We start from the raw sequence: 72,089 nt of genomic DNA, 5'->3' as shown, positions 1-72,089 counted from the left end.
GAGAATGGATGGTGTTCAGCTTATCTCCATATCATGAATCTCGTAAGGTAAGCTGGCCTTTCTTACTTTTCTAGTTGAAGTTATTTATTGATTATAATTAATTATATTGATTCTAGTCCACAATTGTTCGACAACTCATCACAGACTAATTCTAACGTTTAAAATTTCCAGTTATTCGAACTGTCCTTGCATGGTAGCTCTGACAATTGACCGTGTGGTGGCCATCTCACGACCCTTCATGCACAGAACTTTTTTCACGAAGTGGGTTTGTATAGGAATCTGTGTAGCCGTGTGGTTGCCTCAACTGGTCTTTTACTGCTGGTTTGCAGGATCCATGGTTACTGACAGCGAAAGTTACTCTGTAAGAAGTAACGTATTATTCTTTTATGCTTTCAATAGTTGAATATACTGATTTGTTATTTGTGTGTTTCATTATTATATTGGCTTCTTAAATTCTAATAAACCTGATATATTTCAGATGAAGTACTACCCCAACTATCATCGTTGCCAGAACTCCTACAAAAATCCATGGCTTCGAACAGCTAGATTTGCAAGTTTGGTCTGGGCCCCATTCGCAGCCATAATCCTGATGTATGCTGTGATAATCTACAAGTAAGTTCTTGAAAAGTTAGTCGTTTCAAATTTAGACTTAGCTGAGTAGAAACATGGTATTGGCATCGCTAAAGACAATCAAGTGGCCTAAAATTACTATTTACTTTACTTCGGCATTTCTAACCGTGCAGGCTGCCACATGCCAAGTCGACAACAAACAACATTTAGCCAAAGGATATTATATAGTTCGATGCTTAGACGTCATAGAATACAAAGTTGTAATCTTTAAACATATGCATATTGTATATTGTACGATGCGATAAGTTGCACATTTATATTTTATACAACATAGAATTACATTGGAAACAAGAAATGGGCCACTGATGAGTGGACACTAGACTAGCTACCAAACCATGTATACGTAAAATGATCACATCATCTCGATCGGTAACCCTTGTAATGCCACAAAAATATATAAGACATAAAACGGGAAAAAATCGTCATAGTTTTAATGGGTTAACAGTAATAATCGATAAATAACAAATGGCTAATGAGATAATCAATGATTAATATTTGATGAGGCAGAGCCAGAAGTATGTATAATCGAATAGGTAGAATATAACCAGACCCCAGCTTTGAATCATCGGTTGATAGCCGACCAATTAGCTTTCAAACCGGACTGGCACCATATCCCAATATCGAGTAGGAGCAGGAAAAGGAGCAGGAGCAGGAGCAAGAAAAGGAGCAGGAGCAGGAGCAAGAAAAGGAGCAGGAAAAGGAGCAGGAGCAGGAAAAGGAGCAGGAGCGGGAGCAGGAGCAAGAGCAAGAGCAAGAGTAGGAGCAGGAGCAGGAGCAGGAGCAGGAGCAGGAGCAGGAGCAGGAGCAGGAGCAGGAGCAGGAGCAGGAGCAGGAGCAGGAGCAGCTGGTGGGTTCGCTGGTCCAGGAACTTGTTACTGGGCCGCGCTCAGCCTGTCATTCCGCCAAATCTATATTTGGCTATTATGTTAATGAACATAATAGCCTGGGGTCCTCAGGTAAGGAACTTGTGGTTTAGGGATTGAAGGACGGGTTGGCAGAATGGCTGGAGATGATCATAGACATGGGTCGATACTCGATGATCCGACGACAATCCGTCAGGACTCAGGATCATCTCTGTAACCGCTCCTGGTAGTTTTTACTTCATTATGCAGTTGAGTGGTTGCATGTTTAGTTTCTTAAGCGGCCATCGGTAGATTACCGAATTTCCAAATACACCATTAACATTATATACCTTATTGGACCTTATTTGGACGGACATTACTTTGTACTTGAACGCTGGAGGCCCTAGCGTTCATCTTAATGTCTGTTCAAATAAAGTCCGTTCAATTAATGTCCGTCCAAGTTAAAGTCCGTTAAAATTTGTTCACAAATTTTTCCATTTCGAACTTTTTGTCCAGAATATGACAACTTTGAGAACTTTATTGTGCCGTTAGTTAACGACTGAAAAGTTCTCCTTGGTCTGCCGGAGGCACAGAAAACTCTATTAGTATATGATTTTCAAGGGTCACTTGGCGGAAAAAAGTCAACGAAATTATGGCACTCAATAACATAGTTCATGAACTAGTCCCCGCCAACATGACAAACTTGTTCCAGTCTCTAGATATTACGGTAAATCGTGTTGCCAAGGACATTGTCCGACGTTGTTATAGCTCATATTACTCAGGGGCGGTAATGAAACAGTGCTAGGAAAGCTCCACGTGATGTTAAGGTTAACCTTAAGTTGTCTAAGATAAAACCACTTCACGCCGAATGGCTTGTAAAAGTTAACACTGAAATGCAGGACCGGGGCAGTTTGATAAAAAAAGGTTTCCATAAAGCTAGAAATCACTGATGCTTTAAGCATGGACTATTTCATGCACGAAAACCCATTTGATGAAGATGATATGTGATATTATAAACTGATAATGTACACATATTTTAACATTTTTACTGCTTAATGACTGCTTTTCTTACTTACTGTATAAAAAATGGATTTAAAAATCATTTGCTTAAATTAAAAAAACGTCAAAAAAATTGATGGTTTTGAATGCCTTCGAGCGTTCATATTAATGTCCGTTCATAATTATGTCCGTTCATGTAATGTCCGTCCAAATAAGGTCCGATAAGGTATATACATAGTTTAATCTATTTTCAGGGTGATAAGATCTGGAGCGAAGACACGACGTTTGCTGGCTATTTCCACTGTCATCATTATCTCTGGGTTCATTTGCTGGTTCCCTTCCATCATCTCCTCCATCTTTTCCATCCCGATGAATTACAAAGTGGCCCAAGTCTTGACTGTCTCTCTTTTCTACATGAGTAGCTCTACAGACCCACTCGTGTACGTCCTACTCATGCCTGCTGTTAAAAAGTTCCTGATTACAAGATTTTTCAAGTGCGGGGACCCCCCGGCCCCTAATCCTGGAACTCAGATCAGCTCCGTACATTCTAAAAGTAGAAGTAGTAAAACAGTGTTTACTACGGAGTCTCGGAGTTCCCGGTCCCCATCTGAACAACTGAATCAAGGACATACGGATGTATGATTGATTTATTAACAATTATTTTGCCTAATAATTTAAAGCATGAAAAATGAAAATATGCATACTAATTAATTGTTGATGTTCTCATTAATGTTGGAAGTCGAGTCATCTCGACACCGCAAATTCTATGCTGAGGAGTAAAGGAGCCATCTTTCATGAGTTTACGATTCATCAAACTTGATTGACGATCATGCCAACCCTTTCCAAATCGTAGCTTTGCGGCTATCTCGTTAACAGGAGCAGCCGAGCAGGCATGATAATATGCGCGGCGCGTCGAAGCAGCGACGTCCTCCATGTTCAAACTTAACCGTAACGGACTGCAGATAGTAAATTATTATTAGAATTTTGCACCAACTACAAACTAGACAAATCCAATTTCTTTGATTGGAATGATATAGCTATCTCATCCAACGTCGACCCACAAGATATACATTTTTAAATTGAGGACAGTTGTGGTAAATCAATAACTTGAAGTTGATATTATGATGATGATTGATATTATATTGACACTTAAATGAGTTGTGATGCATGTAAAATAACAAAATTGAACTTGATGAACCTGCTACATTTTTCTTTTTTCTCTCAATTTTTAAATATTGTATATTTTTAATTTATCGTCAATAATCATGATTATGATATTTTTAGGGGGTGCACGATAAAAATAAACTTGTTTCGCCTAGTTTCCATATTTGCAATGGTGCGCGGCTTTTGGAGCAAAAGTAGGTGGGGAAGGTTGGATCAAGGGAAGGTTACTCAATACGCATTTGTTTCAAGAATTTTGTGCTGTCCGAAATTAGCGCTAAAAAACCATCGTATCCTATATAAATTAATAATATTATGAATAAACATATGAAACGAGACGATATATAATATATGTATATATAGGAGGTGCACCATAAAAATAAACTTGCTCGGATTTTAAAAATTTTTGTACCATTGTTTTCTAGAGACTGTGAGAATTTTCACAATACCAAATTTGTCATACCTTTTTGGAAAGATCAGTGAGTTTCGCCTAGGTGCCATATTTGATGGTGCGCGGCTTTTGGAGCAAAATTAGCTGTAAAAGTTGCGTAATTTGACCAAATTTGACCAAATTCGTTGATTTTTGTCGTATTATTTGGATATATCTTCAGTTCCTTGAATGAGATCATTCTGAAAATTGGCGACGACCTTCCAATAGGGCTTTTACAACTGTCCGAAAAATTTGGTGGATATCGGAGTTGATATAGTGATCAAAATGGGGCAAAATACGCTGCTTTTAGCTGTAACATAATGTCTGATGGTTGGATAGGCTTTAAACTTTTCGGACACCTTCCTTGTAAGTCTATGAGTAAGCTTACCAATTTTTGTTGCAATCGGAGGTCGGGAAGGATACTTAATATCTATTTGTTTGAAGAAAATTGTGCTGGCCGAAATTAGCGCTAAAAAACCATCCTACAGTCGGCACGCGCGGCTCACTGTCGATGGCGCACTACCTAGTATATATAAAGACTGAGTACCGAGTTATCAAAATTGATATTGGGCCTTAAGGAGAAGATTATAGAATATAGCATAGACTGGAAGATTATTACCAAATCAAACAAATATAAGGCATGTGCGGGGTATTGTGGCCTCTGCCTATAGACGAAAAGCTACAAATCCTTAAGAACCCAGACTCAATAAATAAAAGATCTGAGATTATCTCCAAATGTAGACATTCTAGGAAATTCTTAGTTAGACATATTTAGTTAGAATTTATTAGTTATAAGCATTAAGAATTAATGTTATTTACCTTACTCGGGATTATTACGACGGGTTTATTAACGACCGGTTAAAATATGGTTCGGGAAAAATATGGCGAAATTGCTCAAAACCCACCACATTTTCCCGGTCGCCATTTTACCGGTGTCCAACCTTTCAATTTTAGATTCAAAAATTTTGTCTCAGATGTAAATTTCCTTATTAGAGATAAGCAAGTTTAGAAATTTTCGCATTGCTAAAACTTGTGAAACAAGTCGAATTATCAATAATTGTTGAAAGTAGACAGAAATAATGACTCGTGGTTAATCAAACTAGATGGAAAATAATTTTTAACATTTGAAGCGTAACAACCAGATCGATATTAAGATAAAGGGAGAGCTGTTTAGTCTTCCAATAAGTTGTAATCATCTTCGTTATCTTCATCTGGATCATCCCTTTCATCAGTTTTAATTAATTCAAGTTTTAATTTAACTGTTACTTTTACTTTGAGTCCTATTTCATTATGTAGAGATAGTCAATACCTAAGAAATTAAAAATTGGCCTATTTAATCAAATTTGACAATAAGGATATATGACAAGAATTGGGCAAAAAGGTGAATTTTTTGCAATTTTAGCCAAATGAAGTCGAAAAACCTACAACAAGTGTCCCAATAGTCTTCTTTAGTGAATATAAGACAACGATTAAAATATGAGCACCCATACCCCTTGGGAACCCTAAAAGCTGAGTAGGCGGGTTAATTAACGACCGGTGAAAATGTGGTTCGGGAAAAATATGGCGAAATTACCCTAAACCCACCACTTTATCCCGGTCATAATAATCCCGAGTAAGGTATAGGTTTTAGGAATACCTTACTCGGGATTATTATAACCGGGATAAAGTGGTGGGTTTTGGAAGATTCCGCCATATTTTTCCCGGTCAAAAATTTTACCAGTCATAAAAAAACCCGCCGACTCAGATTATGGGGTTCCAAGGGGGTGGTGATCATCATATTTTACCTGAAGTCTCATATGTGCTAGAGAAGACTTTTGAAGCAGTGGATGGAGGGCTGTAACTTTATTGGCGGTTGCTACCATAATTTCGTTATAAAAATCACAATTTGGTTATAGAAATCAGATTTCAGGGTGGACCGTGATTCTCACTTTTCTTGCCCATGAAGTGAGTAAACTGTGCCACTATTTCATGGTCCACGGTGGATTGATTACTGGAGCAGTTGAAGATGCAAAGCCAAGACGTTCCCCAATACCAAGCGGTGGGCAGGAAATTAAGCTCCGGCTGACCTTCAGAGCAGTAGCCCCATTAGCGGACAAAATGAAAGTCTTGTTAAGACAACAATACAACTTCGAATTTGATGGTCAGCAGGAGGGGGATATCAATAATGATAATGGAGGGGACATTAGCGATAATGAGAATGAGAATACGCTTTAATGAAGATTTGACTTATTATTGCTATAGATTTATTTTCCTTTAAATACTAGACGTGTCTTTTTTTCTATTTCTGAGTAATATCAGTAACTGTAAATTGAAATAACTTCTTTAACATGTATCAAAAACAGAAATTTCGGTTGAAAATTTGTTGACCTCTGAAAAAAAACTTGAAAGGTCGGCCACCGGTAAATACATGACCGGGATAATTTGGCGGGTTTTGGGAAAGTCCGCCATATTTTTCCCGGTTATTAATTTTCCCAGTCATAAATTAACCCGCTATAATATTCCCGAGTAAGGTATTGAGTAATTGTCAATTGTCAATTATTCTTTAAATCAATTTTTGAGAATTAATTTGTCGCCTCTCCTGGAAACTTTTCTCAAAAATAATTTTTGAGAATGAGAATTTGGCCATTTTTGTCAGGACCCTCAAAAATACTCATGATCCCCCCCTCCTAATTAGCATAGCAGTTGATGGATATCATCAAGACGGCAAAAATCACCATCTATGATTTATATTTCGATTCGATTGTTTTAAAATCGATTCTTCATTGTTATTTAGGCCTTAGGTCGAGTAACGGAAAAGTTTTGACTTTTGCACTAGCACGGACTACGTCGAACAAATGAAAATGCGTTCAATATCAAAATAAAATATCAAATGATATGGAAGTTCACATTATAATAATACATATTTACCCTCAATAAAGAAGAAGAGAAGAAAACACTCAGGGGCCCCGAGTTGTCCCTCCTTAATACTATCTATATTCTTTTATTATTGTTACTATTTTTTCCATATTGATATGTTTCATACCCAGTCGGCTCAGAATGTTTTGGTCCGGACCATGCTTGCTGGTCCAGTGGCCCTGCCATGGCTCTCTAGCTTGGGCAGGTTTGACTTATATCTATATTATATTTTAAACTTGACGAAATTTCCCCGGCAACGGGGACATAGAAGAAAAAACACCGAAAATCGACCTCAAAATGACCCTCTGGTGAAATCAAACCCAGCTCGCAAATGGAGTTGAAACCTCGCCATTTTTAGCAGGGTTGTAGAAAAAGGATAGGAATAGGCTATAGCATTCTTAGAATTTTGATTTAGGCTTTAGATTTTTTATAATTAACGTCGGAAGTGAGGTAAAATAACCGTTAGAATAATGTCGTTATTTTAGCAAAGGTTTACTGCGCTGTTGCGTAGCAACGTTAAAATGCACGTGCGCGAGCAAGAACATCTTAACTACGCGCGTTGTTATGCTGTATGCTACTTATATTCATAACGTTGAAATCACGCCTTCCATCAACGAACTGATTAATCGCGTCTTTCCTGATCTTTACTCTACTCCATTGGATAATGTCATCCTTTGTCCACTTAATTCTTCAGTAAACGCAATCAACGACATGATAATTGACGAAATTCCAGGACAGTCAACAACGTATACATCTATCGACTCATCCCTATCAGAGGATGGCCAGGCGACTTATCCAGTGGAATTTTTAAACAATGTGAATATTGGTTCACTTCCACCACATAAACTGAATTTGAAGGTGGAGACGCCTATTATTGTTCTCCGCAATATTAACCATCCAATTATGGTTAATGGAACACGGGCCATTGTGTCACGTCTCCATAGAAACACAATTGAAGCCTTCAACAAAAATGGAACTATAATATTGATTCCACGAATAACCCTGGTACCAACAGACTTTTCTAACGGCATTATATTTCGTAGAAAACAATTTCCGGTTCGGCCATGTTACAGCATGACCATAAATCGTGCTCAGGGACAAGACATCACTAAGCTATAGTTGGACTGGACCTTAGGTCCGAATGTTTTAATCATGGACAGCTTTGCGTCGCTCTGTCAAGAACACACGATCCTAAGGATATCTTGGTGCTGTCAAGTCGGGGCAATATTGCAAAGAATCCCGTGTTCAAGGATTGTCTTCATAACTAGCTATTACTTATTTTCATAGCAATCAATTTTCATATAATAATTTCATATAATGATAATAATTTTGAATTAACGTTTTGTCAACCTACGTAAATATCCATTTATTAACCTATTTGATTTAGGATCTAAAGTCATTTGATAGATTATGTCATTTTACCAATTTCATTCAGCACAAATTTCCTTTTTTATTTATCACAATTCTTTCATACGTAAAAACTTCAATTTGAACAGATCTATCAAATGAGACGATGAGGGACCTGACATTTACCGAAATGATTCAAATGTGTAATTCATATATTTTCAGTGAAGCAGGGTTCGGGAACTAAAGCATATTTGTTGGATTGTTTGACCATTGACTAGCGATGACCGATAAATTCGCTCCCTTATAGTGTCCTTTAATAAAATTTTCGACTACAGCGGATTTCAACGCGCGGTGTTATGCTGTATGCTACGTCAGAATTTCACAACTAGCTCACATTTACCCTCATGACGCTATATACCTATATATATTTATAACTTTGGTTGTGATTGAAATTTTTTGATGCGGTAAAAAGTATTGTTTTGGGGCTATATGATGAAGAGAAATTAAAACATAACTGATGCTTAAAATTTCCTCGAACAAAGCTTTCGACTAGCGGCGGGTTTCTAGTATATATATATAACTATAAGAGAAATATATATATATATATAATAATTATATAATTAATTGACTAGGTAATCTGCCATACACGGTTAAAACAATTTAGATTAAAAATGGAATATAAAGCATTCGAGTAAAAGTAGATACTAGATCTACTAGATTTAAGGCTTTGTGTTCTCCTGAAGTAAAGGGACTTTGGATTCTTCTTCTTTTACTTCGTCCGTCGGTGAGTACCTGCGAGTGTTGTAGTAATGCAAATAGTTTAAATACTTAAATAGAGAATCATGGTTAGAAATAGTTAACCAATACATGTTTTAGTAAAAAAATGGTTTTAAAACTCTATTGTCACTAATTTTGGCCAATTTTAGTATTTTGGGGGTTCCAAAAGGAGGTTTCTGGGAAACAGCATTCGGTTATGATGGTTTCTGTTAGTTTTCAGGGATAGTTCTCGTCCCAAGATCGAAGATAGAAATTTGGGCAGAATGATCCAAAATTTCAAAAATGGTCTTTAAAAGCACTTATGTCAGAAAACGGCTTAGTTATGCATGTGGTATAATTAATAAAGAATAAACTTGGAAGTATTACCTGTCTTTAAAAGTGGAAGAGAACTGTCTACCAAAACAAGAATTTTATAAAGAATTTCCCACGACCCAAACATTGCAATTGCATGTCCCTTTTCGGCCGCTTTTGCATTGATGCGCGATTAAAAGGGCATAGAACGTGTGCCAAGCAAAAAAATATGCAGTAGAAAACATAAGAGCATATTACCGTTTAGAATTAGATGAGCAAGTCGGACTCTGAGAAATTGGTATCTCCTCCGCAATGTCCTCTTTAGAGTCAATGTCAAGCCACTCTTGTGCAATCTCTTCTTCTAGCACCACTAAAGGTAAACGTAATGTTTAACACACTTAATTAACGGATCTTATTCATTTATCCATTTATAGCGATAATTAGAGCCTAGTCCAGATATTTATACGTCAGTTTTCTAAAATGTCATATAAGATATAATGGACAACATTTCTCCATCAGTATAGGGTAAGGAAATTACTTACTTCTTTCCTTCACAAATTTAGGAGTACTACCACAAAGTAGTTCAATAATCTTCACTGCGCCCCACACAATGATTTGGAACAGGAATATGAAGAGCATTCTCGCTAACACTAGCTCCAACCAAAACCTGGACTGATCTGCCCTGGCCGGTTGGATGTAGGACCAATATCTGGGAATAAAGAGATTAGTATTAGAACAAGGGGAACTGAGAGCGGGCAAAAATACTGTAAAATAAACAGCTGACAGCGAGAATGAATAGTAAAAAGAATGAAGGTGCATTCTCTCAACTCTGGGTTGTAAAGATGGAAAAAACAAGTTAAGCACTGACTATCACGTGACTTTGTATATAAGTATAGTGCTTGTTGAAAATGGGAACAGCTTCATCCGAGGTCACTAAAATAATCAATCAGCTTCTAGCAACTGCTCGACTAAATCGAAAATTTGTTTACCTGCACGTTTGATTTGTTTGAGATCCATCAGATTCTTCACGGACGAAGTCATGGCTAGCCAACATGAAATCCACGTAGCTGCTCCCTTCGGTCTCGTAGTTACGCTTATATATCATTAATGGTAACCAATCAAAAGTAAATGCTATCAAAATAGCGTTCACAAGGATGGCTATTCGGGACAGAACTTCTAGAATGTTCATCCACGCTCCTGATAAAAAAGATGCATTAGCTTTTTGTCACCACCTATATCCTCAGTTCTAATCCTCAGTATTCTACAGTAACTCACCTATATCCTCAGGTCTACTAGTCTTTTCAAAGCTGAGGTCACTAAGCATCTATGGAAATGTTTATTGGATAGTGAAACAACAGCCTAGCCTAGTCTCTTTGCTCCCCATATTATTATTATTTTTGTTTTATTCATTTTTTTATCTACCTTCCTATACTTTCAACATCATATCACACTTCACACACATTAATGACCATATCAGACCTGTATCTAATGTATCTGGAATTTGACGTATTGAAATACCAATTTTGACTATATATCCACAGTTATTCACCATGGATTTGTTTGTTATTAAATAGTTTTTTCATAAATTTTTGGATTTAGATTGATTCGATGTAATGGGTCCAAGTTACTGCGGACATAGTTCACTATGTGTTTACCGTGTTTGGGTGCCCATCATATTTTACAGATGGGGGCGATATTTTGAACGATTCTATTTTATATTCATCTATTGCTGTACTCTGTAAAATTTGAAAAGTATTTAATAAAAAAATTCTACAGTAACTCACCTATATCCTCAGTTCTAATCCTCAGTATTCTACAGTAACTCACCTATATCCTCAGTTCTAATCCTCGGTATTCTACAGTAACTCACCTATATCCTCAGTTCTAATCATCAGTATTCTACAGTAACTCACCTATATCCTCAGTTCTAATCATCAGTATTCTAGCTACAGTAACTCACCTATATCCTCAGTTCTAATCCTCAGTATTCTACAGTAACTCACCTATATCCTCAGTTCTAATCATCAGTTCTAATCCTCAGTATTCTACAGTAACTTACCTATACCCTCAGTTTTAAATCCGATGGGTCTACGAACTCTCTTGACATATCTCGTAGCGTCCTTGTGTCGCTGACAGGGGGGGGGGGGGATCATGTTACAGGTTCATAGTGAAGATTTTAGAGCAAATCGAATGCTATAATTTCAAGCAATCATGGTGGACATAAAGTCCCTATCATTAATATGATCACAATGTGCCATTTCAGTAAACTGTGACGAAAGAGGTACCATATCCTTACCTTCGATAATTGTGAAAAAGAGGGTATCAATGGGAAATGGCTATTTCTAAATGACAGCAAGAGATTATTGAATGCGAAAAACATTAAAATTCAAATGTTTGTAGTTTATTTGGTTATATTACCTGCCATATGTTAATAAAGAGACAAATGAGGGGAGCTAGCGGGAAAGCAGTAACGAACATAGTTAGGAAACCTGTGTGAAATTGGAGTAAAATGGACACAATAATATACAAGCATTGATGTGTGAGGGGGCTGACAGAGACGCACAGACCCGGCACTTGCACTGGTGAGGTTACCTTGGATGATGGGTCCCTCTTTATTAACTCAGGAAGAAGTGATGGGTACAGACGACAAGGGGTAGGTTTAGTCCTCTCGAAGAAGACTAAAAATTCATTGATTTCATACAGTCCGATATCAGAACGTATTCTTGCAGCGAGGCTGCACAGTCGACATATCAACATTTCGATTGTGATAGCTTATGCTCCAACTGAGGATGCAGCAGTCGGGGTAAAGGATGAATTTTATCAGCAGCTATCTGGGGCATTTGATGAACTACCAGCTCATGACGTGAAGTTTTTACTTGGAGATCTAAATGCTCGCATTGGCCAAGATAACTCAGCTTGGTCCGGTGTGATTGGTAAGCATTCCCTTCACGTTTCATCAAATGACAACGGCCTTCGACTATTAGATTTCTGTGCATTGCATCAACTGACAATCGGTGGGACGCTTTTCCAGCATCGTGATATTCATAAAGGAAGTTGGAAGTCTCCAGATGGCCGCACAGTAAATCAGATTGACCATGTCTGTATTTCTACCAAGTGGAGTCACTCTCTACTTGACGTAAGATCATGCAGGGGTGCAGACATTGGCTCCGATCATTATTTGGTTCGGGGCCAATTTAGAGTCAAACTTATGGCAGTTCAAAAAATGAACGCCTCTCGTAGGAAATCTCCAGCAATTGAGAATCTTAGAGATCAGTCCAAGGTTGAAGAGTACTGCATTGCTCTTCAAAATCGTTTTAGCTGCCTACCAATGGAGGAGAATCTTGATGGAGAATGGACATTAGTTAAGGATACTATTAAAGAAGTGTCTATGGAGGTACTGGGTGAGCGCCCCCGGCGCAGAAAGCAGCAGCATTTGTCTCAGGAGACAAAAAGCCTTATTGCAGAACGCAGTAAGATTAAACAGATGGCGCCTAGTGACAAAAACAATAGGAGCGAGTATTCTCGGGCCAACAAACTTGTCAAAAAGAGCTGCAGGAAAGACGACGAGAATTGGGCTCTTAGAGTTGCAGCAGATCTGGAAACAGCTGCTGTCCATGGCCGGCAAAGGGAAGTCTGGCAACGGATAAAAACACTGTCCGGTAAGAAGAATCGAAAATCAACTGCTGTAAGAGACAAATCCGGGAAGTTGATTGCTGATCCCTCTGCTCAGAGAGAGAGATGGGGAGAACATTTTTCGGAGCTATTAAACCCTCCTCCCACGAATGCGGATCTGTCTGACCTGGACCATCTTGAAGTGGTTCCATGCTTTCCGTATCTTGGTGATGGTGATGGTCCCCCCACTAGACTTGAGATTTTAAACTGTCTCAAAAAATTGAAGAACCACAAAAGTGCTGGGATTGACGAAATCTCTAATGAGCAGTTAAAGTATGGGGCAAGTGGTCTTGTGGATAGGATGGAGAAATTGTTCTCTAAAGTTTGGAATTCAGAAGCAGTGCCTGACGACTGGTTGAAAGGCATCGTGATAATTGTACCAAAGAAGGGTGATACCTCTCATTGCTCCAATAATAGGGGGATCACTTTAAGATCTACAGCATCGAAACTGTATCAAATCATCATTTTACAACGCATGAGTGACGGTTTAGAAAGTTTGCTACGAGACAATCAGTGTGGGTTCAGAAAGAACAGATCATGCATTGATCAGATTTATTCACTCCGCACTATTATACATAACTGCATTGAATATAATCTCCCCCTGTATGTAAATTTTGTGGACTTCAAGGCAGCTTTTGATTCTATCGACAGGAATTATATTTGGAAAGCTTTCAGTCATTATGGCCTGCCATGTAAATACATTCGAATAATACAGGCATTCTTTAATGGAACTGTCAGTGCTGTTAGACACAATGGTGAACTATCAGAATGGTTTGAAGTAAGTTCAGGCAGTGGCCAAGGAGACATTCAGGGTCCCCCACTTTTTAATGTCTGCCTCAATGTGGCTGCTGAGAGAACAGAAAGCAACAAAGTGGTGTCCCACGGAGCGGTTCTTCAAAGATCTATCAGTCCGCTTGTTGATGATATCACTGTGTTAGATACAGACTATGCAGATGACATGGCTGTACTGGATAACAGCGAGGAAGGTCTTCAAGAAACAACTGACCTTTTGTGTATGTATGGTGCCCAGGGAGGTCTCAGAATCAATGGTAAAAAGACTGAGGCTATGGTCATTGGTAAAGCAACCTCTCAACGGCCATACACGAAAGAAGCCACAGTGAACATCACTGTTGAAGACACGCCAGTGCAGCAAGTTAGTGACTTTACGTACTTAGGTACAATTATTTCCAGCGACGGTACTATCGACCGTGAGCTGTCAGCTATGATTCAGAAAGCTTCCGGAGCCTTCAATCAACTGAGTAATATATGGAAAAACCGCAACATCCAGTCTTATACAAAGATCAGGATTTATAAGGCAGCGGTTTTGACAATATTGTTATATGGTAGTGAGGTTTGGAACACAACCAAAAAGCAGCTACATCGCTTTGAGGTGTTCCATCAGCGTTGCTTGAGGAGAATACTTAGGATAAGATGGCTCGATCGGGTTAGAAACTCTGAAGTGCTGGAGCGTGCAAAGATAAATCCAGTAGAGACGTTCATAGGAGCAAACCGCCTGCGTTGGTTTGGCCATGTCACCAGAATGCCAGACACTAGGCTTCCTAAGTACCTGCTTAACTGGACCCCTGCGCATGGGAGAAGATCTAGGGGCCGTCCATGAAAGAACTGGATGAAATGTTTGCTGGAAGATGCTGCAGCGTTTACAGGAAACACTGACATAGACCTAGAAGGAGCAAGCGAGATGGCTAGTGACCGAAAACTTTGGAGGGAGATGATACGTCACAAACGGGAGTTCATTGGTGCAGGCCACTCGAATGATTGAGGAGACCTAATCAAGTACAAGTAAGTAAGTGATGTGTGAGAATAATCACTGTTGCAATTAAAATTGTATTCTTAATCTTTGTAAAAAAAATCATTCGGCATTTATAAACAATTACAAGACCAACTTACCAAGCTGAATGATGTTATTGATATACTCCTGGTACATCTCTGTAGGTTCAGCAAGTTCGAAATCTTGAACATATTGAGATCTGTTTTCTGGAGATATTAAATTGAGTTAAAAATTGTAACGTAAAATTAACAACCCAATACTAACTGGACAATGTTGATAAAAAGTATAATGATTCAAGAACCATATTAAGGTTTTGTTTAATAATATAACAAATTGCTTATACTCACTGTTCAAGTCTTTAAGAATTTGTTCGGCCATGTCTTTCCACCTTTGAGTGAATTTACAGCAGTCAACAAAAGGAGAAAGTAACTTAAACTTCATTTCCTCCTTAATCCTGTTTATATTCAGGGTTCTGATTATATCCTTCAGTATCGGAACAATTCGTTGCACTGACATGATCATTATCATCTGTATTGATACCTGCGAGGGGTTTATCATTCGTTATCTAAACAAGCAAGGAGTTACCATAGTTACACTACTAGTTACCATAGTTACACTACTAGTTACCATAGTTACATAGAGTAACTCATTATCTAAACAAGCAGACAGTTTATAATCAGATGAACGCATGTCATTCGTTATCTAAACAAGCAGGGAGTTTATAATCAGATGACGCATGATTCAGAGAGAAGACTTTAAAAGGAGTTACCTCGCTCATACAGCCCCCAGGAGCGCAGCCCTCTATCTTCATTGAATTGCCATATAAATACCTCGGGTCTGCTGGCGACGTTACACTGAAATAGTATCTCATCATTGTCTGATCCAAACGAGACTTAAAAGCAATTCAGCAATATAAAAGATTTATCATCACTAAGTGGCTCCTCATACTCACTTTCCCTTGATGAAGGCAATATAGAACAGAGTGCTGTAGTAGTTGACAAACTCAAACAGGTAAATTTTAAAAGAAAGATGATTGTCGTGATCACGCTGTGTTCTGTGGTTCTCCCTGTCCGTTAACTTGTTCGCTATTATCCTGTACACCTGGTAACATTATCTGGTAGTGTAACTATGGTAACTAGTAGCGTATCCGATTCATTATAATATATTTATCTAGAACTTTTAAACAATGCATCAAGTAATCTGTAATACGAGAGTTAAATCTCGGTCCTCATTTCGCTGTTATGACAGAATTCCTTACTGAAACTGAAAAATAACGGGATCTGGGGGACGGGCCCTTGTGTAAAATTTTGCATTAACCTAAAACTAATTTATTATATTACTCAACACTCACGTATGATAGGCAGATGATAAGCGTAGCGCTGAGACTTCCTGTCACACAAATAGCAATCTCATTAGCATATTTTCTGGTAAAAGGGTTGTAATCCTTGGCCCTTTGTATCGAAACGCTCAGCGAGTAGTTGTAGACAGTTATTGTGAGGGTCGTCAGTGTAGCTATTGCCAGCTGCAGTCAGGAAAAGGAGTTATAAAATCTGTAAATTTTGGAAAAGCATTTAAATAAGTTTGCCAGATGGGGTCGGTGTATCAGAAATAGTAATTTGAACCTACAAATATAGCGACGAAAGTGAAGGCTTGGATGTATTTGGGAAGTCTATGGAGAAAGGTTATGTGCTGCTCTCTTTTCTTCGTAATTTGGTTGTATCGCAACACGTTTGTATCGGTCAGTTTGTACTTCACCCTCACTTCTGCCTGAACGCAGAGTGAACTTAGTATATCTTGCAAAGTGTAAACATCACAATTTGACTTCCAACAGAGATGATGAGCTCACGCAGCTCACATTAACAAATTGATATGAATATTAATATTTCTTGAAGTCAGTTGCCTTACCGAAGCGCTTCCACTATTAGTTGTACCCCAACTATGCGCTATACTACTCTGCTGCCGCTTCCAAAACGTCAAGAACATCGCTAACCAGATCATCATGATTATAGAAAAAACTATAACTGCACCGTTGTTAGCCACGCTCGTTATCTAGAACAGAGAATCAATAATTCAACATCATCACGATGAGGGCAGCGTCTAACGTAATACGTATCCTGTCTAAAATTATCACTGGTTGCACAAACCAAAAAATGTAAAGATCCAGGATTATAATGATTAATTATACAATGAAAGGTGAATGACTTTAAGGTTGGATTATTACACTGGTAGTGAAGCAATAGTCTGACAAATAAGTAGCGTTGCAGGTTCCATCTATATAGCAGTCCGCACACATCAAATATTTTTCCTCGCTTTCACAAATATGCCGTGCTGTGTCAGTCCAAGTCATCTGCAGCAGACCGTATATGAAAACAGCAGTTCCTGCTATAGCAGGTATCACCAGGGACATGTTGTAGAATCCTGGAATACACAGACCGGGTTTAGTGGGGACTGGCTTGGTATTAAAGTGATTCATCTACTACAAAACGTTCAGACTTGTATTTATAGATTTATTTAGTTGTTTCAGAAGAATGCATAATTTTGAAAAAGTGCCAAAAAGTGTAGTGTACTTACCGATATAAGCGAAATACATGGCAGTACCAGAACCAAAGTAGTTTCTCACGATGTTGAGGGGTTGGTACTTCAAATTCATCTTGGACGAGCTCCAAAAGTACCGCAGTAACTGTCTGGGATTCATGTCTATCTGTTCTGAGGGCGAGGAGAGAGAACTGTTACTGCTGATCTTGCCGGAAATGAAATTAACTGTTATCAGAATCTGATCTTTCAGAGTAAAAAGTTAAGAGACAAGTGCCATACTTTCGATGTTGATCTCACTCCACTTTTGTTTTTTTTCAGAGACATCACATCTAATCTTATACCCTCCAGTATGTAGCGGATATGCTGTTTCAAAACACCCCTTTTGGTACATATCGCTCAGCTTATAATCTTTTTCTGCTTTATTGTCATCTAATTCTGGGCTTTCAGTTAACTTTCGACATTTCTTTTGTTTTTCGTCATCTGTCTCTGGGTTTTCGAGAATCCTGAATACCTGTGAGAAACATAGTTGCATGTATAGCTTTTAAGACGAAAAGCTAGAATTTTTCACTTATTTTTAAATGATATATTCCGATTAAAAACTCCTTATGGATTTTACCATTAACGCTCGCTCTGAAGCGGTGTAAAATTTAGTAGGATCGTCGTGACCGAGAAACTGTTTTCCTTTGGATACCTTGAACGGCGCTCGAATGGCTCTGTGATGGAGAAATATTGGTGAGTTGATATTATATATATCAACTATATATAAACTAAAAGTCTGTCCAAACCAGGCTACTGAAGACTTTGTTGTAACTTGTATGAAAAGCATTCATATGCTTGCTTTTAAACTGAATCATATGGCCGATAAGAATATCGAGATTCGAGTCATACATTTTAATGAACATTCTTTATAGTCTTTGGATTCAGATATCTCCAGAATTACTTATATATTAGATATTCAACAAGAATTGAACCTGGTCAGTGGATTGTCTTTAGTTAACTTAAGCCTGGGATCGTGCCCATATAAGGCATCAAAGATGAAGTTCTCTATTTTGGTAATCCATAGCTTGCTGTGCCATTCGTTTTGAGAGATAAGCTGTATGAACGCATCTGACTTTTTGTAGAAGGCTTCTTTCTTGACGTTCTCCAACTGAATTCATCAATTCGATCAGACTCACAACAGCAAGCGAGTGTATAATAATATATCCATATTTAAAGAATCAATTCTGACTTATTAAGTTATTAATATTAAGAATAAATATATGAAATCACCTGCGCTTTTAATTTTGATTCAAAGTTCTCCTCCGCATCATGAGATTCTGGCTTGAACTTGTGTATAAAATCCTTTACTGATTTCAAGGTCGGAGTAACATACCTAGATGGAAGGAATAATGTCCTATTAGAACCCTCTATATCATCATGTTCTGGTGGTGGTGGTAGTTTGTAGAGACTCTCATTGTACATGGCTATCATCTTGTCCACCGTCATCTCGTGTTTCAGGAGCAGAACAGATCCTGGGACAGATAAAAGATTATAGACAGAACATTTTAGGAGATAAAAGATTAGATATTAAAGGATCATGAATCATCTTATATGCTCATTTGCTGATCCTTTTCAAAATATTCCTAACTCTCACTCACCTAAGGGTGGCTCGACTGGTTTCATGAGCAGGAACTTTTCTGCCCAAAAGTCCATAGTAAAATTGGTTCCACATATTTTGATCGCTCTATACTCCTCAAACTTGGAACAAAAATTCTGAAGAATATCTTAAAATTATGTTGATAACACGGGGGGTGGGGGGAGGGGAGGGGTGGTTAAAATAACCTTTTTTAAGACACACTCTGCTATGCAAATAAAATCAAAGATTGAAAGCGTTCCTGATCTTAAGAAGGGAGAACTAAGAAAATAAGACAATAAACCTCAATTTCTATTTCAAGGCCATTTTCCCGGAGAAGCTTTATGTACTCAATTCTCATGTCGGCTTGTTCGTCTCCTTGTTTCGACCTCTCATAGTCCTCCTTATCTATTAGTCTGGGATCACGATCCACTGAGGGTTTGTTAGCTGAAAACTTATCAACCGTTTGTTGTATAGTGTTTGAACCAAATATTATTTTGCCAGCAAGCAAAACTCAGAGCTTGCTTTAAAACATATTACATCAAAAGTGTCACGTGTTTGGATATTGTATTTGTTGATTAGAATCTAACCTTTAGCTGCTGTCCACTGGGAGTTTCTTTTCTTCTCCACGGGTTTGTAGACAAGCACAAAGTCGATATTATTATTCTTTTCATCTGACCAAGGCTCATAGTTGATCAGTTTTCCTACTACATCCGCCATCAACTGAAAATGATAAGTAAGCATTACAACTGTACTAACACTAGGTAGGTAACACGCCACAAATCATCTGAACATTCCCAGTTAGCGGGGTATTACCGCTACTTTGTGTTTTACAGCAAATTCTGGTAATTAATATTTAGATCTGCGATTTGACTGAAAAGTATTTCTAATATTCACCTGCTTGGCACACTTTTTGTAATTTTGTCTGAGTTTTCTCCATCTTTGAGCTGTACTTAGGGTGTCCGTATCTAATACCCCTGCCATGGCACCAGCCACCCTTTATAATTTCGAGCCGACACTAAAGAATGTCTGTTGCATTCTTACATTTATATTTTCAATCTGGGAAGTTCATTTAGGTGAATAATTATATTACTAATAGTTAATATTCAGTCAAACTAAAAGAATATAGATAATTATGTTATCACTTATCACGACATATTAACCATGTGTACTGTGCAGCTGCTAAACAAGGGCGCGGGGGGGGGGGGGTGGCTGCTAAACAAACCCCCACATACACAACACCACATTCTGATCAAATAAAATTGCTCATGCATCAGAGTGGGAAATGCTGGGGCTATAGCTTAGCTATAGTATAGCTAGTCGTGAATAGTACACTGTATTAGATAACAGTTTGATCCGAAAGCAGTGCTGATATTTTTATGCGAACGACGTAAAGTACTTGAGGGTCAGCAAAGCAAGACGGTGGGAATTTGTGCTGCGAAATCAATCGCTTGTGAGTTGTGACTCATTTAATTGAATTTTTATAATCCACTTTTAGAAGATGATTCACTTTTTTAAATCGCTGAAATGAGTGCCTGTGAAAACATATTAATTGATGGTTTACAGTATAATCATACTGTATAATTATTAATTATACAGTATAATTATACTTTACGGTACACACAATAAAACAAACAAGATAACACATCCACCAAACGCTTATAACGTAACGACGAGGGTGAAATACGAAAAACACTACTATGCAAGTATGCATGGCAAAAACTAGAAGCAAACACGTTACTGGGCAGTGGGCAGATCAAAACTATGTTTTATTATTGAGTGTAATCATAATCGAATTGAGTGTAAACTGACTGTGACTGTGTAAGGGGTCGTTCGCATATCGTTCGTAATCAGCCGAGGGGGAGGGGGGCCGGGGGTTTCCAAATGATTACGCTAGTGTAATTTTGACTCAATAGGGGGAGGGGGGTTATAAATTGTCCAAAAAAGTGATTACGTAATTTGTAAACGACCCCTAACACCTAAGCAGGTCTGTTTTCAAGAAATTACAAAATTTCTAACGAATTAAATTAATTATTAACATATTTTTCGCTGTATTATATGTATAGGCGCCATTTAACCTAGCTCATAATGCTATTGCAGATATGAGCTAATTCTAAGGTATTTAGTCAAGCTAGACGAACTATCCAAATAACAATACATGTTCGACGGAAAACCCAGAATATTGTAACTCTTAGAACGTGTCATGAGTGGAGTGTTGTAACAGACTACAGAGCAGTCTCGGAACTATAGGAACTACATTTAAATGTTAATAACGGAAAGGTGTTTATGCATATTATTACGGCTTAACGGACTAATCATTGCATCATAACGTTCTGTAATTGGGTCGTTAGCATTTTAGCATGTGTACAATCAGTTTTGTTGAGACTTAATTAGACGCTTGCTGTATGTATTGTGTTACATGTTTTCAATGAGGTTATGTAATATGTATCTTATCCTTCATGTATATGAGTTTGGTGACAGCAATTATCTTTCTACCATTTACAACAAGAGCTTATAACCAGCACCAACAAAGGATACTCAGAATCTCAACAACTCAGAAAATACTCTCTGCCTCAATCATAGAGTCAGTCAAACTCTAATCACAGGTTAGTCAGGCAGTGGCTCCGGTGACCGACAACTAGGAACCTCTCCTTCCGGCCTCCCACAGGAATCACATCACATGGCCCAATCAGTGACGTATCATTTGTGATGTTATCCATATTATAACCATCCTAACAGCCTGTTACCTAAGAACCTGGGTAGGGTTCACATGACAGTTTAGTAAGTAGCTGTGTATTATGAAGTAGGGGAAGGAGGCGTCAAATGGGATAGTTCCTCAAATGGGACAGTAGAAGTTTTGGGAAATATGTGGAATTAGGGAAGTAGACACCTATCCCACTGAAACTAGTACATATAAAGATCACTAAATCTCTAAACTAATTTGAGGTGTTGATAATATTACGACCGTGGGATCAAAGGAATGTTCCAGCTCAAGTCATGACAGAAAGTTAACCTCATTACAATTTCTTGCCCTACGTTTGTCAGAGAAAATGTTAGGGAACATGAAAATCTGTTTTGCCTGCCCCAATTGAAGAGTTGCTGGTAAAACACATTTTGGAAATGGAAGCAGCATTATTTGGGTTAACTTTAGAAGACGTTCGTTGATTAGCATTCGAACTTGCTGAGTTAAACAATGTACCCCATAAGTTTAGTAAAGCGAATAAGATGGCCGGCAAGTCGTGGTTATATGATTTTTTTCGCCGACACCCGGAGATTTCCCTTCGTAAACCGGAAAACACCTCAGCTGCACGAGCTAAAAGCTTCAATTCTGTAAATGTGAAGAAGTTTTTCGATCTCTATAAGGGGCTTATAGAAACGGGAAAATTTCTGCCACACAGACTCTTCAACGCTAATGAAACCGGGATTACCACTGTCCCCAACAATCCGCCCAAAATAGAAACTTTTCCAGTGCTGATTACTAGCAACCCCGTGTTACGTACTGTAACAGTACAAGTTAGTACGTGTTATGCGATATGTTCATCATATCGTTCAAATTACGTATATTTTATACATTTACTTCTTTAATTATTATCTTTTCTGCAATGTTTGAACATTGTTCATTGTCATGCAGCTCTTTCCTACTATAATCAGCTTCATGCAACATCTTGTAATTGAATTGCAACTTAACTGGGAGTTATTTTAGTAAATTTAGCAAAGTTAAATTAGGTCTTTTGACAAAACTTTTTTAAAGGTTAAAATACCAAAAGGGCGACAGAACTAACATTGGTAGAACGCCAGAATGTAATAAACCAGCTCGAATTAAAATTGACAAAATCATGAGGAGTTGGCAAGGAATACACAAATAACACGGCATATTTGAAGACGAATCCACAGAAGCAATCCTGCTTGTTGATGCTTTCAATGCTTTCCATGCTTTCAATGCTTTAGATCGTAAAACAGCCATTAGGAACCTCCGATACACCTATCCATAGCTGTTCACTTACATTCTTAATACATAGAGACAAGAAGCACCAACAATTTCAAGAAATGAAGTTTAAATAACATAATAATACCATTTGGCTAATCTCCTACAAATGAGCAAAGTATAACCATCACAGCAAACAAAACATACTCCATCCCAGGAAGGTTCATAAACACACAGCACTACCGTCTGGAACGTCCTTCAGTCTGGTCACCTGGAAAAACAGGAAAACCAGGAACCCCTGGAGTGAGAAGAGGGAGAACACTGATACACGTAGCAATTGAACGACTAGAGTCAATTAAATTCAGGCAGACGGCAAAACTAAATCCATTCATTTTGTGTCACCCGGGAGCCCGAATAGAAACTGTGGTCGAGGAAGTCACATCTACTGAATTGGAAGCACAGAGAGTACAACTCACGCATAGGAAACAAGAAGAAGAGAGGATAAGAGCGGCTCTCGCCCTGTAACAACAGATGCAAGAATTGGAACTAAGAAAACAACAAAAACTCGATCAGGAGAAACAAAAACTTGCGTTGAAGACTGCACAGCTAGAGAAAGAGAGTAACACTCATATGATCACAAAAACAGATGGCTAATTGTAGAGATGTTCTTTAAATATTCCTAAATGTTTTTGTTTGAACTATAACTTACCAAAATTTAACTAGTTTTACTCAAAGTTCAAAATGGATGAAAATTCCAAAATAAAATAAAAATAAAAATAAAAACAAAATCAGTCAGTCATCCTCGGCTCCTAAATACTAAAAGCACGACACAACCTCGAGGATCACCAGTGCAGGCCCGCTAGCATAATGCGGTGGTAGTTCCTCGAAGTAACGCACTACCTTTTCCGGGAGGGTGTTTCGACACCTGACTCCTAACGGGTTCTATGGAGTCTCCCGATGACGGATCATTATGGCAGATAACCTTAGGGTCATCGCCGATCCACCGGGTCATAACTATGTTATGTCTTTTGGACGTACCGGGCTCTGCGAACCCCATGCCAAGCAGAGCAAACGGTACAAAGCCTGCAGTCCAAAGGAGCTCCATCAGACGTTAGCCACAAGGCGGACGTAGCCTCCTTGCTAATCCAGGGAGGTAGAGTGAGCGCCCTCGACCTAAAAAAAAACAAACAAAAAAAAAAACAGTGACGATCTCATACCATCTCAGAGAAGGAACAACACAGGGAGATACCAGTGCACTGAGCCTGACGCAGAGTCCAGGTTAAAACAGACAGTCCAGGTTAAACAGACAGAACCTGATACAGAACTAGAATCATAAAGGGAACCCAACACGGGTTTGGTATGCAGACGAGCAGGGGGTATTACCCTAAACCCAGCAAAACATGGTGGATAGTAAAACCAGAGCAAGCTAAGGAACTTTTTCCAGATGTACAGATAACTACAGAAGGCCACCGTTATCTTGGGTCATATATTGGATCAAAAGAAGGGGTAAAAGAGTTCATATTAAAGGAGACAGAAAGTTGGAAAGCAGACATTCTAGGGCTTGTTGATATAGCTGCAAATGAATCACAGCTAGCCTATTCTGCTTTTATTTACGGAACCTTTAAAAGGTGGAACTTCGTTTGCCACCCCAGGGATTGCAGATCATCTAAAGCTCTTGGAGCATCGTGTCATCTCAGTAGTACTCGTTTATTAAAGGCAGTGGAAGTGACCAACACCACTATACATCACTATACATCATAAGTTTCAATTCTATATCATAATTTTCAATTTTCATATTCACGTATATTAAATAAAATTATATTGTTATTATATATCATTATATGATTTTGTAAACATTGGCCGGTGTACCAAAAACCGGTTCAAACTATCAAAAAGCTATTTAGACAAACCTGTAAAAGATAACAAAAGTCATAGTAACAGTAAAGTAAAGAAACCAATTACACAATTACAGTTTCCTACTGATCGGATAGAGTTTAGTTGGAGTGTTCTTTCTAACCACAGTACTCCTTACAAATTATTAGTTGCAAAGATTTTCCTAAGAAAATAGTGCACGCGATAATAAGTTGGCGTATTTATTTAATTAATAAAAGTAAGAAGAAATTCCAGCTAATGCAGTCGACTATGTACCCCAGTGTACTGTATTCCTATTAGTTCAATTAACTTCCAATTATTTTGACCTCTGCAGACGTGTGTTGTATCTCCATTGTATCATCTTAGTAGTACACACTGCTAAACATTAAACAAACACACTGCTAAACATTAAACAAACACACTGCTAAACATTAAACAAACACACTGCTAAACACTAAACAAACACACTGCTAAACATTAAACAAACACACTGCTAAACATTAAACAAACACACTGCTAAACATTAAACAAACACACTGCTAAACATTAAACAAACACACTGCTATTTGCTAAACATTAAACAAACACACTGCTAAACATTAAACAAACACACTGCTAAACATTAAACAAACACACTGCTAAACATTAAACAAACACACTGCTAAACACTAAACAAACACACTGATAAACACTAAACAAACAAACTGCTAAACATTAAACAAAAACACTGCTAAACATTAAACAAACACACTGCTAAACACTAAACAAACAAACTGCTAAACATTAAACAAAAACACTGCTAAACATTAAACAAACACACTGCTAAACATTAAACAAACACACTGCTAAACATTAAACAAACACACTGCTAAACATATCACTGCTATTGTTCAGGAGTTGAGAGATTTACCGTTGTTAACGGTCGGGTAAAGTTCCTACTCACTAAAAAACCCGTCACCAATAAAGCAATAATACCATGCAACAATTGTTAAAAGTAAGCATTCAAAAATAAAAAAGAGAATTAAACAATTTTTAAAAACTCGATTATAATTTATAAAGCTTGGTTTTGTGTTTGTTTTGATAATTAAAAGTAGGTTTTAGGAAGGATAAACTATTCACAAGGGCAGATTTTTACAAGAGGACTAATTCGCACAGTTCTGGTAATAAACTGTGCCATATAATTGAGGGCAGATACATGTCAGACAGTCCCAAGAACCAGGTTGTTGACACTTCGACAATGGACACGAAAGTCAGTTTGTGATTTTTGATTATTATATTAATTATAATTGGTCCTTCAAAGCAGAGAATAATATGATTGTTACATCATCTATTATCTTCATTTCATCTATTATCTTTATTTCATCTATTATCTTTATTTCATCTATTATCTTTATTTCATCTATTATCTTTATTTCATCTATTATCTTTATTTCATTCATTATCTTTATTTCATCTATTATCTTTATTTCATCTACTATCTTTATTTCATCTATTATCTTTATTTCATCTATTATCTTTATTTCATCTATTATCTTTATTTCATCCATTATCTTTATTTCATCTATTATCTTTGTTTCATCTATTATCTTTATTTAATATATTATCTTTATTTCATCTATTATCTTTATTTCATCTATTATCTTTATTTCATCTACTATCTTTATTTCATCTATTATCTTTATTTCATCTATTATCTTTATTTCATCTATTATCTTTATTTCATCCATTATCTTTATTTCATCTATTATCTTTATTTCATCTATTATCTTTATTTCATCCATTATCTTTATTTCATCTACTATCTTTATTTCATCTATTATCTTTATTTCATCTATTATCTTTATTTCATCTATTATCTTTATTTCATCCATTATCTTTATTTAATATATTATCTTTATTTCATCTATTATCTTTATTTCATCTATTATCTTTATTTCATCTATTATCTTTATTTCATCCATTATCTTTATTTCATCTATTATCTTTATTTCATCTATTATATTTATTTATCTATTCAAAAACCACGACCTGCTTCTCGAACAAAACAGTAGAGAACATTTTAGAAAACTGTCGCACAAAAGTTCTCCATTCATTGGATGAGTTTGAGTCTAGAGGTGCTGATTATTCTATATCGAAGATAATATATATTATATAACGCAATTTCAAGTGACATATTATAATAGTACAATTAATAATATTTTTCACGTTTTGTGACCGTTGTGCACAGAAAACACGTTAGACCTACTGTAACCCAGTTGGAAGTCTATTAACGTAATTATTAAACTATGCCTTTCATTGTCTAATAAATATATTCTGTAAGTTGTAATAATAATTTAAAAAGCATATTGACATGTTATCTTCCGGATCTGTTTGGAATGGGGTGAAGATAGATTATCTGCTACCCCCCCCCCCCCCCCCTACCAACCACTTTCTGGCGGAGCTTACATTCAAACACCAGCTCCCCTAAAAAACCGAAAATGTTTATTGAACATTAGAAACACAGATAACCTTTGTTTTCTGTATGCAGTGGTTGCTGCCTACAAAAAGGTTTTTTATTCCTGTTTATTTGCATTTTGGAACTAACTGAATAATTCTTCAGGTATTGAAGTTCCCTTCAAACTAGAAGATATACCTAAATTCGAACATCAAATCCGTGTAAATGTTAATGTCTTCGCGTATTCTGAAAATGGAGCACCAACATTTGTAACACCACTACAACCTTCCTCATACAACCTTAAGAAGACAGTTAACCTGCTTTTAATCCATGAAGATTCTAGGAGCCACTACAAGTACAAGAATATAACGATGCAGCAAAAGTTTTAAACGTTGTAAAACCGATGCTTTTTACTTCTACGGATAAAAAAGATATAAACAACAATCCGCCATATTGTATCCTGATGAGTGAGACATATAATGACGAAAATGATGCCGTATCACTAGACATAACAAAAACACCAACAATATCAAAATATCCCTTACAAAATCCAAAAGACCAGTAAGATCAACAAGATTAGCCATATCTAAGACATCAGAAAAATCAGCAAAAACTAAAGATGTTGATGAAATAGAATCTTGGAAGAACTTGACTCTGACCAAAAAGAAATCACGAAAATTAGATACAAAGCTTATAAAAGGACTCCAAAAACTCTGTAAAAAAGGTCAGATTCCGACCGCCTACCATAGTTATTACATGGGTCTGGGAAGTTCAAACGATTTGTCCTTATCATCTGAAGAGGGGGAAGGCCATTCCTCTGATAGCTCATCTGACTCTGTTGTAGACGAAATTCACTTGGCTGAAGCTACTGAAGACGAAATTGATATGTTCTAGTTTTTTATTCAAAGGCGAAACTTTTGCTGATTTGGTGAGGACTTTTTTGTTTATAAGGGTGACCGATTTGTAAAAGACTCTTATCATGTAGCTTCATAAGCATTGAATTGTTTAACATATAATTTCAAGTGTTCATGAAGATTCTAGGAGCCACTACAAGTACAAGAATATAACGATGCAGCAAAAGTTTTAAACGTTTTAAAACCGATGCTTTTTACTTCTACGGATAAAAAAGATATAAACAACAATCCGCCATCTATGCCAGCAAACATTGGATTGGGAATCAGATCAAGTTTGCCACGATCATAATGGCAAACTTGATCTGATCCCCAATCCAATGAAGGTCATTGTCTTTATTTCATCTATTATTCTTAACTTTTCAATTACTTTTTTCTTTCTATTTCCATCGGCTATTTTCTTTCTTTTTTGTCTCAGTTGATGAGGTTATGCGGGCTAACAGTTTTGGTGAACATTACTTCAAAACAGAGGTTCTCAAGTTTAACGTGTGGAACCATGCTCTCTTTTTAAAAGAAGAATCTGACCTAGTATTTGAAATAGGAGGTGTATCTTCAATATCGCTATAAGTTCTCAATCAGCCACTGATGCCCAGTGATCTGCACTGGTTGTAGTGATCCCCCCCCCCCCCCCCCCCGGTGGATGCAAGGAAATCCCGGCTATGGGACACAAGAGACGGTTCAATAAATTTGTTACATATCGTATTAATATGATTCATTTTATCCCCTTACCTCCGTGAGCTTTAGAGTTAAGCTATTTAACTAATAAGCATAACTCTGATTTATAATAGATTAGATTTATTATTGCATTGATAAACATTTAATAAGGTTTAATTATATTGAAAAAAATACATTATTACAAGAAGTCTTTGAATAAAAACAGAACATTTGTCGAGGATATGGAGGAACAACAGAGAACAAGAAAAACACGCACAGGTTATGATAGAAAAGTTAAGAATATAACGGAATACTTGATAATTAAATTAAGTGTTTCTGAATCATACGACAAGACTTATCACTACAGATCCGCCGATCGGACAGGTATATAATTTACACCAGCCTTCAGACCTACGCATCACACCCCTACGAACAGTTCTTACATTAGATTCTAATCCTAACACTAAGAAAAAGTCTCTGACTGCTGCACTTATGTCTGTTGAAGATAGTCTTATGCTGGCCCTGAATACTCTGTATCCCTATAATGGTATAAACGACCGCTTGGAGAAGCCTTACTACCTAGACGCAGAGAACGAATACCTGGATGGAGCCTGTATCTACAAGCTCTTCCCTCCTCGCTCTTCTTCTCGACCATGAATAAGTTTTTACTGTAATTAATATAATTAACATTATATTGAACGGAGGTGATCTAAAATGGAAGGTCAACAGATCTCTTCCAGGTATCTAAACTCAGTAATTAAAAGTACTTTTAAGAATTTAATCTAATTGTAGCTGATATTACTTCAGCTACAACTGTAACAGTACAACTGTAACAACTGGGCAGCACCACAGAATGTTTTGAACAAAATCTATGTCTATCATCGTAAGTAACAATACATGGTAAAAGGAACCCCTCATTCCTCAAGGCGGGGTACTTTCACCCCTTCTCTGGAACCTTGTTATCCACTCCCTCTTGCTGTCTCTCAGCCTGATTTAACACCACCTTCCTACTCTTATTGGAATGAATGCGGTCCCCCCCCCCCCCCCCTGGCTACGTGCCTGTCATTAATCTAGTGACAGAAAATCTAACACTGTATATATTTCCCATTCATATCATCATTAACAAGGACGAATAATAAGAAGGCTATCACATAAAAAGGTTAAAATATAGCTGAAACTGTTTTTTTAATAATTGTAAAATAATATTGGCAGATATAATCAAATGATGTTAACAGCCCAATATCAATGCTTTAATGTGCAAGAAGACCGTGAAAATTAAACCCTATGAGCACTATATATATAGGTATAGATATTAAGAGCAAACCAGCAAAGTATGGTATTCTCTTCAAAGCACTCAACTCGGTGTTATACCCGTACACCTATCAGGCCCATGCTTACTGTTCAACCCCACAAGGGATACCGAGGACACATTTTGTACAAGGAATGGATGAGTACGTGAAATACCTCTTCGAGCGAGTACAGGTAAATTTGTTCTATTAGATAAGGAGATTTTGATTTAAGTTAAGCAAAAGCATGATAGCGATATCAAATACAATTCGCAGATATTTCTATTTACATAAACTTTCTCAATTTTTATAATAATTCCTTATAAACTTTACGAAGGTAATCCGTTCGCAGAGTTTGATGCAGTAATCTTGGACTCAGCGACAGAATAGAATATGACCGTGATTTTGGCAGACGAAAAACGGCATATTACGGGTCACTACCTTACAAGAATGAGCAGGCACCAGGATCATCGGCATCACGTGCAGAACTTTGTCCGTTACAATTACTGAATGGCTGCTTGAACGAGACATCACTATCATCGGATCATGGTGTGCATCAAGGTAAGACAAATGTGCGATACCTAATGTGAATGTCTTTTCTATCATACGGTAAAAATTGTCATTGTACATTGTACAACTCTTTGCGGTACAAATATTTACAGAATCATTACTTTCTAATCTTTATGCAATTTTTTCACTCTGAGCTGGGTATCAGGAAGAGTTGAAGACTGCTGGAAAAGAGGATGTTCCTTTAACATCTTCTTTATGGTATCAGTTCGGAGACGATAGATCTGTACCAGAGAAAAGGCGGAACTCTATGACTCTTGCATCATGCGCCACTAAACCTAAAAGTGGGAAGAAACGTCATGTTGTCGTCATGACAACAACTAAACCGAATGACAACAACAAGACAAAACCCGCTATAATGAAGACATACGGTTTTTTCGAAAGGAGGCACTGACATAGTAGACCAAAAGATGAACTCTAAAAAGTTTTCTACGAAAGCTAAGTCGAACAAGTGGAGTAATAAAGCGTTTTATTATTTACTAAGTAAATAAATTTATGCTGATTTTAGAACAATTGCTACAACAATTGAAAAGGACTTTCAGGGGATTTGTATTTATTCATTCACAGATAAAATATCATAGAAGCAGCGGATCAACTCCACTACTATACTGTGTGGTTTTTACGTGAGATCAAGATATCTATTAATGGTTCTTATTCAATTAAATTATAATAAGTAAATTGTAACGTTAATCAGTGGACATCTTTCATAATTTATTCAAATCAAAATAAGGGTAGTTAATTCCATTCAACCAATCAAGTCCTTAAAAACGTAGTTTGAAATCTTGGTTTCAGTCACTTCTTTTCTTGCAGTTTCTCATGCTTTTCATTATTTTATTTGTTTTCAATAATTGTATTCTTCGCTATAATGCTTCTTTTCTTTTTTTGTCATTTTCTATCTTTTGTCCTAGAAATTGAATTTAATACAAAATGTTATCTTCAATATTTCATTAATTTATTTCCTTTTCTCAGGATAATATATATTTTCGATGGCCAGCTTTCTCTAAATCATCTCAAATATAGTTCAGCCTTGATGGACAGTGACATACTCAATTTATTGTTACGCATACCTTTAAGTGTATTTATAATTCAAGTGTATTTAATTCGAACAAATGCAGGTCAGTAAACAGAGTAAACAGGTTAATATTATCCTTGTTTTGTAGTAGCTGGTGATTAACATATTGTACCCAGCGTCGGTTACAATTGTGTATACTTCTTTCTCTTCGTATTAATAGCGAAGGCCGTCACTGCCAATAAGGCTGAAAAAACTCGCTTTGAGAGAAGAACAAAAGTAGCAGCCGCGAAATCAAACATCAGACATACAAGATTTGGCAACTAAAATTGAAGATATATCATGGCCGGAGGGATCCTTTTGCATCCTAGGAAAAGGAGGAAGCTACCGGAGGAAAACAACGAAACACTCAGGAAGTTTTCTCCCATTAAATAGTAATTAAAAATGAATTAAATTATTCTTCCTTTAAATAATACTCTTTGCAATCGCAGTACATTCTTTTTTTGTAAATTGTTGACTATACTATTTTCGTTATCATATAAATATAAAGAGTACGATGCTTTAAACACATACTTAAATGTCTGTAAGAACGAACTTTTTATTAATGATATAATATGTAATTTCTCAGATATAACATCCGAAATTAAATGTTATAAGTTCTGTTATGAATTGTTATATAAACTTTAATACTATAACTTTACCACTATATTATATTAAAGTGTTAACTAATTGGCATATTTCCGTAGTATTTGGGAGTATCATAAATCTCAGAACAGTTTAGTTTACACAATAAATGATAGACAACAAGTATGACTGAAGAAACAACCTTGTAAACTTATTTTAATACTTCAACTGAAGTACGGAACGGTAGACCTTTTCTAAAATTCGATTCACTCTATTTTGGGAAAGATTCGGAAAGTCCAAAACAAGATTAAGGATGAAACATATGAGATAAGGAGAGAGTCAAATGTTGTTGCAACATTGGTCATATCTATTTATAAGTGTAATAAGGTTGTTAATGTTTTGAAATGGCTTTTTTACTGTTTACATTCTAGAAACAGTGTGACAGTAACTAATGTTGTAATAAATAATCTTGGGAATCCCCCTGTACAGAAGCAAACGAGTCAGCCAAGTGTTTAGGCCAACCTTTTGCCAATTTTATAGTTTATACTTATAGTTTGTAGTTTAAATGAATTAATGTTGATTGTCCAAAGATTTCACTTATTATTGCAACAACCTTTCTGTTATAATTTAATTCGAAATCTATTAAGAACGTAGTTTACTATGACATAAAGAAGGTTTCTTATAGATAATATTCTGGATAATACCGGTTGAGTAAGTAACTTACCCCGAAAACTTATATAAACTTTGCATTTTTTAGTGAGCCAACTTATCCTTGACTTAAATATGGAACCGCCGAAAATTCCATAGTGCGATTGTGACACCAGTAATGTCCAACGATGAGCCTCTTTATATTTTTTAAATTTATTTTCATGAAATAACACCACCAATGAAAGCAGTTTGTAATATTAATAACAAGCAGGTCTTAGAGCCTACTTGTAAAAGACTGGAGAAATGGTCGGTTGTTGATTACGTAATCATAATTTTATTTTTTACCCTCTAGAATAATAACAATTTGACAATATTTTAATTCAAATTCCACTTAATTTCACTCTGATAAAATTTAACAAATAACAATTTGGGGGGGGGGGGGGGGGGAGGGGTAAAAATTGCTAAAATATTGATTACGTAATATGATAACGACCCTAGCCTGATTAGGAACGAAGATAGCCTCTTTTGTCTGCAGCATAAAAACCAGCAGATGAAGTTCGTGGGAAGACAAACCGGAAGGAAATCCTGCACCACCAGTCAATATCGTCACGAAACATCAACGAATATCACTGATATTGATAAGACATACAAATAGATTGCTGATAAGTTCTATATCAAAATAATTTTTTTAAAAACAGGTCGTGTTTTTTTCTGCCAGTGGTATGTTTGTGAGTAAATTAAGATGCAATTAAATGATCACTCGATTGTTATGCTGATTTTACTTCGCTAGAAAACAAATATGATTTATTTTTGAGTTTTAACAAATGTTTGTTTACGGAAGAGATTGTACTTTGTAATGAAATTGATCAATATAAATACCTTACTTAATTGTATCTTCAAATATAACATCGGTGTTTTTGTTATCAATACAATATGATTTACTAGTCATGTATAATAATAATAGGAACAGATAGATGAGGCCCAAATTATTGATTGAAAATTATCGGTTTTATCTAGATACAAAATAAGTTATTATCTATTTAAGTTATTTCATACCGATAGTAAGTAGATAGCCTAATTTGTAAGCACCAAAATGGGTAGGAACTTTGCCAAGGAGCTCGCGAAAATAGGAAAGCAGCAGCCAAATAAATAAATCAACGCGCGCAGCACGCAAATGCCAGTGCCTAAAATTTGCACACATAAAGTCTATTTGAAAATCGCGCGTGACGTCAAGTTGAGATACACGACGCGGACTGTTTTCCTGTTTACGAGTAGCAGTTTTCTGCCTCATCTGGAGAGTGGAGTGGTATCAGAGCTAGAAGTCCCAATCTTCATACAATCAGAAACTAGCGTACACCTATAACAATACACCTCTCCCCGTGTGTATGAATGTATTGTGTACAGAAGCAGTTTCAGAAGCAGCCAACTAGAACTCTTCTGAATATGTGTTGTGAGCAGTAGTACAGGGAATTAATTGCAGGAGTCTACACAAAGTTCAATACATTCAATGGCATGTCTACCCAAACATGATGAAAACCAAATTCCATTAATCAGCGTTTGGTCGCCCAAGAAACAGCAGGGAGCCAACTATGAGATTAAAAACTTTAGAGGTAAGTACAAAGGAAAACTTGAAATTGGGATATGACTAACTTAGGGCCGATTTTCAAGACACTTAGAGGTATAGCTGGTTGCTCAACTTTTATTATCAAAATACATAATACATGGTCAAAATACATGGTTGATGGTCACTAAATCAAACTGAGAAAACATAGATTTTTTAAACCGCAAAGGAAAAATAAAACTCTTAGCTGAGTTGCTCTGATCTTTGCACTTTTCAGCCAGTCAACAACCTGAAGAGAAACCAGATTCAGACAGAATCTTAAATGATAATCTCAATAAATCTGTGTGTGTGTGTGTGTGTGTGTGTGTGTGCGTGTGTGTGTGCGTGTGTGGGAAATTTCCGAGCGTCTATTTTTAAAAAACGGTAAGAGTTACGGGACTGGTGTTTTCGGTAAAGTACCGACAAAACTCTGACGAAGCCAATAAGCAAATTTTTTTAAATCGGCCGGTGGCAAGTGGTTTAATTGATGGTTTTGAACCACAAATGTGACATAAAATGGCTCACTTTTTCTCCCTCTCGGCTCTTTCTTCCATTACTGCAGATTATGTAGCGTTGGTACATGAATCATAATTAAGTTAGCCCCCGCAAGTGATACTTTAAGCTTATCAGGGGTGAAGGGCAGTGGCGTAACGAAGGGGGGGTATAGGACGCAGCGGCGGAAGTCACTGCGGCGGTGGACGGTACAGCGGAGGACGGTACAGCGGAGGACGGTACGGCGGTAGTTTCCAAAAAGGTTGGACGGTGCGGCGGATCACATGACACCCACTTTACTTTGGACAGTACGGCGGTACTACTACTACTAGAAACTGTACCTATAAGATAGACCTAGCACTGCTAATATAACAAAATCGATTAGCTATAACAAGTTCTATTTTCCTCTTTGTTACTTCGAAATTAAATTAAATTAAAATTAAATTGGATAAAGTTTAACATATACATTGTGATTACTAAGAGCAGTTCTTGTTCCACTTTCTGGTTCGTATCAGATCGCGTCCGGTCTGCACAACGGTGGTTAAGCGAGTGCACGATGAGCTTGTTACGGTGAGATCTCATATCACTGCGCCGAGATGCAATGGGTAATAACAAGGGCATGAGAACACGTCACGAGGGATCGCATCCAGGAATCTGATCAACCGTAGCCAAGAAGAGAGGTTGCTCAGTGAAACGTAGATAATGATAGAGGCAAACAGTATATAAAGCGGATCAAAGTCGAGAAGATTATCTCATTAGCACCACCATCTCCACTCTCCAGTACTGCAACACTACAACTTGAGTACAACAGCTACAACGATGTTCGATGAAGATACGGTGAAGCTGAAGGTGGTCAGAGGGAGAACTGCTAAGAGTCATAACCTTCTACACCGTGGTTTCCGCTACTCCAAAGATGGGAAGCCGACTCCGGATGGACGACAGGCTTGGAGGTGCGTTAAGAAGAACGACAGATGCAAGGGACGACTCTACACCCTCAACGGATCCCTGGTGTCAGTCACACAGCCTCACAACCACAGTGCCGACATAGCTGACTGCGAAGTCCGAGAAACCCTCTCCCAAGTCCACGATCTGGCTGCGACTACGATTACTCAAAACCACAGAATCTACGCTACCTGGGTCTTCCAGACGACATGGATCCAGAGTTATATTAACTTTTTGATTTTCAACAACTCAATATTCTCGATTTACATTGTCTGCAAAGCCCTGAATAAAAAAATGAACAACTAAACTAACAAGAATTACACAAAATGATAAAGAGAAAAGAAAAAATAAAACTTATAATGCGAATCTAGAACAAAACTTATATTATTAGAAACAAGTTGAATGTGTAAGTTCTGTCTTAGGTACAGTTTCTAGTAGTAGTACCGCCGTACTGTCCAAAGTAAAGTGGGTGTCATGTGATCCGCCGTACCGTCCAACCTTTTTGGAAACTACCGCCGTACCGTCCTCCGCTGTACCGTCCTCCGCTGTACCGTCCACCGCCGCAGTGACTTCCGCCGCAGTGACCGGTTCCCAACGAAGGGCCCTGCTGACCCCGCTGTGCGGGGGGCGCAATCTTAGGGGGGCGCAAAATCGTACTTTGAATGTGGGACAATTTTGAAAAACTTAACTGAGGTACTAGCAAAACTGCACGTTTTGATCTAGAAACACACTTTTTAGAGATTTTACCGGCGTATCCTCTAAAATCACCTAATTTGTTCAATTTTAGGGAGGGGCGCCAAAAAGGGAGGGGGCGCCAACAGGGGTGGGGGGGGGGGGGGGGGGGGCGCATTTTCGGGGGGGGGGGGGGGGGGGGGGGGGGGCGTTAACAGGCAACGTTACGCCACTGGTGAAGGGTATTCATTTCGGTCTGTTTGAGACTGTAGAGAGAGTTCATACTTTCATACGACAATGTCATGCATGTTTTCAAATATAATAGGCGGGTGTGGTGCGGAGTTAATAAGGGTTAATTTCTAAAACGATTTAAATAAAAATGGAAAGCGGTTCAAGACGGGAGTGATGAGGTGAAATAGTCGTGGTACAGAGTGTATGGACCTTATGATCATGGAATGTGGTGCCTTATAATGACTTAATTATCCATGAGAACTGATTAGGCGATTATGTGTTACTGAATCAGGGCGTAAATACCTTTTTAACTGCGGCAGTGAAATCCCGGCCGAAGGCCAGGTTACACTAGTACTATATAATATACTATACTATATATATGGGGGATGCATGACGATATATACATGGCCTGGCCTGGTACTGTTGAGGAGCTTCTACAATTTATGGAATGGCTCAATAGTATCCATCCGGACCTTGTGTTTACTTACGACTACTCTAAGGATGGTGTTGAGTTTTTAGACACCTATGTCTATGCTGTTGGCGATGTTATTCATACCAAACTTTACTCTAAGCCCAGTGACACCCACTGCTATCTCATCCCCACCTCATGTCATAGGAGCCAATTTCTCAAAAACATACCCTATGGTGTGGCGAGGCGAGTGAGGCAGAACAATAGTGAAGACACTAATTTCTTAGAGCAAAGGGAGGTATATACTGGTTACCTTGTAGCCCGTGGTTACCATTCTAGTATTGTAGACGATGCTTTCAACAAATTTAGTGATATAACCAATAGGAAAAACTTGTATGCCCCTAAAAATAAGGATGAGACGACTACTTGTCTAATACCCATGTAGTCAGGGACGAAACGGAATCTCGTTAGCTTTTCGTGTTAAAAGCGATTTCTCAACGGTTATCACCTCTCTAGATGATTCTTAAAACATTTGGACTTCATTGCATTTTTGAAATAAATGCAATGAGGGCGTTTTCGGCCACACCCTTTTTCAGGGTTTCGCGGTCACTCGAATTTTTGTACATCAGCTCAGGAAGGTCTAAAAGACTATTCTGATACACCAAAATGTGCCTAATAGCCACATTTATATACAACTTATGAAGCAACATATACCTTAAAATGCTTCGTTTCGGAATAATGGCCGAAAAACGGTTTTTGCCTTGACGCAGTTCATAATTTCCGTGATTTTTGGCATTTCCGCCTAGGAAGGTCGTAGAGACTATTCTGATATTCTAAAATGTACATAATGGCCACATTTATATACAACTTATGAAGCAACATATACCCTAAAAGGCTTACTTTCGGAAATGTGGCTGAAAAACTAATTTTTGCCGAGCGAACAAGACAGTATTCACAAATGGGCTATTGGACTGTTAACTAAAAAGGTCTTAAAGAAGACTCATGAGGAACATAGCATTTGTCACAAGATGTAAGATGACTCACTTTGTGTCCAGAAACACTCACAAAAATTGTAGAATAATCTACTTTATTGGGCATCTCTCTTAATGGGCCAGGACAGCAGCATATTTGTGGCTTACGAAAGGGAAATTTTTCAAAATTACGGTTTCTTTAGTAAAGGTCAAAGTAAAGGTCAAAGGGTCAGTTGCTAACAGCAAATTGTTTGCAATTGCCAACTCATGCACATCATATATTCAAAAACGTTCACTTTAGGAGTGATTAGTAAATAAGTTTAACTATACTGCATGATTTGTGAAAACTCCAACAATTTTTCATTGGCACCAATTTAGCCAAAATGTAATGACCAAAATTCAACTTTTAATTTATTCATTCCATAAAACCATATTGTTGCTTGATCGCTGACCAGTACCCCACTTTATAATTATAATTGACTCCACTGCCTCGACCAATATTGGTCTGTAATCCCTGGATTGAGATCTGTTGGCTGCAGTTTAATTTAGCTCATTTACCATTTAAATAGTAATACCGCAGTGGTTTGGTTCGCATAGATTTTCCCATCGTATGATAATGTGTGTCATTCCCTCGTTTTTTAATCAAGTGGTTACTAGCTAGCTCTTTTGTTATTACAGCTGCCTCGAGATCTTATCTAGGGCACTAATGCAATAGTACTAGAACACTAGAACTGTAATTCTAGAACTTCAGATTAAGATTACTTGACTGAATGGCAGGGTTCGAGATTCGACTCTAAAACTCTCAGTTTAGGAGTGATTAGTAGATGCATGATGTGCGAAAACTCCAACTAGACAAGGATCATGCTTAATCAAAGTGTTCCTCGACTTGAACTTAAGTCTCGTAAGCCCAAACTGGAGTTTGGGCCACTGAATCGAATACAACCTGATATAATTTTAGGATTTCGGGAAATTCATTCAGATTTTTATTCTTTGGTTTTTCAATTGTGCTACGAATCCGAGTTTGAGTTGGATAACACCGAATTTCCTGTTTGACTCTCAAAGAGAGGAACCAAGGCGTAGGTTCCTCTTTTTGGCTCTGAGATCCAACTTTAAGATCGGACTTCGGAGATCATTGCGTCGGAGATCATGTAAGTGTAACATCTGCAGTACCGGAGATCAGACTTTTTTGCTTGATATTGGACCTATAAATCTAATGATATATTCGAAACAGCACGGGATTTAACCAAGGTTAATTTAGATAAGATATACCAGCTTTCGGGGTTACAAGACCCCACGAAAGGCAGGCAACGCATCCTAAATCCTCATGCTATCCTCACGTTGACCATCTAGGTCCATACCCCAGCCTCTCATTAGAAAACAGCTACTAGGCCCGATATCTGTCCCTTGTCCCGTAGTACTAGTGCCCCGTAAGTTAAGAGATCGTTCAGATTTTGGTCATTTAGACCCCCTCCCCGCTCTAAAATCCACTTTAGCACTTTACCCAAAGCTGGAAAAATTTCACATGTGAAACCTAAATAGCTAAATCAGCATCTCGAGACCTTCTAATTTCTATTATATGAACCCCGTGATCCTACTATAAGCTTATATTTATAATTTATAAGGCATTGCATGCCGAAATTAAGATCCACCTCAACTGGTGATATGAACCTGGTATGTTACCTGAATGCCCTCAGTCAAATCTCGAACCCTGCTAATGCTATTCTGCCAAGTAACCTTAATATGAGGTTCTAGAATTACAGTTCTAATGTTCTTAGTTAGTGCCCATGCCCCAGATAAGATCTCGAGGCAGCTGTATTAACAGAAGAACTAGCCAGTCACCACTTGATTAAAAAACGAGGGAATGACACGCATTATCATACAATGGGAAAATCTATGCGACAAAAAAAGAATATGGGGTCATTCTGAAGTGAGAACCAAACCACTGCGGTATTATAGGAAATTAACTAAATTAAACTGCGGCCAACAGATCTCAATCCAGGGATTACAGATCAATATTGGTCGAGGCACTTAAAGTGGGGTACTGGTCAGCTGTCAAGCAACAATCTGGCCCGGATCCAGTGCCGATTTATTTTAGGTGCGGTATTCTTGGTACATATATCATGGTTTCATGGCATGAATATAAATAAAAAGTTTGAAATTGAATTTTGGTCAACAACGTTAATGTGGCTCTAGCTATGTGTTGGTTCAGCCGAATTAATTATTAACACATTTTATTTAAATTGGTGCCAAGGAAAAATTGTTGGGGTTGTCACAAATCATGTAGTAGTTATTTACTAATGACTCCTAAAGTGAGCGGTTTTGAGTATATGATGTACATGAGTCGGCAATTGCGAACAATTTGCAGTTAGCAGCCGATCCTTTGACCTTAAGAAACCGTAATTTTGAAAAATTGCCCTTTCGTAAGCCACAAATATGCTGCTGTCCTGGCCCATTAAAGCATTAAGAGAGATGCCCAATAAAGTAGATCATTCTCCAATTTTTGTAGGTGTTTCTGGACACAAAGTGAGTCATCTTACATCTTGTGACAAATGCTATGTTCCTCATGAATCTTCTTTAAGACCTTTTTAGTTAACAGTCCAATAGCCCATTTGTGAATACCGTCTTGTTCGCTCGGCAAAAATTCGTTTTTCAGCCACATTTCCGAAAGTAAGCCTTTTAGGGTATATGTTGCTTCATAAGTTGTATATAAATGTGGCCATTATGTACATTTCAGTGTATCAGAATAGTCTCTGCGACCTTCCTAGGCGAAAATGCCAAAAATCACGGAAAATATGAACTGCTTCAAGCCAAAAACCGTTTTTCGGCCATATTCCGAAACGAAGCATTTTAAGGTATATGTTGCTTCATAAGTTGTACATAAATATGGCTATTAGGCACATTTTGGTGTATCGGAATAGTCTTTAAAACCTTCCTGGGCTGAAATACAAAAATTCGATTGACCCGCGAAACCCTGAAAAGGGGTGTGGCCGAAAACGCCCTCATTGCATTTATTTCAAAAATGCAATGAAGTCCAAATGTTTTAAGAATCATCTAGAGAGGTGATAACCGTTGAGAAATCGCTTTTAACACGAAAAGCTAACGAGATAGCCATTTAGAACGGTTGGGATCCGACTAATGGTGATGGATCAGAATCCAGCACTTCCCAACATGGGGAGCATTATTCACAAGTATAAGCACCTTCTTAATCTCGATCCAGCCTTGAAGAAGCTAGTACGTGCTGACAGTGTATTTGTAAGTCACCGAAAGAATCAAACTATCGGTGGCATGCTTGTACACAATAAGTATCGTGCTGGTGGAACTTTAAGCAGTGATAGAGATGGAGAAGCCACTGCTAGTCAATTTCTTGAACCAGACGCTGCAATATTGCCGGCTGTTCGGGAGGCTGACAACGCAGGGTGCCATGCCTGTGGAAGATGCTATGTTTGTAAGCAAAGTTTCCTGTCCCCTTGTTCCAAATTTAGTAGTCACCATTCTAAACAAGTTTTCCCTATTACTAAATATATAACTTGTCAGAGTAATAACCTTATTTATTTAATGGAGTGTAGAACTTGTAAACAGTCGTATGTAGGATATACTACTTCTAATCTCCCTAAGAGATTTTCTAATCATAAGAGCCACATTAAGAAAGGTATCAGAAGTTGTAAGTTAGTAAATCACTTTTTAGATATTGATCATGATTTAGATTTTAGTTCAGTAGTCTTATATAACTCTTCACTTAGTACGCACCTTTCTGTTATTATAGTGGACGCTCTTGAATTTAAACCTGAAATAAGTCAAGCAGATAGGGAAAAGGCCATGGAAGCTAGAGAGGGGTTCTACCAGACCCAATTGAAAACCCTTGAGCGTTATGGGGGTATGAACACCCTCGATAGTAACCACATCCTTTTTAAATCCGCTGGAGCTTAGTGTTTAGTTTATTTATTTTATTTGACATGATCTCAGCCTATTAACCCGTGTTTAGTTTACAATATTGCTATCAGAGACGTGTTATATTCATTACTATTCATATATTTTTACTGCTTGATTCAGAGAAATCTAGCTTTTTCCGAGAAACTAATCTTTAATAGATTAGATAAAATGTACGCAGCCATTCTTTTCGTTTGATTATTACTCAGTATATTTTAGTTTTGTACCGTTTTAAGTCACATAGTTTTGTACGTCTTCCTAAGACTTGTTTTCCTTTCCTAGTTTGTAAGTTATTTTAAAGATTTGTGAATATTCCAGTTGCTTTTAGAACAATTTTATCTCAGATAACGATGTTTAATAAAATGATGCAAAGACTTATTTCGAAGATCTAATCAACACCGACTTTTAATGTGTAGGAGTACAGCTACAAAATATATATATATAATATATATAGTATAGTATATATCAAAACCGCTATTTCATTGTGTAGAAGTTCAGCCATGAAATATGAATTTGATTTGTTTCAATTGTTCGAATTATAATGCTCCTGCTTAACTGCAGTCGAGCACTCTCTTTGGGAAACCAAACAACAACTATTTATTATATATATATATATATATTCTCTATACTCTATACTGACTTCTCAGAGGAATGTTTGTTTTGACACGTGCCATCGATGAACCAATCGGTTAAGAGCACGAAAAATAAGTGCAGCTTGTATAATGTGTGGTCGAGTATTATTTTATAAATCGAAACAATTTTCTTAATGAAGTAATTAATTATCACTATAATAAGTAATTAATTGTCATTATAATAAGTAATTAATAATAATTAATTAATTACCTTGTCCCCGCAATAGCTCTTTTGTAGTTGTAACTCATGAAGGCTACCTGAATAAGTATAGTATATACTGTATATATAGTAGTAGGACTATGATAACTCGTACAAATCACCTTACAGTAAAATGAACGCAAAAATAATCTGTCTATACGTTTTACACGATGATGCAATTTTGAATATATTTGTTGAAATGTAGCCAAAATAAAACAAAAAAATGCATCTTTTTAGTGACGAAATTAAGAACAGTCAATAATTAAAATCATTCCAATTAACAATGGACTTTAAATTAGTTTATATTCCAAAATTTACATTTTCTCACCAAATCTTTTTTTTAAAGGAAGAACACTTATTGAATACCGAGATAAAGTGAAAACAATGGAAAATCTTACAATTCAATATGAAATTTCCATTGAAAACTCAAAACGGTAAAATTGGGCGTCGAAATAGCTCGTTTTAACGAAGCTGGATTTCTTGCAATACAAAGCGTTGTTTATACAGATTAACCTAATAAGTTAACGTTATCTTATAACCAATCTTACCTTAAACCCTTTATTTCAGACAGAATATAATTGAGTATTAAATACTAGCACAATATCTGCTCAGATGATAAAATTTAACATATTTAATACACTTTGACATGTTTTAACATATTTTGCGATAACAAAGCTCATTAACCGATCAACTAAGTGACTAATTAAGCAATTATTAAAAACCCTAACTACATAACCTTTACAGACACCATATCGTGAGCTGCACAATGCACCTAACAATCTAGGTTAAACCATTATAAAGATGTACTGGAACTTATGGCCGTCTTTATTTCAATCTTAAGCAATTTTCCAAGAAATTAGTGATTTAAAGTGAATCCAAATGTTACAAGGTCCGTTTTAATAATTATATACTCAAGTATGATAAGCAAGCCAGTGTCCCTTTAGGTCATCTCCAAGCCTCCTTCCCCTTAGTAACACTTTACAGTGTAGTTACAGCAATGACATGTCTTTTATCTAATGACGGAGATGTAACTGATATAATGCTGAGTGTAAGTAGGGGGGCCGGGGGGGGGGGGGGGGGGGGGGCAACCATATAAAGATTAAAGAAGTAACACCTCCGTAATTAAAGTAGTTCATTAGATAAACAATTCAGCCATTCTCTCTAGAGGGTCTCGTGTCGTTATTCTTCATTCGTAGAGTTAACCACTCTATACCGTCCTCCAGCCCCTCACCCTGCAACATAGTGTTATATTAAGATACACTCACTAAAAGTGTTCCTGACCTGCAGACTAACTCTTTAAATCCTGGTACATGCCCTAATATGGTTGTCCCTAAAGAGCGTCTTGAGTGTTTAGAGGTGACTATATATTCAAACTATCTTATGCAAATCGCTACTGCCTACTCCTCGATCATCACCGGGTATTCTAGTCCTATTTTTCTCTATTTCTTCTCCCAATACTTTTAGTATGAGGGTTGCTGCTTTAACTTTGGGCCAGAGAGAGAGAGAGAGAGAGAGAGAGAGAGAGAGAGAGAGAGAGAGAGAGAGAGAGAGAGAGAGAGAGAGAGAGAGAGAGAGAGAGATGAGAGAGAGAGAGAGAGAGAGAGAGAGAAGAAAAAGAGAGGGGGAAGTGGGGGGGGGGGAGGGGGGAAGGGGGGAAGGGGGGGAGGGGGGGAGGGGGGGAGGGAGGGGGGGAGGGAGGGGGGAGGAGGGGGGGGGGGGGGGGAGAGGGAGGAGGGGGGGAGGGGGGGAGGGGGGGAGGGGGGGGAGGGGGGGGGGGGGGAGGGGGGGGGGGGGGGGGGGGGGGGGGGGGGGGGGGGGGGGGGGGGGGGGGGGGGGGGGGGGGGAAAAAAAAAAAAAAAAAAAAAAAAAAAAAAAAAAAAAGGGGGGGGGGGATTTTTTTGGGGGGGGGGGGGGGGGGGGGGGGGGGGGGTTGGGTTGGGGGGGGGGGGGGGGGGTTTAGGTGGTTTTGGGGGGGTTTTGGGGGGTTTGGGGGGGGAAATTTTGGGGGGGGGGGGTTTTTGGGGTTTTTTTGTGGGGGGGGGGTTTTTGTGTTTTGGGGGGTGGGCCCCGGGGGTTTTGGGTGGGTTTGGGGGGGGGGGGGGGGGGGAGGGGAAAAAAAAAAAAAAAATTCCCCCATGCCCCTGTCCAATGGCCCCCTCCCCCCCCAAAAGCACTCCCCCCCCCTCACCCGGGAAAAGCCCCCCCAAAAAATAAAATTGGGTTTTCCCAAAAAACTTTGCGTTTATGTTGTTTTTAAAAAATTTTTTAGAAAACGCCAATTTTTAAACACTAAAAAAGCTTTTAAAAACAATTTTTGTTGCTAACCCCGGGAACAAAAGGGCCTGGTACAAAACCATCACATTTCCCAAAAACCTTCCTCATCAAAAACCCACCGGTACCAAATACTTCACAACCGAACTTATTGTATTAAACATCACGCAATATAAATAAATACTTTCCACTTTCGGGGAATTATTTCCTACCAACCCCTAAAACTGTTCTCCCGCAAAACCCCACCACGCAGCTGTTCATTTTGGGTACAGGTAAAAACCACTAAGAAGTCGTACCCACGCAAATGAATAGCCCGACCCCTGGCTCTGGTTTGCATGGCACCCTGGAGACAAAACTCCCAAACTGTTCTGGGATAGAACATTTTCTAGGCACGTGGACATGGCTGACTGTGGATTTAATACAACCCCGTAACCACCACCTACAAAACCTGATCTCAACGAATAACGGGACTCTCGGGTGCACGTGGACCGGAATTTGGGGATCATTTGGGACGTTTTGGATTCCCCCCGGGATACACGCCAAAAATCAAAAAGAAAAAAGGGACTACGCTGTCAACTGGCTTGCTGTCGGATTCAATTGTTAGATTTCAAACAAAATAAATTGATTTTTATGAATACGATAGATCGATGTTTCATTTGTAAAATTGAGCAATAACTTAGTCTGTGATCTGCAAATTATGATCTTTCATTCACTCTAAACCAAAAATCATAAAATTTAAGTAAATAAGGCAGAACAAGGCTCCATGAACTGTATTTAATCGATAAGAAGGGTAAATAATGTGCCAACTGTGAAGAAGGGACTACCGGGGGACCCGGTCATTGAGCAGTTATTTTAAGACCGTCGTCATGTACGCATCAAGAACGCATCTAAAAATGTGCTAACAGTTATATGCACCTGTACTTTTACAATACACTAACTTCATATTACAAGGCTAGGTCCTAATGAGAAGTCTGTACAATTTTACCCCTCCCACAGTGGGAAGTGGGGAGAGCAGGGCAGAACAACACAGTTTAATAAAACGAACCTAGAGAGCAGAGCAGGGCAGAACAACACAATTTAATAAAACGAACCTAGAGAGCAGAGCAGGGCAGAACAACACAGTTAATAAAACGAACTCTAGAGAGCAGAGGCAGGGCAGAACAACACAGTTTAAGTAAAACGAACCTTGAGAGCAAGCAGGCAGAACAACACAGTCTAATAAAACGAACCTTGAGAGCAGAGCAGGGGCAGAACATCACAGTTAAATAAAGACGAACCTTGAGAGCAGAGAAGGGCAGAACAACACAATTTAATAAAAACGAACCTTGAGAGCAGAGCAGGGCAGAACAACACTGTTTCAATAAAACGAACCTTGAGAGCATAGAAGGGCAGAACAACACAATTTAATAAAACGAACCTTGAGAGCAGAGCAGGCAGAACAACACAGTCTAATAAAACGAACCTTGAGAGCAGACAGGGCAGAACAACACAGTTTTTTAAAACGAACCTAAAGAAGCAGGGCAAAAACACCGTTTAATAAAAAAAACCTTGAGAGCAGAGCAGGCAAAAAATTTAAAAAAACAACCGAAAAACGGGAAAACAGTTTTATAAAACAACCTTGAGCAAGAAAAGGCAGAACAAAAATTTTAAAAAAACGAACCTTGAGACAGACAGGCAAACAACAATTTAAAAAAAAAACCGAACAAACAGGGGAAACACCAGTTTAAAAAACGAACCTTGACCCCGAGACAGAACAACACATTTAAAAAAACGACCCTTTAACAAGCAGGGGAAACAAAAATTTTTTAAAAAAACGAACCTTGAGAGCAAGCAGGCAAACACCACTTTTAATAAAACAACCTTGAACAAGCAGGGGAGAACAAAAACCCTTTAATAAAACGAACCTTTAAAAAGGAGGGCCCCCGCCCCCAGGGAAAGAAACAACACAAATTTTAAAAAAACAACCTGAGGCAGAGCAGGGGGAACAAAAAATCTAATAAAACGAACCTTGAGAGCATGAGCAGGGCAGAACATCACAGTTTTAATAAAACGAACCTTGAGAGCAGAGAAGGGCAGAACAACACAATTTAATAAAACGAACCTTGAGAGCAGAGCAGGGCAGAACAACACAGTCTAATAAAACGAACCTTGAGAGCAGAGCAGGGCAGAACATCACAGTTTAATAAAACGAACCTTGAGAGCAGAGAAGGGCAGAACAACACAATTTAATAAAACGAACCTTGAGAGCAGAAGCAGGGCAGAACAACACAGTCTAATAAAACGAACCTGAGAGCAGAGCAGGGCAGAACATCACAGTTTAATAAAACGAACCTTGAGAGCAGAGCAGGGCAGAACAACACAATTTAATAAAACGAACCTTGAGAGCAGAGCAGGGCAGAACATCACAGTTTAATAAAACGAACCTTGAGAGCAGAGCAGGGCAGAACAACACAGTTAATAAAACGAACCTTGAGAGCAGAGCAGGGCAGAACATCACAGTTTAATAAAACGAACCTTGAGAGCAGAGCAGGGCAGAACAACACAGTTTAATAAAACGAACCTTGAGAGCAGAGCAGGGCAGAACAACACAGTTTAATAAAACGAACCTTGAGAGCAGAGCAGGGCAGAACAAAATAGTTTAATAAAACGAACCTTGAGAGCAGAGCAGGGCAGAACAAAATAGTTTAATAAAACGAACCTTGAGAGCAGAGCAGGGCAGAACAACACAGTCTAATAAAACGAACCTAGAGAGCAGAGCAGGGCAGAACAACACAGTTTAATAAAACAAACCTTGAGAGCAGAGCAGGGCAGAACAACACAGTCTCTCTGACCGATAACATCAGCACATTCTTTAAAAATACTCTTTATCTTCTTCATCTCCTCGGCATGGTCACTGTCCCGCTTGTTAGCCAACACTAGGAGAGGCAAATCGTTTGTCTGCACATGTGAAATTACCTGGGATAACGGCTTATTTACTAAATTTACTAAATGTATAAACTTTGTTGCTTGTTTTCTAGTCAGATTGTCTCTCGATAGTCGATACATATGTTACTTATAGGATTTCTAAGAAGATTACCGTATGTACTAAGATTGGAGATAACCGAATACAAATAGTCAGCGTCAACTTAAAATGAGTACTTCTATCTCGATATTTTACTAATTATCTTAATTCAGATAGTTTACAGACCTTTAAGAAAACGTCCCTACTGTCCAGCAACCGCTCCTCATCTTCACTGTCCACAATATAGACCACTCCGTGACAGGAGAGAAAGTAGTCCTTCCACAGCGTCCTCAGTGCGTCCTAATTAAATAACAAAAATTAAACTCCACAACTTCACTTTTAACACTTATGATAATACCCTGAAGTGGGTATTATGACTTGGTAATTTCATTGTTTTTAAACATCTGACTCACTGCCATGATAAGTATGATCAAGATGAAGGAGACACAATTGGTTACAACACTGCTATGATAATCTCAGATCACATTTCTTTTCTCTATAATAATCAGATAATATTTTAAACAAATAATACAGTGTGTAGTGGTACACAGACCTGTCCTCCCATGTCCCATAGGGTTATCTTTACTCCTTGAGTAGCTATCTTACCAACGTTTAGTCCGACTGTGGGTACTATCTTATCCAGGGGGAACTGAGCTCTGTTGTGACAGTACGAAGTTTTTACCTGTATGATATGACATGTTATGTTACAGCATGTTTTTACCTGTACAATATGACATGTTATGTTATAGTACTGATCTTCCTCTATGAAATATATAGGATAGCTGGCACTCCTCCCCCCCCCCCCGGCCCCCCTAGCTGGCTCTCCCCCAATTAACATGATACCCCCGGCCCCCTAGCTGGCTCTCTCCCATAATTAACATGATAACCCCCCCCCCCCCCCTAGCTGGCTCTCCCATAATTAACATGATAACCCCCCCCCCCCCCCCCCTAGCTGGCTCTCCCATAATTAACATGATAACCCCCCCCCCCCCCCTAGCTGGCTCTCCCATAATTAACATGATAACCCCCCCCCCCCCTAGCTGGCTCTCCCATAATTAACATGATAACCCCCCCCCCCCCTCTAGCTGGCTCTCCCCTAATTAACATGATTACCCCCCCCCCCCTCTAGCTCTAGCTGGCTCTCCCCTAGTTAACATGATAACCCCCCCCCCCCCCTCTAGCTGGCTCTCCCCTAATTAACATGATAAACCCCTCCCCCCCCCCCCTTTCGCCACATTACCTGCTCGAGAAAAGTAGTCTTGCCAGCATTGTCCAGTCCTATTATCAAGACACAGTACTCGTCCTTCTTAAGAACGTACTTAACAAGACCGGATAGCAAGGAATACATCCGCTAACTAGCTTCCTTCAGGTTCGTCAGGGACACACTTAGCACCTTGCTACCTCACACTTAGCTTTAAAATATTGTTATGTATTATTTAAGAGTATTCGTTATAACTTATTAGATTAAGCTGAAAAAGACACAGTTTATATTGTACCTGGCCTGTATCCGTATCTAAAGCACAGAAGTGACAAAGAAAGAGGTAATTAGAATTCAGGGCATACAATTCATCAGTACTTTTTTATTTAAGATTTCATATCAATCTTAACATGTCATTAATAAAAGAAGTATCCATGAGCAAGTAGCAATGAGACAACAGATATGGGTAAAAGAACTATTTAATTAAGAGGTTCTTACTACCATCATTATGTCACGTCATCGCAATGCCCAAATATGGGCATGCCATGCTTTTAAATGCGACGTAACGACACGATGAATGACCATATATGAGCATATTGTAGCGAGACTTATCATAACATAGCAACATAACGTAATTATCAAGACATAAAAAACTTACCGAATAAATTAATACTTAATAAAAGAAAAGTCCGCTTTGGAGACATTTCAACAAATCATCAATTAATAACGACTTTTAGAAAAAAAAAACAGGAGTTTCAAAATTGTTTATAGCAATCTTCTTTTTATCCGCTACGAACAAGTTGTCAAATTCTCATTCCCATAACAACAGCATTAGGTTTAGATCTGATGTCCCCTTCTATTCGAACTTACTGCATGGCAATATTTAGCAATCAATTACATAATTATCTCAATTCATCTTCAATTTCGAAAAATAATAAGTCTACCACATCAGTCCAGAAATCTTGAAACGACTTTTACAGTACAAGGAAATTTACCTACTTCTTTTAGCGGTTTTAATTAATTAAATACACAATCATTTTAGTACGACAAATGGAAAATTTATATTTTAACGGTATTCAAGCAACTAAGGAAAACGGCGATCCTCTACGCTACAGCCTATTCAAGGATCTATTATAATTAATAACTTAAGTAAGCTTAATTGAATGAGCCTTTAAAAATAGAATTGTACTCGTAGTTAGCTGTTACTTTCGAGAACGATAACTGATAAAGATACCTATTAACTAAGTTAACTTCATTATTTACAAATTAAATAATCATTATTTTATGAAAATTTGAAGCCATCGGATTAATTTTTTCCCTAATCAAAAAGTCTGGCATCGAAAACGACTAGAGGATGAAATGTCCTAAAATAGCGCATACTCTAACTATACAATAAGGAATCTATAAATAAACTAGATTTCATTGTTATTCATGATCCTTTTTAGCTAGTGAAGAAGAATAATATCAGGCACTAAAAACTACAGCTCCTTACAGCTCCTTACAGCTCCTTACAGCCCCTAACAATTTCAATCACTCCACTTTCATTTGCATAAAGCTCTCAGTTCCCTTTTATCGAACACGCAGACGATAATGATCAACTCACATTCAGTTATCACACAGTCCTGATCACACATCACACAGTCCTGATCACACATCACGGATATCATGTTCACTTTAATTCTCGCAATTTCACTAATCAACTATCTCTATCACACCAGCTCTCTTATCAGAAGTTTTATAATCAGCAACATATGAAATATACACACAGCACTCTCTCACACAGCACGTGATGCCCATATAAGGAGTCTCTCTCTCTCTCCAGTTCACAGTCCCGTTGTGTCTCTCTGGTCCCGTCCCTCGTGTATACTATCGTGCTCCTGTGGCTGGCCCGGGTCTTCTAAATCGTACGTGGTGTACTTCTCCAGTACGCTCTCCGTACCGTACGAGTAAAACAGGGACTTGTGGTGCCGGATCAGGTGCCGCTTCATGTAGTCCTTGTAGCCGAACCGAACGTTGCAGAAGTTACATTTGTAGGGCTTGTGTTTGAGGTGAACTGTGTTAATATGGATCTTACAGTTCCGGACCCGGCCGCTGCCTTTAAACTCTTTGTTGCAGATGGGACAGATGTATAGCTTATCTAAGGAGAAAGGTGTGAAATGTGAATTATTCAGAAATTTGTAATGTAGAATTTAGTTAAAATTAATTACTTCAAATCAATAGAATTTAAAATTAACAACTCGTTAATGGTATGATAACTGTTGATGTTTCATTCTTTTAGAAGATTTTGGTAGTTCGCTGAGTTATGATCTGCTCATGCAATAAGGATAGTGGTTTAAGAATTAACTTAAATAATTGAGAATTTAATTAACTTGAAATAAACTAAAACTGCTTATTATTAATCTCAAGATACCTGGATTATCAGATTCCATCTCATTAGTAACGTTAAGATTCTCTCTGAAATGAAATAATAACTGATTAAATGTAGACCTATATCAGATGACATATATCAGGTTTCAGGAGCCCTATATCAGGAGCCCTATATCAGGAGCCCTATATCAGGAGCCCTATATCAGGTGCCCTATATCAGGATCAGGAACCCTATATCAGGAGCCCTTTATCAGGAGCCCTTTATCAGGAGCCCTATATCAGGAGCCCTATATCAGGAGCCCTATATCAGGAGCCCTATATCAGGAGCCCTATATCAGGAGCCCTATATCAGGAGCCCTATATCAGGTGCCCTATATCAGGAGCCCAATATCAGGTGCCCTATATCAGGAGCCCTATATCAGGAGCCCTTTATCAGGAGCCCAATATCAGGAGCCCTATATCAGGAGCCCTATATCAGGAGCCCTATATCAGGAGCCCAATATCAGGAGCCCTATATCAGGAGCCCAATATCAGGAGCCCTATATCAGGAGCCCTATATCAGGAGCCCTATATCAGGAGCCCTATATCAGGAGCCCTTTATCAGGAGCCCTATATCAGGAGCCCTATATCAGGAGCCCTATATCAGGAGCCCTATATCAGGAGCCCTATATCAGGTTTCAGGAGCCCTATATCAGGAGCCCTATATCAGGAGCCCTATATCAGGAGCCCTTTATCAGGAGCCCTATATCAGGAGCCCTATATCAGGAGCCCTATATCAGGAGCCCTATATCAGGAGCCCTATATCAGGAGCCCTATATCAGGAGCCCTATATCAGGTGCCCTATATCAGGAGCTACTACTAGGATAACTAGGAGCTGATGTAACACCCGGTCTAAACAATGAGAGTTTCTGACCTATATCAGGTTTCAGGAGCCCTATATCAGGAGCCCTATATCAGGAGCCCTATATCAGGAACCCTATATCAGGAGCCCTTTATCAGGAGCCCTTTATCAGGAGCCCTATATCAGGAGCCCTATATCAGGAGCCCTATATCAGGAGCCCTATATCAGGAGCCCTATATCAGGAGCCCTATATCAGGAGCCCTATATCAGGAGCCCTATATCAGGTGCCCTATATCAGGAGCCCAATATCAGGTGCCCTATATCAGGAGCCCTATATCAGGAGCCCTTTATCAGGAGCCCAATATCAGGAGCCCTATATCAGGAGCCCTATATCAGGAGCCCAATATCAGGAGCCCTATATCAGGAGCCCAATATCAGGAGCCCTATATCAGGAGCCCTATATCAGGAGCCCTATATCAGGAGCCCTATATCAGGAGCCCTTTATCAGGAGCCCTATATCAGGAGCCCTATATCAGGAGCCCTATATCAGGAGCCCTATATCAGGAGCCCTATATCAGGAGCCCTATATCAGGTGCCCTATATCAGGAGCTACTACTAGGATAACTAGGAGCTGATGTAACACCCGGTCTAAACAATGAGAGTTTCTAATTAATCTACTATTATATATGGTACCTGTTTTGCTCGGTATCCTTGACGGGAGGTTTAGGAGTAGAGGTAGAAACAGGGGGAGGTCGGGTGGGTTGTGAAATAGTTGTAGAGTATCCAGGACCCGGATGTGAGGTAGGGTGTATTGGAGGTAATGGTATTCCTTTCATATCGTTTCCTATAGCTAGTGGAACTGCGATGAGGTGACCACTTTTGAAAGGAGAGGATTGTCTTGGTAGAACAAGGCGCTGTGTTTGTGTGGATGAAGGTCGTATTTCAACTGGAGGTTCAGCAGGAAGAGAGGAATTAGGAGGTAGAGGTTTCAGTGAGGAGTGAGGTTTCATGACCTCGTCCGAAACTTGCAGTGCAGCAGTTGATTTCTGCATCAGATCGGCTGGGTCAAACAACATTCGCTCCTCCTCTTCTTCTCCTTCCTTAGAATCAGGTGATATGGGAGGTTGGTAGGAGGTTTGTGGTGATCCTTCACTACTATCTCTTCTAGGAGGAGAATCCTGATGGTGGGAGCTCCTGGCAGGTTCTTCTTTTGAAGTGCTGTTCTTTTCAGAGGGACTTTGGAATGAAGCTATTTGTGGTTCGGGTAAATCTTCTGAGTCAGAGCTAGTATCCATTCCTTCATTTTCGGAGATACTGCTGTCACTGTGAAACCTCTCTCGTTTGTCTAAATTTGACTCTTCATCAGCTTCTTTGTGATCAGATTCCTCTTTTTCTGGCTCGTGAGGATTTCTATCTAATTCATCCGTGTTTCTTTCTCTACTTTCGGTAGTTACCCTGAAAAGCATCTTTGAATTAAAACTTTGAATAGATAGTAGATAATTATTCTTTAATAGGTATATTCTGGTAAATTTTGACAATAATTTTGACAATAATTTTGACAATAATTTTGACAATAATTTTGACAATAATTTTGACAATAATTTTGACAATAATTTTGACAATAATTTTTGTGTACAAAAATGGAAATAGATGTATTGCTTGAAACTAAAAGCACAGTATGAAAAATTTAAATGATAGCAAAAAAACAAACTTTTTGTTTCGGTTGACAGTGTCGAGTATTTGTTGAATATCAGCTGAGGAAGCAGTCGGTTGTTGTGGACTGCTGGGAGGATTGTATCTACTGGGACTTTTTGTAGAGCATTCAGAGGGTGTTTTAGAGGGACAGGGGGAGTTGACATCTGTTATAGAGTAGTCTAGTAGCTTGTTGAGCACTGGACTTAGCTGGTTTGCTGTAGAGGGAATAATGATTATATAAGTTACCAACAGAAAAATATCATTATTTTAATCATAGGGGAGGAGGATCAATTAAGTACTGTGTAATCTTTGGAGAACACTTTTAAATAGTTACTCATCATGTTTAATGAACAACAACGACAAAATTTGAGAACGATTTTCTTACCAAAAGAAGCAAGTTTGCAAGTATTTCTTAGGAGAAACAAGATGAAGTCTTCGTTTGAGTCAAAGTTCAGTTCTGATTTTTGCTTCGCAAAAAGGTTTGAAACATAGGGAGAGCTTGTTAACACATACATATATTCTGCAAGCTTATAGATGAAAACATGTTTAGATACCAGGAATTTGGTTAAAAATTTAGAATTTAACAGTGACTGAAAACATTAATTAACATCAAAATTTGAGACAAATAGTATTACTCCGTAAATCATTTAATTTTAACTATTTTTGTTCAAGATTAAGACTCTGAAGTTTTCTGTCAACTTGATAATACCACAAAAAAAACATATAAAAATCCATTGCCAATCAACATATAATGCAATAGCCTGGCTAAATAAAAAATGTCAATCTGATCAAATTGTATTAATTACTGGTTTCTGGTGACCATGATTTGATTAATTTGTTCACGGTAAATTGAGGGTCAAAAAGCAAAAGGTACAGTTATCTAGAATTTGCCGTAATATGAACAAGCTTGGTAGTTTTATGATCAGTTTTATCAAAAGGAGTCATAATCAAAATTATCTAATTGGAGCGCAATGGTGAAGTCTTTTTCTGCTTCTCCATCTTTTACCTGTTGTTTTCGAATTGCCTTAGCTTCGTCCTGTGTACTATGGGCACAAGCACCATGTCTAAATTGTGTTCTGACCATCTCTTTCAAAGGAGCAATCAGTTTCTCCTCTAAGCCGTCGAGTTTTTCCATTTCTTGAATTGCTCTGGCCACTGATTCCAAGGTACTGAGGTGATGTGCTGTAGGTTGCGAATGAATTAAATAGACACTCTTACGAGGAGAATTTAACATAACTTTAGGAATGTTGTGCAATTGACGATTCTTCTGGTAAAGTCTACGAGCTTGAGGCCATGTTCCATCCAGACATATAAGTTGCTTATAGGTACCAGGAATAATTTCACTGCAATCAGTGGCATCTTTGCCAGGAAAAAGTAAAGCTGTTGGCACTGATAATATCTCTTCGAGATTTTTAAATCTTTTTCCAACCAGTACCATACATTTGTCTTTCTCTAATGAAGCTTCAAGCAGAGGCACAGTTCTAAGCTGTCTATTCTGTTCAGCAGGATGTTGAAGAACTATTACTTTGGTTGCAACCTGCAATTCTTTGGTTATTAAATGGCATACACAAACAGGCAGAGGTCGAGCACAAACAGAACAAGATGGTCTTTGAACTGGTTCTTCGAACAATTCTTCTGATACAGGAAACTCGTTAAACAAGTCATCCATTTATCAAGCAACTAGACAATGGTTTCATACTAAGGTTATCACATTAAATATTTATCATTATTATTTTTCAAATATGAAATAAATTTATAAGGATTGTCAAACAAATATTGCATTTCTTGTCACATAACAAATCAAATTTAGAAATAATACAAAATCTTTATCAGGACTGTATTGGAGACAATAACTAGCTGGAACTCAGCCTACATTGCCAACGTGACGGATCCATAGCTCAGGCCCGCTCAACTGTAGGAAAACAAATTTTTTTAGGAAAACAAATTTAAATTTTGGTATTTATTAATAACAATCAAAACATATCATATCATAAAAATAAAGCCGCGCGTTGGTTGACTGCCTCAGTAAGGTGAATAATATAAGCTCGAAGGTGCCCTTCGCATTTACAGAACCTTTTGCGGCGATCACATGATCATGAGGACCTGTGAGCGCCAAATTTAATTTAAAGTTTTTAGAAATCATACATCACTACGAGTTACTCATGCTTTTTTAATTTTTATAGGAGTGTAGATTGTCAGGTATTTCATTCATTCATACTTAGTCGGTTTAAAGCTGTTATATTTATGTTTAGAACTCACTATTGTTTAAACTATGAAAGCAGAACGTAGGTAATGAATATACCGACGACAATACCAAGGACCCGAGTGCCACAATGATTTTTCCGGATCCGTTTTTACCGAGGGCTTATCCACCAGTTACTCATGCTGCATGTATAGTCTGATAATATTTATTTGTTTTATTCTATAACAAGCATTCTGTAAATTGGAGTGTCGTATTTATTATAAAAGAGCCAGCCAACCTCCGCATTATATTCTGTAGATCAAGTTTTCTGACATGGAGCCGCTAGAAGTACTATTTACCGCTCAGAAGTACGTCTCAGAGTACTATTTGGTGATAGGCTGGCGAACCTTGATAAGTTTAAGACTTGTGCACGTACTAGGCCTATAAGACACCAGGAAATTTTCCATAAAAGAGCACACCAAACCGATATTCAAGTATAATAATATTCTATCTATACAAAATCTCTATACATACCACAGTTACCTTGAGCTCTACAAGATAATGAAATTCAATGCCAATACCCCTATATATAAATAATTAAATTTCTTTTTTCATTGAATTTCTTGTTTCATTCAACCAGACCAAGCTCAGGTTGACGTATCTGCTAGGGGAGTTTGGACTCCATTCGATAAGACATTTCTTGACATAAGGGTTTCACACCCCAATTGCTTATCAAACAGGACGAAAACCTTCAAGAAGTATACGAAAAGAACGAGAAGGAGAAGAAGGATGAGTACTTGGAGAGTGTTGAATGTGGTGAATGCCACCTTCACCACGGCTGTATTTCTCACATATGGACTTTGGAGGCATACCCAAAGAGTGTAAGCGGTTTGTAAACAGATCATCAGACCTCATAGAATGATAATTAATCACTCTACACTCAACTGTCACGTGAATTTTTCAACCTGTTCTCAAGCTGATCCTTAACGACTATTCGAAACCCTTTTATCTGATCCCAAACCTAACCCTAACGCAATCCTCAAAAAGCATGTCATAGGGGGGTGAGTCGGAATCAGCGTCCGAAAATACATCGATAGAAGTTGGTTTCAACTGTGGGGGGGGGGCCCTCTTAGAACAATCTCGAATCGTGATTTAGCACGCTCGGACCTCATAGTCAGGAAAAAAGAGAGATATTGCGACGAGGTGAGGCATATGAGGACAAGAATATGATTTGCAATGTTAAGGACAGAAGTCATTGCTCTACGAGGTTACAAATGCAAGAAAATGGACTCAAAATATGAGACCCCTTCATCAGAAGTCTCTTACAACCTCATCCCTGCCCTTATATGATGGAGAAGATGTGTATTATATATATATTTGACTGTTGATATTTCATATATAATATTGGTAACAGTGGACAATTTCTGTTACCTGTGTATTCTGCTCTGACAATTTCATCACTTAATTTAATCAAATTCATGGATGTTTTCAATGACAGTGGTTTAACTTGGTATTTCACCAACGAGACAACTAGAAGACGGCTTGTGAAGGATACTCTCCAGGAGAGTCTTCTTGATCAGGTCCTGTATACAAATGATGCTCTTGTCAACGGTTGTAAGATCGTTTCTCCGCTTGGTAAGAGTGATCATGTTGGGATACTTGTCGAACTAGTTGTTTCGCCGGATACTAGCAAATGTTTAAAAGAGAAGATTGTCAAACCTATATGGGGTAAGATTTCCTCTGAAGAGTTATTAAATTTTAGTTTGAAAAATATCGACTGGGATTATAGTTCTACCAATGATGTTCAAGATATGTGGGCTGAATTACATGGTAAACTGGAGACTGTTGCTGCAGCTGTTCCAACTGCTTCGGTTTATCTCGACAACAGACCTGTCAAGTTGCCATGGAGTACATCTGCACTTAAACGAATGAGAAAGAATAAAGATAAAGCATGGGCTGAGTTTGATATTAATCCATCTGATGTTAATTTTAGTTATGCAAGTAGCAAACAACATACTTATGAAGTAGCAGAAATTAAAGCTAAAGTTAACTATGAAAAGAAAATTACATCTAATCTAAAGCAGAATTGTAAGTCTTTTTACTCTTATTTACGAAATAAACGTCAAATTAAATCAAGTGTGGTTTCTTTAGATAGAGGAGATGGTACACGCACAGATAGTTCAACTGAGTCAGCTGAGGTACTCGCAAGTGCCTTTAGCTCTGTTTTTGTGCGTGAACCACCTGGCCCTCTCCCTAAAACTGAGAATTTAAGACCTGACAATGAGAGTATTGATGATATTGATGATATGGAAGTCAGCAGTTCTGATATAAAAAAGCAACTTTTAAAGCTTAACATTTTTAAGAGTTCTGGTCCGGATGGTGTTCATCCGAAGTTGTTGAAATCGCTAGCTTATGACAACAATTTTGTTGAAGCATTGACTAAATTATTTCAAAAGTGTTCAGATACAGGATCTTTACCTGCAGTGTGGAAATCTGCATCTGTTGTAGCATTGTTTAAAAAGGGTATTAAATCGGACCCCTTAAATTATAGACCAGTTTCATTAACGTGTATTTTGTGCAAAGTGTATGAAAAGTTGGTGAGAGCACATGTATTAAATTTTCTAGAACATCGAATTTCGAAGCATCAGCATGGATTTGTTAAGGGTAAATCGTGTTTATCTAATCTTTTAGAGACATTTGATGACATTCTTGACATTTTAGATGAAGGTGCCCCGGTTGATCTTCTATACTTTGATTTTAGTAAGGCATTCGACACAGTCCCCCACTTTAGACTTCTGTCTAAATTGGAAGGCTTTGGTGTCAAAGGAAAGGTGTTAAATGTTATTAAAGATTTTCTGACAGACAGGACTATGAGGGTTTCTGTAGAAGGACAATGGTCCGAGGTTAAACATGTTTTATCTGGTGTTCCTCAGGGGTCAGTTCTAGGCCCTCTCCTATTCATTCTGTATATTAATGATTTGCCTGACCTTGTAAAAAATAAGATAAAGTTATTTGCTGATGATCTTAAATTAATTGGTAATGCAGCTAACCACGGTAGTGTTGCTGAAGATATCGAAGAATTAGAAGTTTGGGAAAGTATTTGGCTTTTACAATTTAATCCTGCCAAGTGCAAAGTAGTGCACATTAATTTTAACAACAATCCTAATTTAAATTATAAGGTAAATGGTATAGAACTTGAAGTATCTGCACAGGAAAAAGATTTGGGGGTTATTACCCATAGCTCCCTGCTTTGGAACGAACAGATCAAAGCATGTATCGCTAAGGCAAATCGTATGATTTGTTGGATTGTAAGGAATTTAGTTATTAGAGAAAAGGTTGTTATGATTGCTATATATAAAGCTTTAATAAGACCTCATCTTGAGTATTGTGTCCAATTGTGGAATCCACCTGCGGCTCATGGAAGTTGGGGGACTGTTTTGGAGCTGGAGAGCGTCCAGAGGCGGTTTACCCGTCTGATTGATGAGGTGGGTACTCTTCCTTACAGCCGTAGACTGGAAATCCTCAATTTGACAACGCTGGCAGAGCGGCGAATACGTGGGGACCTTATTGAAGCTTTCTAGCAGCATTAAATTTCTTTTGAGGCTAATCTCCCTTTTTTTTTGCTTGAGCTGTAAAATCCTCTGGTGTTGAGACTACTCCATCAGATCCCAAATTTGGGTCCACTACTGTTAAGGAGACTCGTATCCAGTAGGGGCTGACAGCGGTAAGCTTCAGTGTCTGCTGGTAACCGACTCGGCAACAGTAGTGGTTCCCATTTTTGGGTTGGAATGCCTGACACAAGAAAAATGGACACTAGGTCCAAAGTAGGAAAGCAAACTGGAAAGAAAGCTGATATCTGTGGATTTTGTTCAAAGGAGGTAATATGTGATTGTATTCAATGTGAAGGAAAATGTGGACGATGGTTCCATGCGGCATGTAGTGGACTGTCGGAGTTGCAGTTTAAAGACCTAGCAGAAAATGAGGATTCTGAGTGGTCATGTCAAAGATGTGGCAAGGAGGAGAAGAGCAACGAAGACGAAGACGAAAACCCCATAACTGAAGCTATCCGAAAGTTGAGGAGACAGGTCGAAGAAAGTGTACAACCATCTACTCCAATATCAAAGGACCCTCATATTGTGGAAGAAGAGGGAAAGGAGTGCTGTTTCCCAGGTTATGAAAATGTAAGGGATCCATCTCAATTGAAATTAGGATCATGGAATAGTGGGGAAGTTCTAACACAATGTGAGGGAATATATGGTGTTGTAGTCAAATGGAGAAGAAACATATTTCTGCTTCCCTCAGGGGCTGCAGGAAAAGCATTCATCGAGGAAATGACTAAAGTGGCCAACAATTTTTCAGCAGGCAGTACTATAGGCCTCCCCCAGCCTCGGATCTTAGGATTAGATTTGCAAAAATTCCTGAGACACAGGTGCAAAAGTTAAGACAGCAGAATAATCCTAAGACAGCAGAATAATCCTAAGACAAAATTTAAGAAATCCTGAGACAGCGAAAAATCCTGAGACAAAATTTAAGAAATCCCGAGACAGGAAGCAAGATCTTGATGTATCAGGTATAGATATGAAGAAAGAAGTGAAGCAGGTCGTTAAAGAACACCTGAAAGAGATTATGACTGAAACTGTCTCCACGATAGTCAAAACAGACAAAATGACAAAAACATTTGCTGACGTTGTGAAGAATACAGAAAGTATCATTGGCCGCGAGACGAAGAAATGTTTCGAGAACAGTTTAGCATCTGCGCTTAAGGAAAGCCAGTCTGAGATTGTATCTCAGACCACAGCTCGACAGGAAGCTGATGTGTTCGACAAAGAGAAGCGTATCAGGAACGTCGTGATCACTACTGTTCCCGAGAGCTCACTAACAGAGATAAAGGACAGGATCGCAGCCGATAAGCTGATAGCTGCCACGGTTCTAGATGTCACAACCGACCAGATAGAACGCTGCTACAGAGCTGGTCCCCCTCTCGGGTCTGGCTCTAATAAGGAAAGAACAAAGCCACGACCCCTTGTTGTTGTGCTTGCGACACCAGATCTTGCCCGTAGCAAGCACAAGTACGGAAATGGCTGCAAGGTTCTCAAGGATGGTGAGGACTACTGGATAAATCCAGACTTATCCCAGGCTGAAAGAAGGGCGAACTACGAGGCGCGGCAAAAAAGACGGGAGCGGACGAAGGACAGTGGTTCCAAGGGACTATTGACAGGTGGTACGGAATCGGAAAACTCCGGCAACGTTGCGACCTATTAGCTGTCTCTAGTTATAACTCTAAACTAAGAAACAATGCTAGTCATTTTCTGAAAGTTTTTTATTCAAATGCAAATGACTTGAAGAATAAAATCAGTGAACTGCAAATTGTAGCCGAATCCAGCGACTGCAAGGTTTTGGGAATTACAGAAACAATGTTCAGTGCAGATGTGTATGATGCAGAGGTAGCATTAGCGAACTTTAGGCTGTATAGAGTAGATCGATTAACGGGGAAAGGTGGTGGTTCTTGTATATATGTGCATGATTCTATCCAATCTCACAATGTAACAATAAATGTACCTGATTGCATATGTGTCATGCTAAATTCTGATTGTATTGATATTGCATTATTTGTTATATACCGATCCCCTTCATTAACAATCGATAAGTGTCAATCAATGTTATCTAATCTGTCCGTAGCGATTGAAAATCTAGCCCCTAATACCGAACTAATCATGATGGGAGATTTCAATCTTCCTGATGTTGTGTGGGATTTAGGTGTAGTTAAATGTCCGAATAATTCAATTAATCAAAAATTCCTGATTCAACAGTGCTATCTTGATTTTTTCGCAAAACATGATCTCAGTTGGGTTATCGGAGACGATGTTAAAACTCGCAGAAGGAAGGTTTTAACAACAGTGCAATCGTCAACTCTTGACAATGTTATGACTTCAGACCCCGCCATATTTCAGGAAGTTCAAATAACCGCACCGCTGGGAAAATCAGACCATGTGGGAATTATCAGTAAGTGGTCAATTGCTAACCATGATGAGTATGTGACTCAACAGAAGAAAAATTGGTCAAAAGCAAACAAAGATCTAATCATTGATACAGCAGGGCCGCTGCAATGGAGTGCCAATCATGACTTGACTATTGAAGAGCACTGGAATCTGATTCAGGCCAATGCCAACACCATTGCTGAAGCTGTTCCAGTCGTCAAATTGAGGATAAATCGTGCAGGTGCAATAAAATCACGATCGGTCTGGGACAAACCATGTCTAATCAAGGCACGGAAGCTAAAAGAAAAACTGTGGTCTATTTTTGAAAACGACCCGACATCAAAAAACCTGAATCATGCACTACATCAGCAGAGTGCTTACGAGAAGAAGCAACAGCAGCTCATGATATGCTATGAGAATAAAGCAGCAGCCCAGCTAAAAATAAATCCAAAAGCTTTCTACAGCTATATGAACTCCAAGCGCAAGATTAGGGCTGCAATATCTGGAATCAGAGATGCTAGTGGGGATGAACTCCACTCAGCACATGATATGGCTAACCAACTTGGGATTTTCTTTGAGAGCACGTTTGTAAAGGAGGATCAGGCCTCAATACCTGACCCACTACCCGGAGACAGCGCAAAGGAGACGATTCCTGACCTGAAATTCAATACAAGTGAAGTTCAAGATCAACTTCGTAAAGTTAACATCTGGAAGTCCGTTGGACCTGATGATATACACCCCAAGCTTTTGAAAACACTAGCCGAAAACAAACAGTTTGCTGATTCAGTCACAGCACTGTTCCAAAAATGCTACAACGAGGGAAAGATTCCCGAAATCTGGAAGCAGGCAAATGTCACTGCATTGCATAAAAAGGGGGATAAATCCCAAGCCAGCAATTATCGCCCTATTAGCCTAACGTGCGTTCTTTCCAAGATCTTTGAGAGGTTTTTAAGGAACCATATTCTAGCTCACGTATCCCCCATGATTGTGAATGAACAACACGGTTTCCTACCAAAAAGATCCTGCGTCTCGAACCTACTGGAATGTATGGACATTGTCAGTGAGATACTAGAGAAGGACGGGTCAGCTGATATACTGTATCTCGATTTTCAGAAGGCTTTCGATTCTGTACCACACAAACGATTGCTGAGAAAATTACAATCCTTTGGAATATCTGGCAACACCCTTGCAGTCGTGGAAGACTTTCTAACAGGAAGAACATTTCGCGTCAGGGTTGGATCATCATTTTCTAGAGTGTTTGCTGTAACATCTGGGGTCCCTCAAGGAACCGTGCTGGGCCCCCTGCTCTTCCTGCTCTTCATAAATGATCTCCCTGATGGAATTGAGAGCTTCGTATCACTCTTTGCGGACGATCTTAAGCTAGTAACGAGCACAGCTAAGCACAGTGTTGCACAAGATGATATACTGAAACTCAATGCGTGGGAGAAGGAATGGCTCCTAAGATTCAATGTGAAGGATGGCAAGTGTAAGGTACTACATATTGGGCGTAACAATCCAATGCACGAGTACTTCATGAATGGGGAACGCCTCCCCCAAGTGAAGGCAGAAAAGGATCTTGGAGTTCTAACTACCAGAAACCTGGACTGGAGTGATCATATAGATAAGTCCGTGAAAAAAGCAAAGTCTGTTATAGGCTGGATCAAACGAAGTTTGATCTGCCGTAACAAATTTGTTATGCTAAATGTCTACAGAACTCTAGTTCGACCTCACATCGAATACGCTGTGCAAGTGTGGAATCTACCAGCAGAGCACGGAAACTGGAGGACTATTAAGAAGATAGAAGACGTTCAGAGAGAATTTACACGAATAATCGACGGGATTGGTATCCTACCATACGATGAGAGACTGAGAATCCTCCAGTTAACAACACTACTGGAGCGCCGTATGAGGGGTGATCTTATTGAAACCTTTAAAATAACGACGGGTAAAGTGGACTATGGACAAGATCTTTTCAGGATATCACGTAGCGGTACCAAGATCCTAAAAGATAAAAGAGGAAATCAGGTCCTCAGTAACCGTGTTGCCAATTACTGGAACAAAGTACCAAGTTCGGTTAAAGAAGCCAGTTCAGTAGACGCATTCAAAGCTCGACTTCAATGTTATAAAAATGAACTGATAGCGAGTGGAGCATCGTCAAAGGGTCACTTCTGGGATCTCAGCGAAACCTTGATGTCAAAAATAAATACATGTGAGCATGATTCATATGCACATTTCATGTCTAATAACCCATTGATTGCTAAATACCGAGGAATCAATGTTTCCTGATTGTTAAATTCAGAACTACATGTTAACGTCCTAAAAATAATTAATCATTAAATGTTCCGGATAGGAACATTTTTCTTTTTGATAATATTGTGCGAACTGCAATAGCGTAGAGTGCAGTTGGGTTTCAAGTTTTGTCGAGATGGCCATGTGGCCATAATCCTATTATTATTATTATTACAGCGAAAAAACCTGAGACAAAATTTAAGAAATCCCGAGACAGCGAAAAAACCTGAGACAAAATTTAAGAAATCCCGAGACAGCGAAAAAACCTAAGACAAAATTTAAGAATCCTGAGACGCGCGAAAAAACCTGAGACAAAATTTAAGAAATCCCGAGACAGCGAAAAATCCTGAGACAAAATTTAAGAAAACCTGAGACAGCGAAAAATCCTGAGACAAAATTTAAGAAAACCTGAGACAGCGAAAAATTTTTAGATACAATTTATACAATAGCCACAAGAATATACATGGATATTACATCTTTTAATTTCTTGCAAAGAATATAATAAATACAATATTACTAGGTATAGTAGGAATGTCAATAAGTCAATAGAATTTGTCTGAAACCTCTATGTGCCTGCTAATGAAGTGAGTATCCCAGATCATATCTTTACAGGTAGGACTGTATAATGGGGGCCCGATGTTATAGCTTTATAGCGGACATCATCTCCCCCCCCCCCCCCCTTACCCCTTCTTACCCCCAGTTCCATAGCGGATATTATGCCAAATTATTGGACGGAGATCGTCAACTAATATTTCTTCGGATATTTCTCCGGTTTGCAGTTCCATAACCTTATCCGGAGACCATCTACGGTAATTTTGTTGATTCTCACAGAGCAAAGTGCAAAGAAACTGCCGCAAACTGCTACAATCTCCGAGAAATATACTTATTGAGTTATTGACTAGCTTGCTAAAATTCATCGTCAAATTACCGCTGCTCGAGTTACCTAGCCAGGCCCATTTCAGTTTTGAGTACTAGAGTCGGTTATCTAGTCAAAGCCTAGCTTTTTTGTAACTTGCAAGTGCTTTTGCGGATTGTCGTGGATTTCAGCAAATAGTCGTGGATTTCGGCGATATTTTCAGATTATTCTTCAATGTCCTCAAACCTGAGCACTGGGACTACTTAAGTTTTTGCTACTATCTGAATTATTTGCTCAAGCTACTGGCTCGCTAGGTTCAAAGGTTTATTTCCTATTTATCATGAAAAAAAATTGTGCTGGGTAAAAGTTTACACGGTGTTCACGCAGGTTTGAACTCCCGACCTCGTGCAGAGCTAGCCGATCGCCTAGCCGCCAAGCTACTCGGGTGATGTACTCATGAAATTTTTGATGTAATTATATATTTACCCCTTTTTACCCCCAGTTCCATAGCGGATATTATGCCAAATTATTGGACGGAGATCGTCAACTAATATTTCTTCGGATATTTCTCCGGTTTGCAGTTCCATAACCTTATCCGGAGACCATCTACGGTAATTTTGTTGATTCTCACAGAGCAAAGTGCAAAGAAACTGCCACAAACTGCTACAATCTCCGAGAAATTCCCGGAGAGCTTCATCTCCGTATAACTGTATAATACAGTAGACGGAGCCGGAGAATCATCACCGTAGAAATGGACCTCCGTCTAATAATTTGGCATAATATCCGCTATGGAACTGGGGGGTTAATCTGATTAAAAGCTACAAAAAATTCCAGAAATGAGATGGCTGGTTAACACCTACCTTTGGATAACTCTGATGAACCTGCCTGTGGAGAAATAAACGCACTTAACTTCACCTCAATTGAGCAATAACTATTTATCGCTTATTACTTTATTTATTTTGGATGTACAGTGTGCTTCGTAACTAATTTATTATTACAAAGTTTACTTTCTAATAAGCTAAAACGACAACTAATCTTTCGTTTTACTCCCTACTGTACAGGTTTACTCGTCAATCCAGGTATATGAGAATGTGTGAGAATGGTCTTGAAACTCTGAAAAGAGGGAAGCAGTTTTGGGGACGGGGAGATTGAAGCAGGTGGCCCCCCGGCTTACATATGACCCCCCATGCAATTACACTGAGTCAATTGATCTCAGTATAATAACATGGGGGTTAATTGTTGGGGGTCAATTGTCGTACTAAGCCCTAGGCTTGCGTCAAGGCGTAACAGATTTGCTGGGCACTGCATGAGAGCTTCTGACCAAGTTATCTCCTCTATCCTCCCCTGGCGACTTACCCAGTCCGGCCGTGGAACTGTGGAAGGAGACCACTCACCTTCCTGGACGTAGTAGCTCGTGACACTGGGCTCCAGTTGGACGACCTTCGAACTGTTATGTGCCATCAAGACGTGTGGAGGCAGACAGTGAATGGGAGTTCGATCGAGGATCGCCGAAAGTAAGTAAGTTGTTCAATCCCCCAGTACCTTTATTATTATAATTACCCTCCTAGGCTCCTACATCCTACCCGTTTTTGATGCTGTAATCTTCCCGTCCCCAAAACCGCTAATTCCCTCTTTTCATAGTTTCAGGACCGTTCTAATACATACTCCTATACCTGAATTGACGAGTAATCCAGTACAGTAGGAAAGTTAACTTTGTAGCTTTTCAGAAAGTTAACTTTGTAGCTTTTTAGAAAGTTCGGAGTAATCACTCAGGTATAGTATCTCACAACGAAGCCCAATCTACATCCAAAATAAATGAAGTTATAAGCAATAAATAGGCAGTTATTGCTCAATTGAGCTGAAGTTAAGTGTGTTTATTTCTCCACGGGCTAGTCCATCAGAGCTTTCCCAAGGTAGGTTTTAACCAATCTCATTTCTTGACTGTTTTGTATCCTTTAATCAGATAAGGGAGGGGAAAGTGATGTCCACTATAACATCAGGTCCCCCATTATACAGTCCTACCTGTGAAGCTATGATCTGGGATATTCACCTCATTAGCAGGTACAATCTAGGGCTTAGTACGACAATTAACCCCCATGTTATTATACTGAGATCAATTGACTCAGTGTAATTGCATGGGGGGTCAATTGTAAGCCGGGGGGCTTACAATAGGGGGGGGGGGGTTCATTTGTCGCCCACCCGCTTCAATCTCCCCGTCCCCAAAACTGCTTCCCTCTTTTCAGAGTTTCAAGACCATTCTCACACATTCTCATATACCTGGATTGACGAGTAAACCAGTACAGTAGGGAGTAAAACGAAAGATTAGTTGTCGTTTTAGCTTATTAGAAAGTAAACTTTGTAATAATAAATTAGTTACGAAGCACACTGTACATCCTAAATAAATGAAGTAATAAGCGATAAATAGTTATTGCTCAATTGAGGTGAAGTTAAGTGTGTTTATTTCTCCACGGGCAGGTTCATCAGAGCTTTCCAAAGGTAGGTTTTAACCAGCCATCTCATTTCTGGAATTTTTTGTAGCTTTTAATCAGATTAACCCCCCAGTTCCATAGCGGATATTATGCCAAATTATTAGACGGAGGTCCATTTCTACGGTGATGATTCTCCGGCTCCGTCTACTGTATTATACAGTTATACGGAGATGAAGCTCTCCGGGAATTTCTCGGAGATTGTAGCAGTTTGTGGCAGTTTCTTTGCACTTTGCTCTGTGAGAATCAACAAAATTACCGTAGATGGTCTCCGGATAAGGTTATGGAACTGCAAACCGGAGAAATATCCGAAGAAATATTAGTTGACCATCTCCGTCCAATAATTTGGCATAATATCCGCTATGGAACTGGGGGTAAAAAGGGGTAAATATATAATGACATCAAAAATTTCATGAGTACATCACCCGAGTAGCTCGGCGGCTAGGCGATCGGCTAGCTCTGCGCGAGGTCGGGAGTTCAAACCTGCGTGAACACCGTGTAAACTTTTACCCAGCACAATTTTTTTTTTCATGATAAATAGGAAATAAACCTTTGAACCTAGCGAGCCAGTAGCTTGAGCAAATAATTCAGATAGTAGCAAAAACTTAAGTAGTCCCAGTGCTCAGGTTTGAGGACATTGAAGAATAATCTGAAAATATCGCCGAAATCCACGACTATTTGCCGAAATCCACGACAATCCGCAAAAGCACTTGCAAGTTACAAAAAAGCTAGGCTTTGACTAGATAACCGACTCCAGTACTCAAAACTGAAATGGGCCTGGCTAGGTAACTCGAGCAGCGGTAATTTGACGATGAATTTTAGCAAGCTAGTCAATAAATAGATTTCTCGGAGATTGTAGCAGTTTGCGGCAGTTTCTTAGCACTTTGCTCTGTGAGAATCAACAAAATTACCGTAGATGGTTTCCGGATAAGGTTATGGAACTGCAAACCGGAGAAATATCCGAAGAAATATTAGTTGACGATCTCCGTCCAATAATTTGGCATAATATCCGCTATGGAACTGGGGGTAAGAAGGGGTAAGGGGGGGGGGGGGGGGGATGATGTCCGCTATAACATCGGGCCCCCATTATACAGTCCTACCTGTAAAGATATGATCTGGGATACTCACTTCATTAGCAGGCACATAGAGATTTCAAACAAATTCTATTGACTTATTGACATTCCTACTATACCTAGTAATATTGTATTTATTATATTCTTTGCAAGAAATTAAAAGATGTAATATCCATGTATATTCTTGTTGTTATTGTATAAATTGTATCTAAAGATTTCTCGCTGTCTCAGGTTTTCTTAAATTTTGTCTCAGGATTTTTCGCTGTCTCAGGTTTTCTTAAATTTTGTCTCAGGATTTTTCGCTGTCTCGGGATTTCTTAAATTTTGTCTCAGGTTTTTTCGCGCGTCTCAGGATTCTTAAATTTTGTCTTAGGTTTTTTCGCTGTCTCGGGATTTCTTAAATTTTGTCTCAGGTTTTTTCGCTGTCTCGGGATTTCTTAAATTTTGTCTCAGGATTTTTCGCTGTCTCAGGATTTCTTAAATTTTGTCTTAGGATTTTTCGCTGTCTTGGGTTTCCTTAAATTTTGTCTCAGGATTTTCCGCTGTCTTAGGTTTCCTTAAATTTTGTCTTAAGAATTTTCGCTGTCTTAGCTTATTTTGACATCTCAGGTTCGCTTAAATTTTGTCTCAGCTTTTTTTGCTGTCTTAGCTTTTCTTAAGCAGTTTGTCTTAGGAATGTTTGCAAATCCAATCCTAAGATCCGAGGCTGGGGGAGGCCTTACTATGGAATCAGTGACCATGACCCTTTTGATGATAATGCCATCACTACTGTTGCAGAAACCCTCAAAGAGATCCAAAGCAAAGGAACACACTGAAGTGTTGAAGAGAAGGCTTGTTTTGTGGCAGGCAGGTAAGTTAGAAGAATTGCTGCGAGAAGGACAGGAGATTCAGAGAAGAATGGGAAAGGGGAAACATGAACATGGCCATGTTGAGAGAGTCTTCACTCGACTTATGATGAAAGGTAAAGTCAGTGCAGCAATGAGGTGGATTGGCGAAAATGCCACCGGGATTCTTGAACCCACTCCAGATGTGATAAAAGTACTGAAAGAGAAACATCCCAAGGCATCACCTGCATCAAAGGGAAGCTGTCTGAGTGGACCAGTGAGGAGAGTAGAGCCGGTTATCTTTGACAGTATTGACGGGGAATCGATAAGACAAGCAGCAAAGAGAGTACAGGGTGCTGCAGGGCCTTCAGGAATGGATGCGGATGCGTGGAAGAGACTACTGTGTTCTAAACAGTTTGGTAAGAAGTGTGAGGATCTATGCAATGCTATAGCAGGGATAGCAAGGAAACTATGTGTCAGGAATCTGGATCCAACGATGTTGACCTCATTAACAGCATGTCGACTTGTTCCCCTGGATAAAAAGCCTGGCGTCAGGCCTGTTGGCATTGGTGAAGTCTTACGAAGGATAATAGGGAAGACAGTGATGACCCTCCTACAGAAGGATCTGGTTGGTGCCACTGCTCCTATTCAAGTGTGTGCTGGTCTTCAGGGAGGAGTGGAAGCAGCTGTTCATGCTGCGAGGGACTGCTTTGAAGATCCTGAAACTGAAGCCATCATCTTAGTGGATGCAGAGAATGCATTCAACTTGCTGAACCGAGAGGCAGCTCTTAACACCCCATATCTGTATGGGGTGGGGCAGCTAAGCAACGTATAAGCTCAATATTTACTGCTCAGAAGTACTGTCTCAGAGTACTATTTGGTGATAGGCTGGCGTACCTTGATAAGTTTAAGACTTGTGCACGTACTAGGCCTATAGGACACCAGAAACTTGACCAAAAATTTTTCATAAAAGAACACACCAAACCGATATTCAAGCATAATAATATTCTAGCTATACAAAATCTCTATACATACCACAGTTACCTCGAGCTCTACAAGATAATGAAATTCCGTGCTCCAATATCCCTATATGAGGGTTACACATGTTCGTCGAGGAAACCCTGCCTTCTTATCTGTCAGGTAGACCCACCTGACAACCACAACACTAGGTCAACCAAAATTTTTAACATTTTAACCCCAAAGTTCAGAATGACTGACTTTACTACTAGTGTAATGTGCTTGCGAGGAAAACTTAAAAGTGCGCTATTAGCCAATCAGCATAACCACGCCCTGCTTGATTGGACCGTAAAAGATTTTGACTGCACAAATATTATTTTCCAAACATTATAACTGGCTGTTCACACACATCTCAATTAAATTCTTCTAGGCTACTGTTTTCCAAGTCTTGTCCTGTGAGTAAAGAATGTGTGAGAAGGTATTAATAAAATAAATGTATATTTTTTTTGAATTTTTAAATCTAATCTGAGAATGAAGTATAAAGAAATTTTTAATTAGCACTGTATAGTTTAAGATATTTATAGCTTATTATAACCATTGATACAAAGGCCATAATCTTTCGCAAGCTCTTTAATATCCACCTTGAAGCCACATTTTATATCCTTGAACCACACAATATAAACTAAAGCATGTTTTAGTGTAGACTTTTTGTCACAACAAGACTGCAACCTATAGTAACAACTATAAACAGAACCCCTAATGTCTACTAACAAATTTCTTCTAGTCCTAAAATGAGCCCTGTCTCTAAAAACCTAACTGAACTAGCGTTTCGGTGTGTGCAAAAGCTTTCAGGCACGCGCATTCCTTGCCCCGTTAGTTACCTGTCCTTCCAAAACCAAACTAGCAGTCAAGGACAAAAAGTCATACACCAAATGGGCATTATATTTTATGAATTGTTTTACATCTTTTTATTCTGTAAAATGTGCTAAAATTAAATTTCTTGTTTCATTGAAAATTTCTTGTTTCATTGAAACATGTATATTGTATGTCCAGAAGTTGCTACCTACATTATGAACACCTACAGAA

General features: G+C 38.6%; 4 protein-coding genes across 4 annotated transcripts; all 4 read right to left on the bottom strand.

Annotated features, from left to right (window-relative positions):
* Nucleotides 1-8,903: 8,903 nt before the first annotated feature.
* On the bottom strand, nt 8,904-20,082 carry LOC134823257 (anoctamin-7-like). Its single transcript, XM_063834653.1, has 23 exons — nt 19,878-20,082; nt 19,571-19,703; nt 19,285-19,412; nt 19,006-19,120; nt 18,638-18,879; nt 18,340-18,515; nt 17,985-18,081; nt 17,648-17,879; nt 17,405-17,539; nt 17,055-17,251; nt 16,739-16,882; nt 16,460-16,600; nt 16,185-16,355; nt 15,786-15,934; nt 15,603-15,687; nt 15,181-15,373; nt 14,953-15,039; nt 11,791-11,861; nt 11,432-11,501; nt 10,362-10,569; nt 9,915-10,081; nt 9,631-9,742; nt 8,904-9,096 (listed from the first exon to the last, which is right to left on the bottom strand). Exons 1-23 carry the CDS (start codon nt 19,962-19,964, stop codon nt 9,024-9,026), a joined length of 3,213 nt encoding a protein of 1,070 aa, XP_063690723.1. The 5' UTR covers nt 19,965-20,082; the 3' UTR covers nt 8,904-9,023.
* A 23,562-nt stretch (nt 20,083-43,644) lies between these two features.
* On the bottom strand, nt 43,645-49,686 carry LOC134822695 (ADP-ribosylation factor-related protein 1-like). Its single transcript, XM_063833890.1, has 5 exons — nt 49,498-49,686; nt 48,811-48,939; nt 48,444-48,557; nt 48,047-48,211; nt 43,645-44,217 (listed from the first exon to the last, which is right to left on the bottom strand). The coding sequence occupies exons 1-5, from the start codon at nt 49,603-49,605 to the stop codon at nt 44,134-44,136; spliced, it is 600 nt and encodes a 199-aa protein (XP_063689960.1). The 5' UTR covers nt 49,606-49,686; the 3' UTR covers nt 43,645-44,133.
* A 232-nt stretch (nt 49,687-49,918) lies between these two features.
* On the bottom strand, nt 49,919-54,884 carry LOC134823012 (uncharacterized). The gene is made up of 5 exons (XM_063834320.1): nt 54,744-54,884; nt 54,375-54,573; nt 53,357-54,118; nt 51,866-51,909; nt 49,919-51,592 (listed from the first exon to the last, which is right to left on the bottom strand). Exons 1-5 carry the CDS (start codon nt 54,871-54,873, stop codon nt 51,279-51,281), a joined length of 1,449 nt encoding a protein of 482 aa, XP_063690390.1. The 5' UTR covers nt 54,874-54,884; the 3' UTR covers nt 49,919-51,278.
* Nucleotides 54,885-55,051: 167 nt separating this feature from the next.
* Nucleotides 55,052-56,060, bottom strand: LOC134823011 (tRNA-uridine aminocarboxypropyltransferase 2-like). The gene has a single exon (XM_063834319.1). It carries the CDS (start codon nt 56,025-56,027, stop codon nt 55,290-55,292), a length of 738 nt encoding a protein of 245 aa, XP_063690389.1. The 5' UTR covers nt 56,028-56,060; the 3' UTR covers nt 55,052-55,289.
* Nucleotides 56,061-72,089: the final 16,029 nt, after the last annotated feature.

Source organism: Bolinopsis microptera, chromosome 11 (assembly GCF_026151205.1).
Source record: "Bolinopsis microptera isolate Bmic1 chromosome 11, MBARI_Bmic_1.0, whole genome shotgun sequence".
NCBI lineage: Eukaryota > Metazoa > Ctenophora > Tentaculata > Lobata > Bolinopsidae > Bolinopsis > Bolinopsis microptera.
The sequence above is the reverse complement of the archived record's forward strand: the minus strand, read 5'-3'. Positions and strand labels throughout refer to the sequence as shown.

What these genes read in the sequence shown, in the direction of transcription:
- LOC134823257 (XM_063834653.1), bottom strand. Translation starts at nt 19,964, where the DNA reads ATGGCAGGGGTATTAGATACGGACACCCTAAGTACAGCTCAAAGATGG. An exon ending in AAAGACAATCCACTGACCAG is followed by an intron (nt 18,082 to 18,339) that starts GTTCAATTCTTG and finishes TCTCCATCACAG; the next exon opens with AGCCATTCGAGCGCCGTTCA. An exon ending in TGCTCATCTAATTCTAAACG is followed by an intron (nt 9,097 to 9,630) that starts GTAATATGCTCT and finishes CAACACTCGCAG; the next exon opens with GTACTCACCGACGGACGAAG.
- LOC134822695 (XM_063833890.1), bottom strand. Translation starts at nt 49,605, where the DNA reads ATGTATTCCTTGCTATCCGGTCTTGTTAAGTACGTTCTTAAGAAGGAC. An exon ending in AGACTACTTTTCTCGAGCAG is followed by an intron (nt 48,940 to 49,497) that starts GTAATGTGGCGA and finishes CATATCATACAG; the next exon opens with GTAAAAACTTCGTACTGTCA. An exon ending in GTAGGGACGTTTTCTTAAAG is followed by an intron (nt 48,212 to 48,443) that starts GTCTGTAAACTA and finishes CCGTTATCCCAG; the next exon opens with GTAATTTCACATGTGCAGAC.
- LOC134823012 (XM_063834320.1), bottom strand. Translation starts at nt 54,873, where the DNA reads ATGTATGTGTTAACAAGCTCTCCCTATGTTTCAAACCTTTTTGCGAAG. An exon ending in ACTGTCAACCGAAACAAAAA is followed by an intron (nt 54,119 to 54,374) that starts GTTTGTTTTTTT and finishes GATGCTTTTCAG; the next exon opens with GGTAACTACCGAAAGTAGAG. An exon ending in GATGGAATCTGATAATCCAG is followed by an intron (nt 51,593 to 51,865) that starts GTATCTTGAGAT and finishes CTTTCTCCTTAG; the next exon opens with ATAAGCTATACATCTGTCCC.
- LOC134823011 (XM_063834319.1), bottom strand. Translation starts at nt 56,027, where the DNA reads ATGGATGACTTGTTTAACGAGTTTCCTGTATCAGAAGAATTGTTCGAA.